This window comes from Miscanthus floridulus, chromosome 8, assembly GCF_019320115.1.
Source record: "Miscanthus floridulus cultivar M001 chromosome 8, ASM1932011v1, whole genome shotgun sequence".
NCBI lineage: Eukaryota > Viridiplantae > Streptophyta > Magnoliopsida > Poales > Poaceae > Miscanthus > Miscanthus floridulus.
The window spans coordinates 115,502,484-115,573,266 of record NC_089587.1 but is presented as its reverse complement, the minus strand read 5'-3'; the positions used below and the strand labels follow the sequence as shown (position 1 = coordinate 115,573,266).

Here is a 70,783-nt window from a genome sequence, read left to right as displayed (position 1 = left end):
GATTTGGCAACCGTTTGATTGCCGTAGTTGAGGCGCGCCACATCCGCATCTCGCCAACGCCATGCAAGCCATTTTCCACACCAAACGTCGCCAAAAATCTGGCGAGGGATTTCCTCGCCGAGCATTTGGCGCGGCCCCAACCTCGCTGCGGAGTATGTATGCGCCATCAAACAGGCCTCTATGGACGGAGGGAGTAGACAGTAGACTAAAAAAAGATTCAGTCTATTCGGCTGGGCTATATCATATACGTATTATTGTTGGCTAATTTAGTATGAGAGGAAAATACTATTTTATCTAAAAAAATACTATCGTTTACGACCCAGCTAATTATTTCTCGGTTCAGCTACCGCTGAGCTCTGGCCGCAGCAGTAGCTGCAGCTGTTCCGGCACAGCACAGACGCACAGTAACTGAAAAGACAAGTCACGAAGGGCTCTTCAACAGTGTCGACTCTGCTCTTGGCTCCAATGACGCCATCTAAAATACAAGATTCATTTGTTCTTTGGGTAACGCTACAGGCAAAAAGTTCAATACCTATTCAATATCTTCTCCAACAACAAGACCTAAAAGAGAATCCTTTCTGTAAATAAATTTCCAGGAGAGAGGATACTCATATTTGGATTGTGTCTCTCAGGCACCTCAAAATAGGTCTTCCGTATAGGTAGTCTGTTGGAGGCTGATTTTGGATCTCTTGCTACTCATTTTGGGTTTGGGACAGTCTTAAAGGCGGATTTTTTTTTAAATTTTAACACTTTTTTATAACTAATTTTAAATCTAACACTGCAAGTTTTTTTTAAACTAACACTTTTGGCCACGCCTAATGCCCTAGCGTGGCCAAATGCCTGTGCGTGCCATGCATGGTGGCGCGGCAGAGGTATGACGCGGCGACGACCGGTTTCGGTGACAGGTGATGTGGCAGCTCTTGCCGCGCCATCATCCTTGGCGCGGTATTGCCATACCCTGATCCGTGGCGCGGCAGAGCCGAATAAATACCACGTCCAGTCCCGCCTGCCTGAACAGCAAGCCCGCCTGGCCGCCGCGCCCGCCGCCCGGTCGGCGGTACCTGAACGGTTTAATCCGAACGCGTCGCGTCGATAGTGGGAGTTATTCTAAGTATTGCTTGACGTAAAATCAATATTATATTTATTTCTATCTTTTGTTGAATTTTTTTCACGACCGAATAGAGAATTTGATAAGTCAATGATTTGTTTTCTGTCTTTCATAATACGGTTAATCACCAATTTAACTAATCGATTATGAAAAATTGCCACCGGCGTTGAGATACGCCGGGACTGCCGGTTCCCGAAGTAGGTGGTACTTAATCATGCCGGCAGTGCTGCCGCGACACAAAGAAATGAATATGAAATAGATAAATAAAGTCCTTGCGCAAGTTGACAAGCTGCCACATAACATTTTTATTATTTTGATATAAGTTTGACATAACATAACCAAATAACCATGTAAGTTTCGGACGCCAATATTCGTTTGACCTAACAAACTAAGACTCAGGAGTGTCAGGATTCCTCGGACGCCTCTGTCTCTTCGGATTTGTTGGCAACACATTGGGAGTGTAGCCAACGTCGGTACGGTCACGTCAACGGTGCGTATGGCTCGTACTCTGCAAGTATATGATACGCATAATTACTTATAATTCTTTATGATCGTTAGTTCATGGAGCCTGCGTATTTAAATAAACTATCTTTGATAGTACCTGCGAGGCTCCTTGAGTACCAAGCGGGGCACCACCTAGCTGAGACATGCCGATCTCGTGCTGCGGCCAATCGTCCTACTGGTCGTGCTGTCTGCGGAAGCCCAGGGGGTCGTCATCGTCGTCGTCCTCGTCGTCCTCGGTTGCAGGGTCCTTCCCAGCGCTATGATGTGGTGGTGTACGCACCGTGAAAGTGGCACCCGACCGCGCCGAAGTCATCGGCTGAGAAGAGCCAGCTGGTGTCCTCAAAGAGGCTGAAGACGTGCCACCCGACCGCGCCGGGAGTGGCGGTTCCTCATAAGGAGTGTCCCTGCAGCTCAGCTTCTGAGCTAGCTTCCTGCAGCTCTTCTTCACATTCTGCATAAATAGACGTTAAAGTTAGTGCATTACTCAAATGCATATACACTAAAGAAATATTTTTGGAACGGACAAGTTTATGTTACCTCCACAAAAGCCACGAGAACGTCTGGCCCCTGACCTCTAGACTCGTGAAGCCGGAACGCTGCTTCGTTGGACAGCCTTGACAATTGTGTCATCTAGGTACAGAAATGTGGTTGGACAGTTTTAGTACACATACTTAATATCAAAAGGATAACAAATTGTACCATTCAAGTATATTACCACATATCTTTGAAGCGGGGCTCTCTCCAGCTATGTGTCCTCCCTAGTGGTAACGTCGTACACATCTTCGATGACATCTTCCTCCGAGTCCTCGTCAATCGCCACATCAGTGTACGGGGGCTTGATATGTGTCCTCGTAGACTTGTGAAGCCACCGCATGTACTCGTCGAAGGTGTGCTGGTTGTGTGGAGGACCCGCATGGACCAGATGTCGTACCCTATTCTGCCACAAATGGATGCACGAGCTGTGTGTCACGCGTCAATCATTGGTCTTGTACATCTTCCTGCGGTCATACCTGTAATAAAACGATGTTAGTTGTACCACACACCTCTAGATTATAGTATTGTTATTAATCGATAACGCACCCATGCAATTCTTGGTTGGTGGAGTAAAACGGTGGTGGGCAGCCTGTCATTCTCCTAAACTGTCTGTAGACCCGGATGGGCAAGTAAATCTCGATCACATGGAAGAAAATAAGAGGGACGTCGCAGCGATACTCGTCTGACTCGTCCCTAGCGACAGGACTAAGATAGTCTTGGAACTCCGGAGAATCCCAAGAACACCAATGCACCTAAAATTTCATAATTGAGTTAGGTTGTGATATAGTGTACATCGAACAAGACACAGGTATGATAGTAAAGAGAGCGTAACCTGGTGCTGTGTTAGGACATCGAGACCGTTCGTGTACTCCCTGTACTTGCGCCTTGCATTCCCTCTAACTAACTCTGCTTCTGTCTAGATATACAGAGCTGTAGGGAGTGTATCATGCCCGTTCTATCGCTGCATTGAACACGATAATGAATTAGCCATTAATAATGAATTCATATGTAACTGTCTCTAAGAATATAGTGAACCGAAGTACTTACAGGTAAACCATTATTAAGGGGGCTCCCAATAGGCCATCGTTCCCAACACCACACCTAAAGTAGGTACGAGCAACCCTCAAGGTTCGCATATCCTGAGGTGCAACGGCAGGCAACGCATAGCTGTCGATACATCTATGCCAGGACTGCGTTGCCCTAGCTATACGTCGCTATGTTCTCCCACGGCTGTCGTAGTATTCAAGGAACATCCAGCTGATCGTGTTGTCCGAGGCGTCTGAGAAGAGGAAAGCACCAAGAAAGTGCTAGAGCCACACACGAGCGAACCTGTCGATCAGAGCCTACTCAGCATGTGGGTCCAAGTAATCAAAGCGCTCCGTGATCCAGGACGACGAAACCCCAGAACTTTTTCTGAAATTGACCAAAGAAAATGAGACCCCATGGCTGCAGAAAAGCAATGCAAGTATTAAATAGGCTTAAATTACTCACTTATTTTTCTTAGAAGCATCGTCGTCCAGTGGAAAAAAACCAGTAAACTGAGCCAACAGCTCCCTTTAGTGATCGTTGTTAACTATCCCTATCACTGGAAGTCCCCCAACCGAAGACCTAAAATAGCCTTCACGTCCTGCAACGTCAAGGTCATCTCGCCACAAGGTAGGTGGAACATGTGGGTCTCAGGCCTGCACCTGTTATAAGAATAGAATGACTGTTAGTTGTCTCAAATTTATTAGAAGAAAGTTTATATACAAAGAATGCACTCGCACCTGTCTATAGCTGCAGTAAGCAGTGCTGGGTCAAGAGGCGGAAGACTGTGGTTAACAACACAGACAAGCTCGAGGAAGCCGGCACGCCGTATGTACGGCGCATAATGCTCGTCCCACTGGTGCGCCCTGGTGTGTGTGTGGGGCCTCAAAGGAGGCAAGGACACCTCTGCATCATTGTCACTCAAGATATGTGCTCGGTGCTGGTCGTCGTACTCCACCTCAAGAATGGGGTACAATGGATGCTGCGTGGGAGGAGCCATTCTATTACAAATTGATAAACAAAGCGTTAGAGTATTCAAATTAACATGAGTAAGTTCACAAACAAATCACTAACCTAACTATCCTAAATCTCTAAACCTAAAATCTAACTATACTAGATAATAAATACATAATCAATCCCTAAAATACCTAAACCCTTTTGGGTTTAGAGTAAACTAGTATCTATACCCAAAATCCCTAACTAAATAACCAACTATAAGCTAAATAATAAATACATAAACAATCCCTAAACCCAAAATCCTAACTATACTAGAACACACAACCTCAAACCTACGTAAATCACGAACAAATTCACTAACGTAACTATCATAAATCACTAACTATCATAAATCAATACCAATCATAAAACCCTAACTATCCTAAATTACTAACTATCCTAAATCACTAATTATCCTAAATCAATAATAATAAAAAAAAATATAAAATAAACCCTAACTATCCTAAATTACTGACTATCCTAAATCACTAATTATCCTAAATCAATAATAATAAAAAAAATATGAAATCAACCCTAACTATCCTAAATTACTGACTATCCTAAATCACTAATTATTCTAAATCAATAATAATAAAAAAATGAAATCCACCCTAACTATCCTAGATTACTAACTATCCTAAATTACTAATTATCCTAAATCAATAATAAGTAAAAAAAATATGAAATCGAGAGGAGGTACCTTAGGAGCGGGCGGCCTTGACGCGCCGGCGTTCGTGGCGCAGCCAGCGCGGGCGCTGCGCAGCGGGAGTGGCCGGGCACGCCGTGGTCGGGCGGGCGAGGCCGGGCGGGCGCGGGCGCGGCGTGGCCGGGCAGGCGCTGGCGCCGGGCGCTACGAGACGGCTGGCGGTGCTGGCGGAGTGCGGGCGCTGGCGGCAGGCGGGCGAGCAGGTGCGTGCGGGCGGCCGGCCACGCGGTATTTATTCGGCTCTGCCGCGCCAAGATCGATGGCGCGGCAAGAGCTGCCACGTCACCTATCACCGAAACCGGTTGTCGCCACGTCAGACCTCTGCCACGCCACCATGCATGGCGCGGCACAGGCATTTGGCCGTACCAGGGCAATAGGCGCGGCCAAAAGTGTTAGTTTTAAAAAAAAACTTACAGTGTTATATTTAAAATTAGTTATAAAAAGTGTTAAAATTAAAAAAAAAAATCTAAAGGCGCAGGTTCTCGCTCGGTCGCTCTGCCCACAAGAACGAAGCAAAACCTTAGTACGAATCAACAGAACATCGTTTTTCTATCGAGGATCAAGGTATCTATCGCCACCGTCCGCCCTCCTCCTCCCTCTAATGCCTGTCAAAGCCGTCCCCTTTCGCATGATTAATCTGGGTCCAAATCTGCCTCCGCAGAAGAGCAAGAATCCCCCATCTCGCAGTCCCCGTCCCCAATCCCCTCACCGTTGCTTGCTGACGATGCGTCGATTCTGTTTTGTCTGACAGGTGCTCCGATCGATGGCATCCCTCCCCATCAAGCCTCTGGACGGCGCCGGCGGCTACCTGCGGTGGAAGGAATCGTTGCTCCTCCGCGTGCACACCCTCGGCGTCGCCCACGTGCTCTTCGAGGCCTGTCCCGCCGGCGCCGGCGCCGGCCACGAGGCCGCCACCGCCAAGAAGTGGGCGCGCGACGACGCGGTGTGCCGCGGCCACATCCTCTGCACGCTTTCCGACCGACTGCTGCCGGACTACGCCCGCTTCGCCACGGCCGCCGAGCTGTGGCGCGCGCTGGCGACGTGGAGGTGCCGTCCTACTGGAGGGGCAGGTTCGATGAGTTCCGCTTCGACAGAAGCACCGGAGATGTCTTCCTGGAGCAGCTCGCGCACGCGGAGGCTCTGGGCGCCGCCGCAGAGCTCAGCGATGGCGCCGTTGCCTTCGGGCTGCGTAGAAAGATCCCGGCGACGATTAGCTTGGCCGTCACCCGTGGCAAGGAGTTGGAGTCTATCTGGGAGGTCGCTCGGAGCGTCGTGTCGGACGGCGTGGATCCTTGGAACCAGTACCGCGGCAGCGACGACGACGACGACGACGGTCCAAAACCTGAGCAGAACACGAGTAGCAGGAAGCGTGCCATGTCTGAACACGTTGCCAGGCGCAGGGCTTGACCATGGGCTTGACCACGCTAGCTGTGGTCCTGTGGATGTCAAGAGCAGTGAAAAATGGTTACCCACTCCCAGTCTTTAGATGATGTTAGTGTTTGTATTCTGTAATCTAGATGCTAGACTGAATTGTGCCTGCTAAATGCCCGCTGACGCTATGCTATAATGCACGTCCGCTTGAGATGCTATCAAGCATTTTCAGGCATGTTTAGTCAAGAGTCAAGACCAGCTAGGAAGCTATGAACTTGCGAGAAAACACTGCAAGGATGATCCTATGAATGGACGGAATATATGCTATTTTGTTCCTAATTCATGTAGAATAGGGTACGAAGCGGCGATGACTAAGATTAAACCAGAGGAGATGCTGTCTTGGTAACTTTGTGTTGAACTCACAAATGATGCTAAGTTTGCATAACATTGCATCATGCAGCACTCTTTCTGGGGAGATCTAACTATTTGCCACTCTTACGGTGGCTGCCTCTCCGTTTGCCAACTTTATCGTGTCAATTACAAAATTGCCCGAGAAAACAGTAACCAGACTAATATTTTGTCATTTTTCGCTGACGTGTCATGCCAGATCAGCGCGCCAGCGTGGAAGTTAACGCCTCCGTCTCTGCTGACCAATGGCGCCCGTAACTGTTCGTCAGCTCCCTCTCGTCCTGCTAATGGATGGACGCGGCTACCTCGGGGCTCCCGGCGGGGCACGAGCGGGGTTCTTGGGGATGGCCGCGAACGCCGGCGGCGAGTCGGTGGCGTTGGGAGGGTTCGAGAGCGACGACGGGATGGAGCACGCCTGCTTCAGCGACGGCCCGCACAGGTTCGGGTTGCCCTCGTACGCCGCTGCCGGCTGCACGGCGAACGGGCCGTCCTGTGGGATCGCGCCGGTGAAGTTGTTCCGCGACAGGTCCACCGTCGCGTTCGCTGGGACGAGCGCGGCCAGCTCGGTCGGCACCGCGCCAGCGAGCTTGTTCGACGAAACATTGAGCAGGCGGAGCCGTGCCCCCCCCCCCCCCCCCGAAGTCCGACGGGAGGGAGCCGTTGAAGCCGTTGCCGCTGAGGTCAACGAGCTCCAACGTCCCGAGGCCCCCGATGGGGAGCTCATCGGCGAAGCGGTTGCTGGCGAGCCCCAGCACGACGAGGCAGGGCAGCCTGCACAACGCGGCGGGGAGGCGGCCCGTGAGCGCGTTGCTCGAGAGGTTGAGCTCCTGGAGACCGCGCGCGTAGGCCGCCGCCCCCGTGTCCGGGAGCTCGCCGGAGATGGCGTTGCCCGCGAGCGAGAGCACGCGGAGCTCGGTGGCATTGAGCAGCGTGGCCGGTAGGCCGCCGCTGAGGCTGTTCCCGGAGAGGTCGAGGTGGCGCAGGTGCTCGACACGGCCGAGGTCTGGCGGCAGCGTCCCCGCGAGCTGCGTGTTGGGGAGCACGAGGTTGATGACCCGCGACACCGTGGTCGCCGCCAGTGACGCGCCGAGCCCGCCCGCCGCGGCGGCGGCGGCGTTCGGCGCGGGCGCGGGAGCGGAGTTGCCGTTGCCATTGTCGTCGGCGGAGGCGGAGGTCACGTTGACCGCCGCCGGTCCGGCGTTGGGCTGCGGGAAGCCGTTGCAGACGACACCGTTCCAGGCGCATGGTGCGGCGTCGCTGTAGGTCCAGCCGGCCAGCGTGCCCAGCGGGTCCGCGGTGACCGCGTTCTTGAAGGCCATGAGCAGCACCCCGTCGGCATTGAGCCCGCTCGCACAGCGAGGCGAGAAGCAGCAGCAGCAGCCACCCCACCGCACCCGCCGCAGCTCCGCCGCCGCCCCTCCTCCGGCCATCCATTGCCGCTGCGGCGAGCGAGCTTCCTAGACGGCCAGCGGCGGCGCCAACATGTCCATCCTCGATCCTCCTCCTAGGCCGCTAGCTTCCTTGGCTGCACAGCACAGCAAGTGTTGACCGACCCGCTCCGGCCGGCTTCCTTGGTAGCTCAGCGCCCTCCCCTCGCGGTCAGGGCTCAGGAGGAGCAGCAGCAGGTCGAGAGGCGGTGCGAGCAGTGCGAGGTTGGCAATGGCATGTGAGGCTGGCATGAGAGGCGGTTCAGCGCTCGCGCCCGCGCCGGAGGCGAAGCGGAGCAGGACGAGGAGGAGAAGCGGAGCAGGACGAGGGGGAGCTGACGAACAGTTGCGGGCGCCGTTGGTCAGCGGAGACGGAGGTGTTAACTTCCACGCTGGCGCGCTGATCTGGCATGACACGTCAGCGAAAATGGCAAAATATTAGTCTGGTTACTGTTTTCTCGGGCAATTTTGTAATTGACACGATAAAGTTGGCAAACGGAGAGGCAACCACCGTAAGAGTGGCAAATAGTTAGATCTCCCCTCTTTCTGTGGCCGTTTGTTCTGCTCACAATGATTGTTATATCATCTTCCGGCTACATTGATCCATCCTCCATTCCTGCTATTGTAAAAATGTGTTGGAATTTCTGCTGGTGAGTTGGATTGCTGCAGGACACGATCAGCTGTTTGCGGTCTGTGTCTGTGTTGTCACAACCGATTTGAAGTTTGTGCTTGTTATTTTGGGCCTCAGAATTCCTACTGTCAGAAGTTAATGTTCGCTTGAGCTTATTCAGCACTACTTATCAGTCGAGACCAACACTTTCACAGTTCTGCTGCAACAAATAATGGATTCTCAGTCATCAGGTAAACTTTCCATCCACTGGCATTACACGGCTCATCACATGACTGCTTACAAAATTTAGAAAGAAAAAAAAAAAAAGAGAAGAAAATTGTACAACATGCACACACTGTCATCCAAAATCGCAAATTGTGGCACATGAAGCTTGATATTGCATAAAAACTGCCACCTCAATGATTTCATGCTGGCAATAAAGCGTTGCGAAGGCAGGCATCGCAGATCATGACAGCCTTCGTTCTACAGTCCACTTAGAAGTGGATCGCTCAAACTAATTTATACCTTGTAAGGACCAAAAAGATTTGGTCGTTAATCAGGTTCTGTCACTCTGTCAGGTCATACGAAGGTTAGGCACTGCACTGTACTAGTAATGGCCACCAATCGCTGACATTGTACGGTTAGTCAAATATACGAGTCCTGCTGGATTGTATTCTTATTCTCTACTCAATAGAAAGGAGTGCGATCTCGTTTTCCAGTCAATCTCCGGCTCTTTGGGGACGGTGATGGTTCTTTACCATAGACACCCGACCTCATCTCTGCACAACAAATTCAAAAGTGAAACTAAGCAAAGAAAAGAAAAAATGTCAACGTAGGCAGAGCAGAATTCATTGAAATGCAGATCAGTGAAACTTTTTATTCACCTCGCTCTCTTTTAAGTTCCTGGTCTAACTCTTCCTTCCACTTCCTTTGTATTTCCGAAAAGCTGAAGCTGTCAAAAATAGTTTTTAACTGTTAGAATATATGCTGTCTAATACCTCAGGAGCAAAATACCCCGTTAAATAAGTGAGGGAGCTTTTCTGCTATAAAAATTGAATTGCTGAGTTCTATCTATATTTTCTGCACGAGCATATTTGCAAAGGAATTTAATCTTTCACACTATAAGCAATGTGCTTTGCTCAAACCTTGGATTGTCTTCAGTATCATCATGGACCTGGCCATCAAGTTTGTTGAGTTCAGGTGAAGCTATTTCTCTCAAGACAGGACTTCTCTCCACACTGCTTCTTGAGAAGCGCCTTGTGCAACTCTTGGGACTGGCATTTTTCAGATTAACACAAATTGGCTCTAAAGCTGCACCACCCACCATCTTTATTGCTCGAGGGGGTAACTGGGGATTAGTTATATTGCTTGCTCGGCAAACATCACTACCTCCTTGAGAAACTCCAGCATTCACTGTGTTGTAGAACTCATATAAAGGTGTCTGTAATTTCTTTAGATCTGTGGCCTGTTAAGAATGAAACGCTTATTAAATGAATTACTGTTTACTAGTAATAATAAAAGGGCTGGAAATGCAATGCCACAAATATAATAAACACCTTTTCCTCCAGAAATTCCTTTATTTTTGATTCTGTAAATTCATCGTCCTCTTCACAGCTTCCCTCGCAAGGGAAAGTAAAGTCATTTTCAGACATCTGACTTTCTGCGAGTTTGGCTAATCCACCAAACTCCCTTGACTCGATAAATTGTTGCTCTGGGCTTATGTCAAGTTTGCTTTCCCATTCATCGGGTTCAGACATAGGATTGAAGCTCTGGAATTGGCAGAAACATCACTCAGCTGTAAGGACACCACTTAGGCGATTTAAAATTTAGCAGTGACACTAGCCAAAAGTAAAGCCTCAAGTGAAAATTTAGAATAGCAAGACTAAGCACATGTTCTCTTACAGATCCAACCATTGGGACATCATCTTTGTCAGCAAACTCACAAATGTCATCATCATTGCATTGCAGATCCCATAATGGCTTGGTGTCTGATGACTTGTAAGAATTCAGATTGCGTAGCTTGCCGGGGCGACTCAAGTCCCTATTGAAAAGTTGAAGTTGCTCAGTATAAAACTGAAAGCAGACAGTCTACCAAGTTCAAGAATACATATTACACAAGGAATCACTTACGAGTCAACAGTAGGCACTACATAAGAAGGAAGCTCGTTTTTGGAGGTTTCCTGTGAGTACTTAGTTGTTTAGATTGCTATTTTAGGTCAAAGAAGTGAGAAAAGAGAATGAAATTAGTTCTGATAATCAAACCTTGGGTGCAGCATGATTAAGCTGACAAAAATCTTCCAATACTCCTGTAACAAATGGGTGCTGCAAAAATATTTTTAAGGTGTTGCTCTTCTCAAAGTATAATACTGTGAAATGCCACTGTCATTAGTGCAGGAAATCTATTGTGCAATACCTGCAACAAGTCTGGTGCAACAGATCTCATTTCTGGTTCCCTGAAATAAGATAGTGAATGTGCTTGAGAGTGGAATCATTTATGAGTGGAGTCTTTTATGATTTACAATTTCAAAAAATGGGAAAACTATACTGATTTGTCTGGGCCATAAATTTACCAATGATCTCTAAAGATGTCATGTATCAAGTATCAACAGATGTTGATTGGACAACACATCATTACCTCACAGATAACAAAATCGGTGCTAGACCTAGAATCCAATGGTCTTATTCTATATGCTCTCCATTCTTTAAAAAAAATTGTGTTTGTACATGTGCATACTTGTTAAGAAAAAGCTAGAGATCATCACATGCTTCATTGAAATTGTGCCCAGCTTTAATCTTAGTCACCAATGAATAGAGAATTAAGTCTTGTGGTGAAATGAAGGTTTAGTAAATGATCTAGAGACACTTTACAAAGATGCATCCATGCCTCTCCTCGAAACCCTATGACAACAAGTGAAAAAGAACACCTTTTTCGCATTCAAGAGATCAAAGTATGTAACAAAAAAGAAGTGAAACACACAAATACTTAAAAAGAGTTTGCAGCACAAGAATACCCCATGCTGAGCAAACCAGGCAATGTAAAGATGGAAACTGTCACAAGGGCAAATCAGTGTGATAATAAAACTGTAGTATATTCCATTCTCAGATATTGATGCATTTAACTTCTGCAAATCTAATATACAACATTAACTAGTTTTTACTATCATGCAAAACAACTATGCAAATAAATCTACTATGTCCTTTTCAGATGTCATCCTAGACAGTGGGTATATTGTTTAGTTTACATTATGCAAATGGAAATCTAGTATTGTACCTTTGGTTTAAAAGTGTGTTTGTGATAATTTCAACAAAGGTGTGTAATTTTTTGTAAGTTACTTTTTGAATATTTCGGTAATCAAATTTCAAAAGGCGGACACAAAAACCAAAGTTATGAGTTATGGTAGTAGCTTTATCTCCATATATAATTGCAAACATAACTGATCAGCTAAAGTATATCACCAATAAGTTATAAAACAAGCACTGCAACAAAAGGCTTCTTATGTTTATTTACAAAGATTGTATAAGCTGGCAGTAGACATTCCTGAGTATAACAAGTTTCAATATTCGACTACATGTCAAAGCAGTTGGTATTGCATTTTCGTTTATGATAAGGAATACAGCACTAGTTATCATTTATCGAGACAGAGGTATAAAGCATCAGAATTGTACTTTTGTAAGCATTTTAACAGAAAATCCTTGGCTTCTGTAGAGAGATGTTCTGGTATCGGTGGGTGTGATTTTGTTGTCCCAACATAATAAAGAAGAGAAACCTGGAAATATTTAGTGAAGGTTAAGAATAATCGATGTCTACAGCTTCCATGAGATAAACAGATTCTGCAAATTACCTCTTGATATTCGTGGCTCCATGGGGGTTTGCCTGTTGCCATTTCAATTACCGTGCACCCAACACTCCAGATATCAGCAGAACTGCACCAATGGATAATAAGTATTAATTTAAAGGATAACAAAGTTTGAAGCAACAGAAACTGTCCTATCTACTGCAAACCATAAGCCACATATACTCATGCAACTAATTTTGAGCAACAAATTAACATGAAAACTTAGAGAACATATGCACAGGACTTTTCCATTAAGTAAATGAACTACAAATGTGGTTCAATTACACAGAGAAAATCAAAATTAGCTAAATAGATGGGCGGCAGTGCAGAGAGCTCCCGCTCTGTGCGGGGTCTGGGGAAGGGTGTCAGTGGCAAGCCTTACCCTCACCTGTGCAATGCGAGGAGACCGCGACTCGAACCCGGGACCTTCCGGTCACAGGCGGTAAGACTCTACCGCTTGCACCAGGCCCGCTTACACAGAGAAAATCAAAATTAGCTAAATAGATGAATGCAATATATTTTATTATGGAAACACAATGCAGTTACCGAGCCCTTAGTTCACAGAGATCATATGTTATTCTTAATTCTTAAAACAATACCCACAGATGAGGTGCAAAATTGCTTTTTCTAATACACGTTGATGAAGACAGAAGAGATTCATGGGCTTACCAATTGTGACCGCTTCCAACAATGACTTCTGGTGCCATCCAATATGGGGTACCTTTCATCGTCTTGGCAGCAGTTGCAGTTGCCTAGCAGAAGACAAGCATGGAAATACAGTTGTATTGAAGGATAAAGCACATGATATATGATAGACGGATGACCGAGGGTAAAAGGTCATGAATGAATGATTAACATAAAAGCAAGAGACAGGAAAATGTTTCTGTTTTCACCCTTTTAGATGCCTCACATGGTTTTATGTCTTTGTGACAGGTTGTACTACAATTTCGTTTTGTCATTTTATTGGAGCATAAAACATTGATAAACTATATGCAAGTTTGAAACTTAGGACATTTTTAAATAGTGTTAAATTTAGACCCGCCACATCGTAGAGTGGCTTCAAATGACAAAATTAAACAATGTAAGGCACATTTGGAAATTAACTGATGTGTCTACTTACCAACTTTTCTACTTGCTTAGATGCTCCAAAATCTGCTAACTTAATGCAACCTTTGTTATCAACAAGTATATTTGCGCCCTGGAATATGACAAAATAACAAGTTACATCATCAAAAGCAATTATGGACACACAATTTGTATAACAGGAGAAATTTTCTTGCCTTTATATCCCTGTGTATGATTCCATTGCGATGCAAATATTCCAGTCCATGCAAAAGCTGTTTAGTATATTTCCTGATGACCTGATAAAGAAATAAACTGAATCAAAACATACTCTTCACTGGTCCACTCATCAAAGTAACAGTACATGCAGAATATGTAATACTTACAGCCTCCGGGAATGATCCAAGCCTCCCAAGTAGTGACTGGATCGAGCCTCCAGGAACAAATTCCAGCAGAATATTTAGTGTGTTTTCCTCCCGCGCCGTCCCAATATACCTCTGATCAAACAACACCGCATAGATCAAAAACCGCAGCTAAAAGAAAGGCCAACAATGTTAAATGGCAATGTGCTTACAACAATATTAGGGTGGGAGAGGTTCTTAAGCATCTTCACTTCGTCCTCGAGCTCCCTTACATGTGCCTAGTCAAAAAGACCCCCGTATAAGCATTTTAGAGTGGAATATGTAAATAGTTAAATCGAATTTGAACAAATGGGCAAAAGATAAAAGTCAAAGCATTGAGAGCAAAAGTACTCACCTGGGCCTTCTCTCTTGTCGCGTTGCTGCTTCCAATCAGAACCTGCCACGGACAAAACAACACGAGGTCCATCAAATCGCCCAAAAAGTTTCCTCGGTTCAAAAGTCCTAGCTTCGAGATGGAAGCCTACCGACCTGCTTGACAGCGAGGAGCTCGCCGGAGTCGAGGTCCATGCCGAGGTACACCTGCCCGAACGCGCCACTCCCGATGAGGTCGCCCTTCCGCCACCGGATCGGCGGGTTCTCCTCTCCTCCGCCGCTTCCTTCTCCCCCTACCCTGCCACATCCGTCGGAGGCCGAGGCCGCGGCCACGAGCGGGGGCGGCGACGGCAGGAGGCGGCGCGTGGGCGAGGCGCCCTTGGCCGCCATGCCGAGCAACCCCATCCCTCGCGACCTGCGTAGGCGGTTGCTGATCCGCTCCCTGAGGCCCCCAGCACCGCCCGCCGCGGCAGACGAGGAGGAGAGAGAGGGGGAGGGCTCGTCGACGGCAGCGGCGCCCGCGCGGAAGGAGATGGAGCGGCGCACGGAGTCGAACAGCTCGTGGAACCCGCCGCCGCCTGCATCGTCGCGCCGCATGGTGTGCCCCGCCGTCGGCGGCGACGAGCGGGGTGGGTTTGGGGGATCGGATCGAGTGGAGGATTGGGGATTCGGCGGAGATTCCTCTTTGCTCCGTCGCTTCTCTGCGCTGTGCCGCTGTGGCTCGGGGATTTTGAAAATCTTGGGGCGGGGGACTTGGGGTTGGACGGAAATGACCGTCCCGACTCCCGACTCCCGACTCGACCGTTGGGACGGGACTAGGGACGCACGGGGATTTGGGTTTGCGGACATAGTGGGCTTAAAGGCTTTGCTTAGGTGGCCCAAATCTCAAAATGGACCCAAATAGTCCATGAATGGCATACCACATTCATAAGCACACACCACACAGACCACGAGATTTTTTTCCCCAGATAATGGAAGAATATCCAGTTTCATTGAATCGGACTAAATTTATTGGGTAATTATACAACACAATCACTTATAGAATTTAACCAGTCCTCAAGATAATCCTAAGACAAAAGTAATGAAAATTATCACTGCCGGAGAGTACCACCGATGAAAAAGCCAAAGCAATAAACTTTCGTCCACATTCCTCATCAACCTCCCCGTTAGCCTCACGTAGGTCTAGATATCGAGCTAGCTCGGCTTGGCTCGTTAATATTATGAGTTTAGAGGGGTAGTTTGGCTTGGCTCGGCTCGGCTCGGCTCGTTACCAGGTTCAAGCTGGCTTGTTTAGCTCGTTGAGCTACTAAAAAATAGAACACACATGTTTATAATGTTTATGCTACATTAATTCCAGAAGGTGGCGTCCACTATTATGCAACCATACATGATTAATACATATCAGGTTCATCAAAAGTATCAACCATGCAACATAGCTGGTTCATCCATGATCATGCAGTTACAGCATACTAACTAGTTACTTGCCACCACAAACTTAGAAAAGTCCACAGATTCAATGTCAGTATCATCATCTTCTCCCTGAAAACAAGTCATAAAATCAACATTTAAATACCACAATAATTATAAAATTAAAATTCATATGAAACAGCTGAAAATAAAGATTACATACCAATAAAATAGGTATACATTTCTAGGTCAGCATCATCATCTTCTGAATTCATGGTCGTGGGCTGATAGGCCTTAGCTCATGAGCAGCTCGCGAGCTGGCTCGTTAAAATAGCGAGCCAGACTTCCAACTCAACTCATGAAAAAAGTTAAAACGAGCCGAGTCGAGCCGAGCTGAGCCGGTCACGAGTTGAGCCAAGACGCGAGTATTTTATCCAGCCCTAGCCTCATGTTTGCTTGGAGGTGTCTTCCTCGTACTTGTTGCATTAACAGTTAACGGTTTGGGTTGAAAGGTTGGAACTGGAATTGATTTAGGCTGACAAAGACAGAGGGAGGCTCTTGACACACACACACACACTCGCGCTCCCCGCTTTGATTATTTCAGCCCAATTGGCCCAGGAAGGCCTCACAGGTATGCTGTTTTTTTCTATTTCTTTTTCTTTCCTTTCCACTATTTCTTTTTCCTTTTTATTTTTCTCTTTTTTTTTGTGTTCCGTTATTTTTGTCATCTTTTATTCTTTTTTATTTTTATTTATTTTTATTTTTCTTTTCTTTTATTTCTTTTTCCTTTCCTTTCTTTTTTCATTTACTTTTTCGGTGGTCTTTTATTATTCTTTTTTTTTCTTTTTCTATTTTTGTATTTTTTTTCTTTCTTTTTTTCTATTTATAATTTTATGTTTTACTTTTTTAATTATAGACACATGTGATGTTCATGTAGCATATATGTAATGTTCTATCATGTATTTTTTTTATATCCGCAAGTATAAATGTGATGTTCTACGATTGTACTTTGTGATGTTCAGTAAGCATACATCGATGTTTTATGATATATTTTATGATGTTCGGTAGCATTCTTCTTCTTCTTTTTATTTGACCCTAATTAATTACTTCACTAATTTTATTATTTCATTTTACATTTTTATGGTATTTATGATGTTCATGTATTATACATATGATGTTCTATACTATATTTTAGTGATGTTCATGTAGTGTTAATGAGATGTTCTACGATGTATTTTGTGATGTTCGGTAGCATTTTCTTTCTTTTTAACTATAATTAATTACTTCACTAATTTTATTTTTTATTTTTTTTACATTTCATGATATATATGATGCTCATGTAGTATACATATGATGTTCTATGCTATTTTCTGTGATGTTCGTGTAGTGTTAACGTGATGTTCAATAATTATCTTCAAATACATGTTCATCATGAGATAAATATTCGTTAAAAAAATTATCAAAATGTATCCACGTGGGGTCTTGTTTTGAAGAGTTTATTGCAAGGAACACGATGGTACAATCAGATTTTAATTGGGATACTTGGTTTAGGAGTTATGGCTTTTTTTACTTCAAAAATCTTAGGATATGTGTTGATGTCAGCAATTTTGGCTTTTACTGCATGGCTGCTGCCTGATCTACTTATTGGCCAAAGAAGACAATTGAATTGGGCTCAATTTGGTGAAGGAAGTGAGGGAGGAAATTATTTTTTTTTTGGAGGAGAAGGGGGTCGGCGGGATGCCTCCTACCACCGGTCGACGGGTAGGTGCCCCCGTGACAGGAGGATAAAAAGAGGCGGTATAATATTGTCAACCATGGGTGGCGGAGGACTACTGGTGGGCAACAATGTGGGGGAGTGTTTAGGCAATGTTCTAGCATAAGTATGTTAGAGATGCAGAATCCAGGGGAAACCATCAGAGATGGAGGAAAAGTTGTAAAGGAGATAAGGAGGAGGATAATATATATGAAATTGTCCTAATGTTTTAAAAAACTTGAGCTCAAAAAGCATGTGTTATACACCCCAAATTTCAAAACCGAACAAATCAACCCCTAACAACGGTCAAAGTGGTTTCCCTATGTGGTTTTGCTAAAAAAACAGACAATATACACCTCTCAACTCTCAAAATCATACAAATTAGTAAAATACATAGGGCCAACATGTAAGCATCTCTCTCCTTCATGCATCCCAAGGCCCCCTCCCTTTCTTTTCATTTAAACTAGGTAGCGTGCCCGTGCGTTGCTACGGGACAACTAAACTTTTATACTAAAACCATGTATGGAGAGAAAGAAATGAGGCTTGCAAATGGACGTAAATGGGTGACGTAGCAAAAAAACATGTGAGTGTCTAAAAAACAAGGTAAAATGAGGGTTAGAATATTTTGACACGTGAGGCCAAGCCACATCAGTAAAATCATCTTGGAAACCACTTGAACAACCAAGGGTCATATTTTTTTGGATTTCAATGTTAAGTGGTATGGGATCTCTATTTTTCAGCAAAACCACCTTGAAAAAACAGTTTTAAGAGTTGATGGTGTATGATTTTCTAGTTCTCTAGTTTATGGGAGTTTTTCCTACTTCATAACAAGTTCCGGCAAAGTAAAATAGGCTTCACTCAATATTTATATCTATGGATTGTAGCTTCCAACTCACGGTCTGTGTTATAGCAATCCAATTTTGTTCTAGAATCTATAGCTCAATATCATACGACTCGTACATTAACTTTTAGGCTCAATTCTAAAAAATTCATGTCGCATGGTCAATTAATTCCATCAATGTAGATCGTGTTGACAATTATAACTTTGTATAGATCATATCAACATCTGGAGTCGTTTGAAAATTCTAGATTTTGAATGATTTTGAGTTGCAGCTTTTGGGTGTTCGATAAAAAGTTGGCTTTCTCGTTGTTGGATTTTTTTTTGCTTTTGTAATAATTTTTCGTTTCTCGTGACACCAAAAACCAGAAAAGCTCCTCTCTCAACGTACTTTTTAGCTTTTAGTTCATTTCCTCATAAGATAGTTTTCTAAAAAAAAATCAAAAAACTAGCTCAACACAATTGGGTTGTTTGTTTTGGCTTCTAGCTTCTGGCTGGCAGCTGAAACAAACAGGCATTTAGCCTTCTTTATAATGGATGAATAACAATGGAACTTACAACGTGTAATAATTTGCTCATATTCATAGAATTCAAGACGATGCATGAATATATTGATCAAGACGTAGCAAGGGGGGTCTACCATAGAGGAAGTTATTGTAGGTCTTCACAATGTAACCGTAGCAAAAGTTGCTTGTGGGAGTCATGGAGAATGTCCCTGTACGATGACATGGATGTGTATAATAAGCGTAAACTAAGCGCAGCTCCACTAGTTAGAATACTCATGATGAACCTATCTGTTCAAGTTTAAGTACTTGACTTTACGCAAGTGCTCACATTTTTGTAGACTTTATTTAGAATTTAGTGGTACTATTTTTTCATGATAGCTGTTGTGTCCATCGATAGCAAGACACATTTGATGATTTCATTCATCAGGCTCAAGACCTATCGGCTCATTTTTTTGGAGGTGATTATAAGGGTAGTGGGGTTGTGATCATAAGGTTAAGTGATACATAGATTAATAAAAATGAATACACATGAGCATTTGTTGTTGGTAACGTAATTTAGAAAAATGGAAAAGCACGGACTAAGGTCTGTTTGGATTATAGCCTCGCAGGCAATACCTGATCAGGCAAGCGATCCTGGCCTCATGCGTCCGAAATCGATCGGCTGGGGGCGTTGCCTGGCTAGACAGCCGGTCGCCACCGCCAACCAAATAGGCCCTAAATGCCGAGCAGCTCACAAATGTGTGTGTTCAAAACCCAAAAGGGAAAAAGCACATGAAAGAAAGGGAGAAAAAAGACGTTGACCGACCCAGGAGGTGGAAATGAAGCTTATTCATGGGCCGATTCAGCCCATTACGTGTTGTAGGAAATGAAAATTGGGCTTACATATAGGTAATGAAAAATGTCAGAGCTGTTAGCGTGAACCATCACTTCTTCAGGCCACAGTCCATATCATATGAGGCTGCGTTTAGCTCCCCAAAAGTGCTATAGTAGTCATCATATCGAATCTTGCGATACGTGTATGGAACATTAAATGTAGACGAAAAAAAATTAATTGCACATTTTTGTTGGAAATCGTGAGACGAACGTTTTGAGCCTAATTAGTCCATGATTGAACACTAATTGCCAAATAAAAACGAAAGTGCTACAGTAGCCAAATTCCTAAATTTCACGAACTAAACACAGCCTGAGAAAAAAAATTAAATGAGGACGGTTCTCATGTAGCAATCATGGATTCACGTCACGTGTTCATATATATGCATTTAAATATTTAATGCATAGAACTGCTGCTTAAATTTAAGAGGAATAATTGAAAATAAAAATTACATTTCTATCATGTGTGTTTAGATGCATGGACATTGTCGTGAATTCACATTGGTGTACATGGTTGCTCCACAAGGAGTTGAGGACTGTCCTCTGAATGTTTTCCCCATCATACGAAGCTTCCTGTCTACGCACTGTTTTCGCTTCATTAATGGCTACATGCATAAACAGCCGCTCCAAGCCTTAATATTTTGTTTTTGTGTGTAAGGGGTGTCGCTCCTAAAATTTATGTCATATCGAATGTTTAGATATTAACAAGGAGGATTAAATATAGATTAATTATAAAACCAATTACATAGATGAAGGCTAATTTGCGAGACGAATTTTTTAAGCCTAATTAATCCGTCATTAGCACATGTTTACTGTAGCACCATGTTGTCGAATCATGGGCTAATTAGGCTTAAAAGATTCGTCTCGTAAATTAGTCGCAAGTTGTGTAATTAGTTTCGTAATTAGTCTATATTTAATACTCCATGTGTATCCAAACATTCGATGTGACAGAAATTTTAGAAGGTACTACAGAAACCAATCAGACTCTAAAAATTGTCCCAAAAGGAAGACTACCAGGTTGGCCAAACATATTGCTCACGGCAGCTGGTCTCCCTTTACAGGTAGCCCAACCAAAACACAAGGGTGCCAGTTGCAGCATGCAAATCTGGTCGTTGATGCTCACTAGTATTTTTAGCCCTACTTTTTTTGGGTGGCACGCGCAATGCTTAGCTTCCCAGACACCTGAGACTCAAATCAAACTTGATAAAGACGTACTTGGGTTAACATTAACCTTGTAAAGTACAGTGCTAGTGCACCACCTATATTTCTTCAGGGTCACATGACCAGTGACTGGAGAATTTTCGAATCAGATTTGCTCGATGCCTAGCTGAAAGAAACGAGATGAGCTACAACAGCAACAGTTCTTGGATCCCAAACAAAGCAATGCCGCCACATTGGGTCCAGGCGTCGTCCCAGGGTTTCTCAATAAGCAAAGCGTATGGTTGGAGTGTGTCCAGCAGAAGATGAACCCTCGTCCCGAGTTCTGGATATTACTCACCAACCTTGAACCCTTGACCTCACACCAACCTAAAACGGCTTTGACATTATTGGGTAGGCAATATATGATCTTAAATAAATGCTTATGCTTTGACACATGGGCGGAGCTAGAGTTAATCTAAAGGGTGTGCACTTGCCTTGTGCGTGCAAAGATTTATAATTTGTGGGTGCAAATATGGTAAAAATTTAGCTTATGTCACTATCCTTTTTATTTTTGCGTGGATGTAGCCGCACACCACTGCAATTCATGTAGCTTCGCTCCTGAAATCTACCCTTAAGGGCATATGCCCCCATGTATTGTTTTTCATCTCATCAACTCGCTTTGCACACACAGCCACCGGTGGTAACATGCATGCACTGTTTTTCATCTAGTCAGCTCGTGCCTCATGTGCGGAGATACTCAAACGCTGCAAGGAGGCAATACCACCAGTAAGAGGAAAAGTACGGCTTCGAGAGGGATGAGCGTCAGTGGAAGAAGATATTCTTGGGGGTTGGATTCGCCGACTGCACACTGATCCCATTACAAGATCCCCTATCTCTAATTGTGCTTTATCCATGTCCATATCCATCAGTGGTGGAGACGGTTAAGGTGATCGGCGCCAGCGCGGCCAAGGAGGACTATTGCTTCTTGTGCACCAAGGCGAGTCAGCAATAGGGCATATGCCCCCATGTGCATGCACCGTACGATGCACATGGGATAGTGTGCATATGTCTTGAGGTGAAAAAACAACTTTGCCGGCGGCGAGTCATGCCTCATGTGGCCTGCTCGGCTGTGGCTAGAATAATAAACAAACTCGAATTTGACATTACGACCACATGACCTTCAATATGTGTAGTTTCGACTGTTATTCCTGTCATAATGCAATTGTCAAAATATCTTTCAAGATAAATGTCGAAATAAATGTAAACAAAATATTACGTAATTTTTGGTGGTCAAAATGCAGAAGTTTGATCACAAACTTGTGGGCACTCGGCACCATCAGGTGCTTCCTTTTCTTTGAATTGAAGAGGGCACATTCTGCTTGGTTGCAAACATAAGCCCTCCCTTCTAAGCCTGCTACTAGTCATTATAATTAACGATGTGATGGAAGTTCATCATCGAACCCATCATGAAGAAACTAGAAACATGCATAATATGTGTAACATCATTTGCAATTAGCAAACACATTGCTCCTTCATTTGCAAAAAGTTACTATATATGTAATGCAATCGACAACAAAAAAACATGCAACAATTTGCAAGCAACAACCTATATACAGTTTAGCTAACAGGACAGGAACAAAAGTAACAGTACAGTTCAGAGTACACACGCACACAACCGTACTGGATTCAACTGCAGAACTGTCTTCTAGCTTCTTCACCAATTCACTGCGTCATTCATGAGACTTTTCCCTGTGTATCATTATAAAAGATCGTAATTCTCTGTGTGTCTCTGAAAAAATTCAGCGGTCTTCAGCGCCACTACTCCAACTTTTTCGTGTCCTTCATGCCACTTCCGTCAGTTTAGGCTCTAACGTCGTCAAACTGCAGGTGTGAAAAGACGAAAATACCCTTAAGTCTAAATTTGTTATTAATTTTTTGAGCATCTTAACGACTTCAAATGAAAAAACTCAAAACTAAAAAGTTGTAGATCTCGTCGAGATCTATAATTTTCATATAAAATTTATTTTTATTTAATTCCACAAAAAAAATATGATTTGATATGATTAATATATCTTAGAAAAATCATCATATTTTTTTGCGGAATTAAATAAAAATAAAATTTATATAAAAATTATAGATCTCCATGAGATCTACAACTTTCTAGTTTTGAGTTTTTTCATTTGAAGTCATTAAGATGTTAAAAAAATTTAATAACATATTTAGACTTAAGGGTATTTTCGTCTTTTTACACCTGCAGTTTGACGGCGTTAGAGCCCAAACTGACAGAAGTGGCATAGAGAACACAAAAAAATTAAAATAGTGGCGCTGAAGACCGCTGAAATTTTTCAGGGGCATTACGATCTTTTATAATGGACACAGATAAAAGTCTCGTCATTCATCCAAAATGACAGACCAAGAAGAAAGCACGGCAAGGTTTCAACCCGATGAGAAAAACATGTCCCAACAAAATCCAGCAGATGGACCTAAATTAATCAATGCACACGGATCGCCATTGATGAGAGCTTGGTGGTGTCGCGACAGGCGGAGCGCTCCAGCTTGCAACGCGCCGGCGGTGAGGCAAACTGCTGCGGCCATGGTGGCCCTCGTCGTTCCTGCAGACCGACGTGTGGTCATCATCGCTGCTGTCGCGGCCCATCTTGCGCAGCACCGTCTGAACCACCTCCTTGTCGACGCCCGGGCTCGCCTGCTCGGCGATGAACATGAGTGAGCGGTCCGCGCCTGCCGCTCTGGCGAGCCCCCGGAACCGCGGGCTCCCCTTGCTCATGGCGTACAACGCCTCCACGCAACATTCCTGCAGCTCCGCGTCGCACGCTCCTTCGGACAGGATGGCGGACGCCGTCGCCACGGCGCCCGCGTCCATCAGCGCGGCGCTGCCCTCCACGCAGGCGGCCACGTTGCAGAGCACCATGAGCGCCAGCCTGCGGATGGGCACCGGCTCGGCGGCGTCGCACGCGACGGAGAGCAGTGTCCTGGACGCGCCCGGGGAACGCGCGAGCTTGGACTGGTTCACCGCGGCGAAGGAGAGGTGGTACAGCGCCATCCCGGCGTCGCGGCGCGCGCGCGGGGCGGCGTGGTCGCGGTCCGCGAGCGCCGCGAGGAGCGGCGGCAGGGCCCCGAGCACGCCGATGGCGGCGCGGTTGCCCTCGTGGAGGGCGAGGCCGAAAAGCGCCCCCGCCGCGTGCTCGCGTGCCTCGGGCGGCGAGGCGGCCGACGCGATCACCTCGACGAGCGCCGGCACCGCGCCCGCACGCACGACGGGCACCCTGTTCTCCGGCTCCAGCGAGAGGTTCGCCAGCGCCGCGGCGGCGTCCGCGCGCGCCGACGCGGTGTGGCGCGAGGACAGCAGCACGCGCCTGAGCGCCGCCAGCAGCCGCGGACCGCACAGCGCGCGCCGCCTCGCCGCGCCCTCCCGCGTCGCCCGCCGCAGTGCGGCCATCGCCGTCTCCACTTCCGTCTCGTCCCCGGCCTCCACCGCCTTCGCCACGACCTCCTCCTCTGCGTCAGCAACACGCACGGGCTCGTCTTGTTCCACTTTCGCCGCCTCCTTCCCGCGCACCACCACCTGCACCTCGACCGGCGCCATCTCCCTTGACGACCTACCCGACGACGAGGACGACGTGGACGCAGCGGACGCCCCCTCCGACGAGCACGACAGGTTCGACGCGGACCTCGCCGGGACCGGAACCCCCTCCGACGAGCACGACAGGTTCGATGACGACCTAGTTGGAGGCTGCGTCCCCGCCGCCACCGCGCGGAGCACGGCCACCCTCGCCTCCTCGCCCGAAGGCGCCACGGGCGCCGCGCGACCAGAGCGCGCGCACCACGTCCGGACGGCCGCCCGGAGCGCGTCGTTGGGTATGGCAGCGGCAACGCCACCGCCCGCCACCACTCCATCAGGGCCGAGAGAGAGGCCGAGCTCCGCGCAGGCGAGGACGCACGCGCGCTCGTACGTCCGGCCCGACGGCAGGATGACCGGGTCCGCCATCGGCGTGCAGAGGATGGGGCAGCACAGGAAGTCCGCCGGCACCTCCTCTTCCTCTCCCTTCTCCTTCGTCGCCGGGGCCGGAGGAACAGTGACGCCCGGCGGCCTGTTCTTGGGCTTCGATGCTGCCGGCGGTGGCAGGGACAGCGACCGGAAGGGCAGGAGCTTCCAGCGCCGCGCGCGCTCGGCACCCATCTGGCCGGCCGCGTCGCCGGCGCCGGAGCTTTTCAGCAGCAAAGCAGCAGCTGCTTTTGGTGGTGCAACGCCAATAATGGCGGCTGCTTTTGGCTTGGGGACTGGGGTTCGGCAACTTTGGCTGGCTGGCTGGCTAGCTGGGGCGGGGAGTGGGAGTGGGAGTGGAGGGCTTTTTTTTCTTGGCGGTTAAATATTGCGGAGGAGAAGGTGACTTAGCGGTGAAGGGATCAGCGCGGTTAGTTAGGCTACCGGGCGAAGGCGGGCGCGGAAGGCTGCGGCGGGCCGGCGGCCGTGGCTGCGGTGGGGGCACTGAACAATGGAGTGTTGCGGTTGGAGGCACGCAGTCGCGTCGCCGTCGCGCGGGACGGCGGAGGGAAAAAGCTGGCGCCGTTCGTTTACCGGGGGCGTCTTTTTGTCGGAGGGGTCCGGCTAAACCAGAGTTTTGTTTTTCTTTTATTTCTTTTCCTCTCTCTCTCGGGCTCGGCTATAAACAAGAATGGCCTCGAGCCCTCAATTCAGTCAATTTCAGTCTTTTTCCGCAAGATCTCACGCTAGTTTGCTAAAACAACACATTCTAATTTATCCCCACTAACTTATCACTGAATTTTAAAATAATCTCGAACTCGAATACCGGAGGACATATCACCTTATTAATCCTCTAAAATAGTTTAGGGTACTTTTGATGGTAGTTTTGGCTCATATGGTACACGAGCCCTCCACGCTTCCGATTTTTTTTTTTTTTGGCTATGCCACCTTTTATTGAATATTTGAGATTCCAAATGGTCTCAAATAAAAATAAATCAACTATAATGTTTTAGATCTTCTTGAGCACTATAAATTTGGTATAAAGTGTGTCTCTATCCAGGTTATTTAAACTTCATAATTAGAGAACTTAAAATGAATATTTGGGATTTCTAAATGATCTCAAATAAAAGGGTTGTCAACTACAAGTTTAAAGATGGTGTTAAGATCTACAACTCTTTTGATGTTAATGTACAAGGTCATTTGAAAATTAAAAAACAAATTTCAAAATATGTGAACTTCAAAAGAATATTTAAACCTCTAAACGACCTTAGATAAAAAATATCAATTATAAAGTTTATATCGTATTGACATATACGACTTTGGTGTCAACATCTAAGGTCGTTTGGAAAATTTAAAAATGGATTTCAAAATCTAAGGATTTAAGTCTCTAAACGATCTCAGACAAAAGGTTACCAACTACAAAGAATATATCAAATTAAGGGCTAAAACTTTGGTATATATCGTGTCAACATTGTTGGGTAAAGTAATCACCCAAGTATCAAAGTTGTATTCATTTCATGATCGTACTACACATGTTAGAGGGGGTATTTATAGATGTCTCAGTCTTCGTATTTTACATAAAATGACCATTTTACCCCTAATCCTCATAATTACAACCCTTCTCAACTAAAGGGTGAAGTGTTCTTTTTCTCTTTCTGAGCCTTCATTCTTCAACCTTTGGTCATCAATCTTCTTGATGTCTTCGTCTTTTGGACTCAGCTGATTTTTGCTCTATCTTCTTCTGCTTTCAAAATGTTTATGCGAAGTCGAATTCTTGTCTTCGCTTAATCTTGTTTCCTTCTTTTCTCCAGCGAAGACGAAGTTTCCCCAGCGAAGACGAACTCTTCTTGGCGAAGTCAAATTTTCATCTTCGCTCTGTTTCTTTTTCCTACAAGTCAACTTTGTTACGGAAATCACAATTTTAACTCTGAAATTTCAGGGGCTGAGTTTTCTTGGCGAAACTAAATCCCCAACAAACATCTAAGGTCATTTGAAAATTATAATATTGAATTTCAAAATCTGATAACTCAAACAAATATTTGAGCTTGTATAAAATCTTAAATAAAAAATATTGTCAACTACAACCTCCATCCCACAAGGAGTGTCATTTCAGTTTTGTCCTAAGTCAAACGATCTTAAATTTTAACTAAGTTTATATAAATAAATAGTAATGTTTATGATACCAAATAAATATCATTAAATTCACCATGAAATACATTTTTCATAGTAAATTTATTTGGTGTCATAAATTTTAATAATATTTTCTATAAACTTGGTCTAGCATAAGATACTTTGACTTAGAAGTAAACCAAAACTTCACCTCTTTGTGGGCGCCTAAAGTTATACAATTTTGATATAAAATTTGTACTCATCTGACTTCATATGAAAAGTTATGTGTTTTTTATATACGAGAAAGAGAGAGACCACCTGATATGTAGACCCCATTTACTACGTTAGCAAAACTCAAGAAACCACTTGAAATGGTCAGAGGGGTATTTTATCTAATTTTGAAAGTTAAAGTGTATTTTATCTGATATTGAAGTTCGAGGAGAGGGTTTGAGTTTGTGAGGGTAAATCAGACTTGACAAAAAGAAATATATCAAACCGCTATAGTTTTAATGGACCAAATTTTGCTACAAGTGTTCTCTTTGGTCTCTAGTACATGAGTTTAGAAAAGTTATTTGACAATGACAAAATTAAAGTGCAAATGCCCAATTGAGCATTTTATGTAGCATTGTGAGCCAAAACGGTCTTATAAAAATAATATATCTGGAAAAAACCTAAATGTCTTATAATTTGGAACGAATGGACTATTACCTAGTCTATGTTCATTCTTTTTATATATAATTGATCGGCAACTCTCCTGTACAGTTCATTTAAATAAAAGAGCCCGGTTCGTTTAAAGAAAAAGAGCTAGTAGACACACAGGCCATGGTAATGGTAGAAATGGTTTTACTGGGGGTGAATTTAATTGAAACCATAATCTTGCGTTACAATGTGGCACTGCTACCATCCGTCTCCTTTTCCGCGTGTGCATCTACGGGGGACCTGAGCATCGATGGTTTTGGACCCGGAGGAACAGGGGGAGGACGACAGTGCGGAGACGTCCTCGATCGCTTTTGGTTCTCCATACAATCTTTGTGGACCTTGCTTCTGGCATGATGCGCACCTATGGGTTCAGACTTCAGAGATGTTCAAGTGTTCATACCTGGCAAATCTGGACGTGAGTTACGTACTAGTAATACGGAGGGAATACGTACAGAAAAAAAATTGTCAGTGTGTGATGACGCATCTGAGCTCCCGTGCGTCAGTGCGTGTCTATCTGTCATAATCTGGCCTTATGATTATGAGCCGGTCATCATGTTCTGGAGCTGTAAACGGCTGGCTGACACTGTCATGGCATGTCCATGAGCAAGCCAGAGCATGCAACTGGGGTAATGGCGTAGCCAGCTGATTGATGACTGATGAGCCGAGATGCACGGTCAAGTGAACGCCATTCGCACGGAATTTTCACTCTGCTCTGGACCAATGGCCAATGGGGGTAGTTTGCCGGTATCTGAATGCACGGTCAAGTGAGAGATAGAGCATCTGAAATTTTTACCCAAACAAGCCGGAGGTGGTTTCCCGAAGGAACCACCGTCCACGTCACCCCGATTGTTTCTGGCCATCAGATCTCCCATCGTGTGGTCCTGAATGCCTATAACAGCTTTTGCGCGAAGCGGATTCTAGGCCTCCTTCTTGTTTTTTCGGCCTTCTCTTGCCGTTTTACAGCTTCATCTTCGGAGCCGGACCATCAAATATATACATCGGCTTCTGATTCCCTTCCTGGCTTCTTCCCCTTTCTTCCTCTCTCTTCGTCGCTCTCTCGCTCGCTCCCGACGCGGCTACGGTGACGGCGCCAGCGGCCCTCGGCGGCGGCCGGCCGTCGGAGCGGCGTCCGCCACCCTCCTCCTCCTCCACGCCCCGCCTCACGCAGCACGACTGGGGGCGACGACGGCCCAGTTTGTGCTCCTGCGCTCCACCAAACCCTAGGTGCCTGCGCGTCCGCGCCTGCCCTCTTCTTCCCCGGCAGCGACGGGATGGGGCACCGACCGGGCCCCAGCGCGGCCGCCTCCACGTGATACGCGTGCCCAGGGCATCGGCGCCCCAGGTGTGCTGGGCAGGCCCTGGCGATGTCCGCCTCCCGGCACGGCGCAGCGCGGGGCTCTCCCCTTCACGCCTGCGACGACAGCCTCCGACCTCCTCTCTTTCCTCTTCTAATTTCATTCTTATTTCTCTGTTTTGATTTGATTTGATTTTCCTCCAAAATGCACATTGATTTTGTTGGAATCTTAGGGTTTTTATCTTCATGACTGTTGTTGCACTCGGTTGATCTGTGGCACCAATTGATGGTTCCCTCACAGGTAAGTGCTACGCTTTATTTTATTCTATTAATTCAGTTTATGGTGGTTTACTAAAATTTGGTTTACATGATTCGAATTCAGGTTTCAACCAGCTTTATTCATGTGTATTTTGTAGACAGTACGTATGCAAACAGACTATCATCTATGTATGTTTATCGCACTGCCATTCAATAAATTTTTCTTTTCCTCCAAATAAATTATTTTGGTCAGATAACGTTGTGAGCAATGGGTGTACCTGCTTAATGCTCATACAAATTTGTCACTGCTCATGTACGTATATTCTCTTCGATGTCTCGCTGTACATACCAATACGTCCCCATTTTTTTTATTGCTTGGTGATGATGGCACAATAGAATTTTATCTCTCTAGAGGAAATCCCGTTTACATATGTTCTTATCCGTCAACTGCATATTGCTCTTCCCTGATTCGTGTACGTTTCGAGTAGTAAAGGGGAAGACTCCCGTATGTGTATCCTGCTCACTCCATTCTTCAATTCTTTACCTATCCAGCTTGGTATCCAATTTAGTTGTTGGCTTCTGAAATTAGTATTCTTCACCCTCCAAGTCATTAGTGCCATAAACTATAGTTCGGAGAAGTCTGACCGCTTTGTATTATCATAGGGACAGTTGTTTCTAATCAGATGCGATTCATATATGCAAATAGTTGTCTAAAACCTTTGTAATTGTAGGGCTCCGAATCTAAATTCTGTCCAGAAATTGTGTCTTCTATATTAATTGCAACTACTATCGTCCCTTTTTGTGAAATTAGTCCCCTTACATTTTTTCCTCGCGGTTTCCTTATTACTTTGTTTGGTGCATCTTTGATTTTTCAGACCACCACCTTAGTTTGGGAGCTGCTGCTACTGCTGCTAATTTGTTCTTTAATATATACATGAAAAAATGTTCCGCTGTGTGGATAGAGAAGCCTATTAAGGCATTATGGAATGGTAAGGTTTCCTCATGTTCTAATGAATGTAGTATTGCATATTTGCACCTGCTCTCAGCTTGAGCTGTTCTATTTACTAATCACGCTACAATGCTGCGTAATGTTCATGCCTCCATTTTTTGTCTGTACAATTTCAAGATCGCTTAATAGATTTCATGTTAATGTTGACAAGGAAACTTTGTCCACGAAAATCTTAATACAAAACCTTACTGAAAATTTCCCGCAGCAAAATTGTGCTGCTAATTTATTTAGCCCCTTGCAATATTAAATTACTTAGATCTAAATTGCTTTTGTTGTTAATGATCCTTTTCCATTATAGAATGCTCTTAATCATCCACCTTTACAAGTCCAAATGCCAAAGCATATATGCCAAGACGTGCATACAATGTGTTAAAAAGTTATTTTTACTTTCCAAATATATAGTACTAAATATAAATGATAACCTGATCTGAAATTAGTGCATCTTTGATTTTTCAGACCACCACCTTAGTTTGGGAGCTGCTGCTACTGCTGCTAATTTGTTCTTTAATATATACATGAAAAAATGTTCCGCTGTATGGATAGAGAAGCCTATTAAGGCATTATGGAATGGTAAGGTTTCCTCATGTTCTAATGAATGTAGTATTGCATATTTGCACCTGCTCTCAGCTTGAGCTGTTCTATTTACTAATCACGCTACAATGCTGCGTAATGTTCATGCCTCCATTTTTTTTCTGTACAATTTCAAGATCGCTTAATAGATTTCATGTTAATGTTGACAAGGAAACTTTGTCCACGAAAATCTTAATACAAAACCTTACTGAAAATTTCCCGCAGCAAAATTGTGCTGCTAATTTATTTAGCCCCTTGCAATATTAAATTACTTAGATCTAAATTGCTTTTGTTGTTAATGATCCTTTTCCATTATAGAATGCTCTTAATCATCCACCTTTACAAGTCCAAATGCCAAAGCATATATGCCAAGACGTGCATACAATGTGTTAAAAAGTTATTTTTACTTTCCAAATATATAGTACTAAATATAAATGATAACCTGATCTGAAATTAGTGCATCTTTGATTTTTCAGACAACCACCTTAGTTTGGGAGCTGCTGCTACTGCTGCTAATTTGTTCTTTAATATATACATGAAAAAATGTTCCGCTGTATGGATAGAGAAGCCTATTAAGGCATTATGGAATGGTAAGGTTTCCTCATGTTCTAATGAATGTAGTATTGCATATTTGCACCTGCTCTCAGCTTGAGCTGTTCTATTTACTAATCACGCTACAATGCTGCGTAATGTTCATGCCTCCATTTTTTGTCTGTACAATTTCAAGATCGCTTAATAGATTTCATGTTAATGTTGACAAGGAAACTTTGTCCACGAAAATCTTAATACAAAACCTTACTGAAAATTTCCCGCAGCAAAATTGTGCTGCTAATTTATTTAGCCCCTTGCAATATTAAATTACTTAGATCTAAATTGCTTTTGTTGTTAATGATCCTTTTCCATTATAGAATGCTCTTAATCATCCACCTTTACAAGTCCAAATGCCAAAGCATATATGCCAAGACGTGCATACAATGTGTTAAAAAGTTATTTTTACTTTCCAAATATATAGTACTAAATATAAATGATAACCTGATCTGAAATTAAAAAAAAATTGCACTCTATACATCCCAAGTCCTTGAGAACTATATGTGCGCAGCCTTAAATATGAACACAGTGTCAGATTCCTCAATGTTGCCTCCAGTTCATAGTCAAGATTGAGTTTCTTTTCAATGCGGTGATCACCATCTCTGAGCTACCTAAGCCTCTGGTATGCCACCATCATTATCGCCATCACTACAAATGAACTTGAAATTCCATTGCAATTCATTCAACCCATGCCCCCTGTTGGTACTGTGTTATTCCCAAATTTGTCATATGCAGAGCTAAAATAACAGGCATACACTACTACGCTAGACATATTACACAAGTAAGGTGGTGTTTAAATCTAGGGGCTAAAGTTTAGGGGTGTCATATGGGAGTGTTCAGATAATAATAAAACAAATTACAGAAGTCCTCAGTACTCTGCGAGACGAATTTATTAAGCCTAATTAATCCGTCATTACCACATGGTTACTGCAGCTTACTGTAGCACCAAATTGTCAAATCATGGACTAATTAGGCTTAAAAAATTCGTCTCGCAAATTAGTCGTAATCTGTGCAATTAGTTATTTTTTTAGTCTATATTTAATACTCTATGTATGTGTCCAAACATCCGATGGGATATGGACTAAACTTTAGGGGGAGGAATTAAACAAGGCCTAAGAAGATGAATATCCTTTACTATATCTGTCTCATTCTTACCTGAATGCTCACGTACCTCAGCCATAAACAGAATTGGCCTCCACTATCACCTTCTACTTTGCATGATGACTTTACGTTTCAAACTTAAAAAAACTGTGCTATAATTGCCCACTTTGCTTCATACTCAGACATTGTCATCTGATCTTTTTTTACTTTACGTACATGTTCCTCATGCAGCTTATCTCTAGAGAAACCAGACCATCCTACTTTCTAATATATTGATTCTCACTTTTCTTGCTATAATTGTTTCTTGGGGCTCCATACTGATCACTACTTCCTGCACTGTATGAGTTTAATCACTACTTCCTGCATTACATACTCTTGAATTAAACTGAGTGTGGCTATCTAATATTCTCATAGCCTCCTATAGGCATTACATATTCTTGAATTAAACTCATAGTGGTTACATCCAGAATGTCATCCTTTTTAATCACGGATTTACACTTGCATGCCAATCCTTGCACGGATTACATGGCCATGGTGAACCTCACACCTGCAAAAAGCCCATTTATACAATTTCTCCCAAACATAACTAGGCATAACAAAACAGTGGTTAATTTTTTCCATGAATATTGCTACTCCTTACTCATACAGATATAACATGCAGATAGCGCCTAGCAAATCCTATGCCTATGTTGGCTTAACTTGCAGGAGTCCCATCAAGGCCAATAATGCTGAAAGGTCATACATTTCCATAGTAGTCATGTACTGCCAAATAATTAGCTCACAGTTTTGCTTCTGTTACCAAATACGAGTGTTTCTTTTTGGCTGGACATATTTAGTTCCACGGATTAATATAACACGCCATAAACCTGCTATTTATCATGCTTTCAATTTTATACTAAATCTTAGGTACTGACATGCTCCCTCATCCCATGGACGCAATACGATAAGCATGGAACAACTCCTTTTATCTTCCTCTATTTTGTTTTGGAAGGATAAACATAATTGATTGAAATTCTTCAATTTTTAACTTTATTTAATATACCATATGTGCATGGTGAGGAATAGCTTTTACAACTCTTCCTTTTGTTCTACAGAGTAATTACTTTGTTGTTCCATTAGTCACCAGCGATTCCCAAAAGGTGAAGGGCCTGATGCTGAGTTGCTGCCAGATCCGGCCGTCGAGCTGAGGCGCCGCCGCTGACGGCGAGGAAGAACCGACAGGCAGCCGGCAGGGCCAACCCCACACAGCGCAGCGAGACAGGAGAGGTGACATGGTCTGACTTGTTCACATTGCTTCAAAAACTTTACTTCGTTCTAATCTTTGATTGGACTCATGTTGGCTAATGACATTTTCCCTTGATCATACTCTATACTCATAGTGCTGTATAAACCTAAGTAGGGCAACGTTTCCTGGGGTTGACTGGCGATCTTTTGTACATGTTCCAAAATTATATAGGTCGTGCTTACCAAGTATGTTGAAAAAAAGGTAAATTTACTTATGAGTTTTATTTGGTTGAAATATAGATCAATAAAAAATTTGACTCATAGTTTTCCGTATCCTAATAAAGATGTTGCTTTATGTTACATTGTTTCTTAAATTTAGCTTCACTAATTCAGTTCTATGTAAAAACAACACTTATCAAATTCTCTGTTCCTTTCTAGGAACCAGCACATATCCAATCGAGGCCATGTTGTCTCTTGATCGACCGTGACAACCAACAAAGATCCACAATGCTAATGTCAAACTGCCTCAGTTCTTTTGCAGCCACGTGACATCCATATGTGAGGCCTTAGAGTGGTTTGCATACTCAAATTGAGTGTTTCTTTCTTTGGCAAGATTGTTTCTCGCTAATCAGATGCTGTCACAAAAGGACAATGTATCAATAACAGAGCTTCAGACTATTACATCATCCACCAGTCGATGGTTGCTACACAAAGTAAATGTGTTACATGACAATGTATCAATAACAGAGCTTCAAACTATTATTACATCATCCACCATGGTCGATGGTTGCTAGACAAAGTAAATGTGTTAAATGACAGATTATGCACTACAACGTAAAATTTTTGCTCTGCCCATCGACGCGCGCGAGGGCGCGCGCCCTATACTAGTACCCAAACAAGCCGGAGGTGGTTTCCCGAAGGAACCACCGTCCACGTCACCCAAAATTGTTTCGTCCGTCCGATTCCCGCAACGAGTGGCTCAGATTGCTTCCGTCGGATATTGCTAGGAGCGGATTCTCCTCATTCTCCGTAGCTTCTCCGGCTTCCACAGCTTCTCGCCCGAATCTAGACAGCCAAATATATACCCAACTTCTAATTCTCCTTCCAGACGCTTCTTCCCCTCCCCCAGCGTTTCTTCCCGACCCCGACGCCCCTTCTCCCGCAGGCGTTGCCTCTGCCGCGTCCGCCTCTTCTCCCGCTGCCACGACGACGGTGGCTGCGACCGCCCTCCTCCTTCTCCCCCCCTTGCGTCATCCCGGCCGCCCCCCACTGCTGGCTCACCGCGACAGGTGCTGGCGGGGAGCGACGGCGCCCCCGGGCTACGGCGCGGCGCCGTGCGCGTGCCCCGCCGGTGGCCGCCACCGGCCACTGTGCCGAGCGAGCGGGCCCCGCCGGTGGCCGCCGACGTTGCTGCCCCCCGGCGCTGCCTCCTCCCACCGTTTCGCGCCTGCTGCTGTGCTCCGTGAAACCCTAGCGCTGCGGCCGAGCAGGGCGGCGGCGGCGGCAGACCCGCGGCGAACGGCGCCCTGCGACGCGGCGCAGCATGGGCAGGAACCGTCGGTTCCCGCGGCCGTGGCTGCCCGTTCCCCACTGACACCGCCGCGGGCTGGAGCCGGTCTGGTTCTCTCTTTCTCGCTCTCTCTCGCTCTCCGGGGCGGCAGCTCTAGCACCCGACACCCTGCAACGTCGGGTCCCTGCGCGCATGTTGTGGATCTGGGGAGTTCGCTCATCGCCCCTGTGTGCTCCTCTTTGTTGGCTTCTGTTGGAGTGAGTAGCGATGGGGATTTTGTCCCTGTTGCTGCGCTCTATGGTTCTTCTGTCACCATCTCTTTCAGAATCGGGACACCCACTGTTGCATGTCCTGTATGTTGGATTGTTGATGACAGATCGAACAATCATCTTTTTGCAGATATTTTTAGAGCTGGAATTGTTGAAGCAATATGATTATGACTTTGTAGGTAGTTCCTATAAGGTTGTTATAGCATCTTTGTTGAGCACGAACACTAATTAAATTTGAGGTGTTGTGGAGAGACCTAAAAGGCATTCGCCTTTGGTACATTAATTTGCATGCTCTTGTCTTAGTACCACAGTCAGTTGGCCTCCTTTCCTTTCCTTTCCATCTTACAATAAGTTCAGCGCATCTTCATCTTCGCTTTTTCTCTTTTGTGAGTGTAGAATTATCGGTGCCTAATTTATTTTAGTACTATAATTTGTGTTTACCAAAATAAACTACCTACATTGTCCATTGCCGAGCCAATTTTACAGTTTTTTTTTCTATCTATGCCTAAATTAGTGCATGCTGATCAGTAGGTGCAGCGAGCTGTTGTGGCAAAATATTTATCTTCCTCTATGATGAACAGGTTCAGTGGTTTGGTAATATAAACTTTCCTCCATATTTTTCTTAAAACTTAACGAATGAGAATAACAGGTAAAGTTGATCGGTTAATTACATTTTGGCAGGTCTGCATAGGCTGTCCAATGTGCTTCCGATATCAATACTGAACAAACCAGGTAACCTATATGTAGTCTTTAGCTTGATTTTGTAAAGCTAGACAAAATTTACTTGATCGAAGGAGCAATGAGGGGAACATAACTCAGCTTAAGGTCGCTATCTAAGTTAAATGCTGCTAGCTCTAACATACTTAGAACAAACTTCTTTGGAAGTTGTCTTCTTGTAGATTCAGTTGTTGTCCTTATTTTGTCACAAATTGGTTTTTGCAGAAACATGAATGCTAATTTTAGTGCCTCATTGTACTGCTTTTTTTTAATCATTGGTGAATTTGCCTTAATAATGCGATTACTTGAAACCTATCTGTTTAGTGCTACACAAGACTGATTACATATTGGTTCTTTTCAAGGGTCACAACATACTTTGCAGTTTTAAATTTTAGCAATCTGATCACCTTTAATTTTGTCCTTTACTTAAAATAGGTTTGCTAACCATACTAGATTATGGTTGACCGGTGATCTTTCTGTACATGTTCTGCTCTTTTATTTGTGGTTATTACCAAATAGTGTATTTGGAATAGATCACTCTAATTACGAGTTGTATTTGGTTTATGTATCGATCTTTAAAGAAATTGATACATCGTTTACTATATCGTCATAAAGATGCCACAACTAGGCAGCTGTTATGCTTTACCGACAAGTTATTTGATCATTTTAGTTTCAAAAATCCAGTTTTATGTACGAAGGCCCTTTCTCTGACGTTCTACTCCTTTCTAGGAAAGGTTCAACTAACTGTGTAGACCATTCTGTCTGTACAGGCTATGTCTGTTGTGGTTGAGCGTGACAGGCTGCTGCAAGTGTGATGGTGCAGGAGACACTGCCTGACTCTATAAAGTGCAGCAGCTTCTCGGACAAGCCGCAATGTCACCCTGAAATGTTTCAGCTGCCCGCTCCCCGCTGCCATTCTATTCCAAGTATCACATACTCCGTACACATCATGCGATTAACCCACACTCATCAACCCCCCAGGTACCACACGAGTGCACGCACAAGCCAACGAGAATGTATTATTATAGGGTGGGTATCATACGGTTGTTCATTTCAGTGAAGGAAGACATCAGGAATAGAGGAATCCAATTCCAATCTCAAGGTGACTGCGCTCTGCTCTCGATCCCTGATAGGGAAAATCGCACTGAGTAGCGAGCAGAGCCTATCGGATTCGGAGCTCTGATTGTTTTGACTTTGGTGCTTACTTATGCAAGTCACACATATGCACGAGCATACACGCACAAACATCTAAATTCACTGCCAGATTAGCATTTGTGATTGTAACTTTTGCTTTTGCCAAAATGGCACTACCAAACCCATAGCAGAACTCTATCTGTCCGCATAGCAAAATTCTTTTTTCCCCCTTTTGACCACACTTCAGTATTCATAGTCTCAAAATGTATTAGGCTCCTATATTTTTTACTTCATAGTTGCGAGATATATCATCGTCCAATATTTTTGACTGATGATTTGTTCTTCTTCGCTAATGATTTGTTCCAGGTTACTTTTTTTGAAAGTGGCCTACCTACAAACTAAATTCGATTCATTATTTCTACCAATGCAGTCGTGTCACTGGTGAGTCCTTGTACAGTATACCCAACTTTAAATACCGAAATGTCTGAAACATCTATAATGCGGTTTTCAGGTTCCCTTGTTCAGCGTAACGTTTCCAGCCAGAGCCCTTAATATATCGAGCAAAATTATTTGTCAATTATGTACCCTTTACATGTACTTGGCAACCATAGCTCTAGAGAGCCTTCCTATTTCTCTTGTGGTGAACAGGATGCTGCCTGGTGCTCATGCTACATACTTCAGAATCAGACAATTTGGAAATAAACCTTTTTGCTACAAATCTTCAGTTTCTACTCTCTGTTTAGTGTATGAAGCCACACAAAACAATTCATACCTGCAGCTACTTCTTGCAAACTTTAGTGTGTGTTGATAGGCCATTACAATTTTTTGTTGCACAGAAGTGATTTTATTGTTCAAAATAATAGTCCTCCCAACATTATATCACAAAAGTTATTTTGAGGAACCTGGCACTCTTCCTATTTTCCATGAGAAAGATTCAAACTATATATTCTGTTATTGTCCATTGTTCACTAAGTTATTGCACCAACAGATCTATTGGGCATGCAGCCCTATATATCGATACAAAAAATGCAAATAGTATGAGGTTGTTTGTAATTTTCAGGTTTTGATGTACTGAGAAACACCCTATTTACATTCAGGTAGTTATGTTGGTTATGTTGATTTCATAGAAAAAACAAGAATATATCAGTACACCTTTCTTTGCTGTACTACACTATTGTGCTAATTTCATACCATATATGCATAGTTATCTAAACAATATTAAAATATCATATTATGATGGATAAAACAATAGGTCACCTGGATGGCTTATTTGTTTTGGTACACTTAGTTCAATTTTGTTATTTCAGAAATTACAGATTACCACTTGCTCATGAATTCTCGCTATTATATACTCCTATGTTTACTCAACGTGCTATCTTGTTGGATTTTCAAGATGCCGTTCCATCTCCCCACACTGCATCCTCATGTTACACATGCCACAATATATGTTTGGGTTTCATGGCAGAATTAATGTCAACCTTGTAACTGTGAATGAAAAGGCACATGGTGGTTTCAGCAATCGCAATTATTATGCTAATAACATCTACAGGTGGAGCATATGATGAGGTCAAAGTTAAAGTGCTAATAGTCCATCTGCGTAGCTCTTGTTCTCTGTTATTATGCTTTTGGCAAGAACTCAAATACTTGAATTTGAATCAAAATTCTTTAAGAATCATTTCAATCTGACTACAGTTAACATATTCTGCGGATGTGTGGATGAGCTTGAGAGCCAACTCTCCAAACATGGAAGCCTTAAAAAACTCTACTTTTATCATCAGCATCTTACCACAGTAAGTTAATACTGCTTTGTGATTCTCATAGTCCTTTAAATCTTTTCTAAGTACCTAGACTTTTATGCTGATAATAAGTCCTTTTTTTCCCTGGGACCCACAGATCTTCAGAAATATAATGTTTGGCCCGGAAGGTTGTCCACGGCATTGTTGTACTTCACTTGGAGTTGCTTCCAGTTTTCCAGAATGTGCCTCTGCAATTATTCCTGAACAGGTATATTTGAATTGACTATATGATTTCAGTTTCAGCATTATTTTGATGCTTACAGCATCCTCAAGAAGTTCTTCGCAACACGGCGCTTTGAAGATTAGTAAAATATTATAAGGCGACACATATACTATTAATTTATGGTTAGCAAGATGAACATTTGCTATGCTTGATTTGTCGAGCAAGAAGCAAGCCAGCTGCCTATGACTTGGGATGTGCAGCCTCTGAACTGCCACTGACATAATAATCCTATATGCTCCAATAGTCACTCTTATTATGACATAACAGTTATGTCCTCAGTCTGTTACCCAGATTCTTCCTCTATAGGGTTGCATTTTTCTTCCGTGTTTGGCATATTAATTAGTGAATCTATCTTTGTTTCTAATGTAGGTTAACAAAATTGGCAGAGATTCTATCTCTTATGTGGAGTCCCTTATTGCGTCTATCGTGGGTGGATAAGAAGGTTTGATAAGTATTCTAGATTCAGAAGGTGGATTTGGCTCATTACAGATGCAGGTAGATAATTTCTGAGTTGATCTCTGTTTCATATGCTGAATATGTCAGTTACAGTAGAATTGCACCATTGATCCTTAATATTTTTTTGTACACTTATTTGCACGCATTCCCACTCATTACAATATTGATTCTTCATCTGTGGTTCACCCCTCCTGCGCTAAATGCATTTCATTCCTACTGATATGCATTGATCTGCAGGTCGTATGTTTAGTGAACGGCCCTCAAGGTGTTCAATAAAATGTCTACATGGATGCATTAGGTGTCACCATAAAAAAAACAAGCACTGCACTGCACTTTGCTGTGGTATTTATGACAGTATAAGTGAGTCAATGCCAATAGTGTGGTATAGCTATGGCCGTTTGATGAAATGAGTAAATACTTAGTTTTCAATCTTATTATGTCCACCTTGCATCACTGTTTAGTTTCCTATACATAGATCTACTACCACTCTTCTCAATTGTCGTATTATTTCTGCTTGAGGAAGCATGTAAAATTATTTTTATTTTTACAAAGTGCAATTCCAAAGAATAGTTTTATTGAAGGGAGTGTGGTGTAGGCTATCAGAGAATGATTGTTTCTTAAATTCCCTGCTTTTTAGATAGCCAAGAGACAATGCTTAAGAGCATCAACTCCCACCTTGTTCCGTCTTGTTTACATTTGGTCCGTGCTTATTATAGCTCGTGATTTTAAATGCAAATTAGGACATGCTGCTCATGAAACCTACAACTGCTTCTTATGATGCCAGCTTCGAAATGCAATATCAGCCTGATGTATCGTATGAAATTAAATATGGCTTCACCCTATGCTATTGTGCAATACTTTATGTATGAACTGCCCGATAGCTACCCGCGCGTAAGGGCGCGCGCCTTCCACTAGTCTGACTACAATCGCACGCACGTCCATCGTCGAACTTCTTCTTGCCCTACTCCTAGCAGCAAATTAAACTACTATCCCCATTGCTCCATGTTTCAGATGCCACATGCATGCGTCCTCCTTTCACCTGAGAAAAGCCAACGCTACCCTACCTACACATCTTTGCTGTTGCCTGTTGGTCTTTTCTTTATTGTAGGAGTAGCAGTAGTACTGATACTTGCAAGATTTTGTGAGATAATCCTCCTGCAGTGGTAAACAACAGTCCGTCAACAGTGCGATGGAAAAGGTACTCTCTACTCCGTCCAGCATATTCTTAAATCTTAATCCGATCAACTCAAAGTGGCCTGGGTCCTACAAGATCCGGTGTGATCTTATTCGTTTCAGATCGCAGCTCAGAGTTCAGAGTCTGATGCCATCATGGTCTCTGGCATGCATGATTACACCACAAAATTTATCCATCAAAGATGATTCGATCCAGCCTGCTTGACACAGAATTATATATATACCACTCGCTCCATTTCAAATTATAAGTTGCTTTGATTTTTTAGTACATCCATTTTGCTATGCATTTAGTATAATAATATGTCTAGATACATATCAAGATAAATAAACCAAAAAAAGTAAAAACGACTTATAATTTGGAACAGAGAAAGTAGATGTTTAAATCATCCCATTCCACTCGGAATGTGCTCTTTGATTTTGAACATGGTAGCATCATCTAGTATAGTATAGTGATCATATCGGGCGTGATCCCATCCTATCCTAGAAGGAAAAGGAGCTGGAAAAGTGATCAGACAAAAGCAGCAAGCTTTACCAGATGCTCCAGCCTAGACAGCAGGATCCATCCATGCCCAACAATGTGCTTGGATGGAAAGTTTCAGAGCATGGTGCGCGCAAGGTCAATAAGAAACTACTCCCTCCGTCCGCAAAAGAATACAATTCTGAAACAGTGGCATGGTTTAGTACTTCAAGTTTGACCAATTATAGTTAAAAAAATATAAATATTTATAGTATCAAATAAACATCATTAGATTAATTACAAAATATATTTTTATAATAAATTAATTTAGAGTTATAAATGTGAATATTATTTACTAGAAACATGGTTAAACATGAAAAACTTTAACTGGCACGCATATCATAGTTACTTGCTCACGGACAGAGGTAGTATTAGGAAACAGATCCACCTTCAGATCATCTCTGCAACAGACCAGATCACCTCCAACTCCAAGGAAGAAGGAGCCTGCGCCAGCAAAAAAAAAAAAAAAACGGCACACAGTCCATCTGTCCGAGGAGCACAAATTACACAAGGCCGGGCTGCCATTGCAAATCAGCCAGGCCACTCAGGCAACCACAAGGTGGCCTCCACTTCTCAAAGCAGCTGAAACATGTAAAAGCATAACAAAAAAAAAAAGACACGCGAATTAAAGGTGCACACTGAAAGTAGCTAGAATGTCCAGAGTGTGCCCTAAGTTTTGATAGGGGAATGAGCTGAAGCCTTAGCAAGTTACAGCATTATCCCATACAGCCTTACCGGTACCCAAGCTGTTAGAAATTTTAGGCATCACTCGCTATATTTTATTAAAAAATAGTAATATATTTGTGACAATCATGTGCAAGTGTCATCTTTTTTTTTTTGCGAAACAAACTTTATTACCAATCAAATAGTATCATTATAGACTAGAGACAAAAACAAAATCAGGAAAAGAAGAAAAAAAGACTTCACTACAACCCGGCCTAATAGCAAAATGAGCAAGTTCATGTGCTACATTATTTTGGCTCCTACTAATCTTAGCAATCTCCAAACCGCACAAGACATCCATAGCCATCCGTGCTTCTCGAATAAGAGACCAGCCAATCGAACGGTCTTGCCCATTACTTTTCAGCTTTGCGGCCACCACGGCATAATCAGTCTCCAACATCATTGGAACATCTGGCCACCGTGCAGCGAGGACGTTTCCTTCATGGCATGCAATAGCTTCAGCTTCCTCGGCGTCCCTGCAATGACGAAGTAAATGCCATGATGCCAACTTGGTCTGGCCTAAATGATCCCTGATTACCACGCCTACAGCAGCAATACCCGAACTGGGGATGAAAGCCCCATCCACATTGATCTTCATCATACCCGTTGAAGGCGTGTTCCACTTCTGCTGAGGCTTCCGATTATCTACTTAGCCTTCAGCTCTCCACTGTAACACCATCGGTGTTACACCGTCAATCATTTACTAAAACATGTTATGAGCTTTATGTTTATGTATTAATGCATATGATAAAGTGTGTAGATTAATTTCTGTAACTCGAAACGATCAACTAAAATGCGAAACAAAAGTTGATTCGATAGTCATGTTATATCACTTAGGGTTTAAAATCAATTTTTATTAAGCAAAAATGCTATAGAACATATATGTGTCACCTTAATAAAGTTGGAAGTACAAACTTTGTAGATGACAGTAAAATACTTATGGTCAAAAAATAATATTACTAGCTAATATTTCCACTAGCTTAGAAATCGTAAATAAAAATTAAATTCAGCTAAAAAACTTAGGAATTTTCAAGTCTGTCGACAGCTAGACATTGCTATGTTTAGCAATTTATTATGAGAGATTTGATTAAAGGGTGGTGCATTGTTATAGCTCGATTTGGTAGTGTCATGTGCCATCTTGAGCATGGTGAGGACGGTTTAGGTTTAGGAGCAACCGTTTGGTCATGTTGAGCGCTTTAAAATTTGTGCGTGTTACCGGTTTCGGGCTGGTTGGTTGCGTGGCTGCGATCACTGCGCTTGGGCGCTCGGCGTCGCCGCGTTGGTCGCACGTGCGCGTGCACGCGCTGCCGCGCGCGGCCGGCCGTGACCGCCTCTGGCCTGGCCATGGCTCAGCTGTCGATGGCCCGCCGCGCGAAGCCGCCGCTGCTGCCACCTACCCCATCCCGCGCTGCGCTACCGTCGGTCCGCCACTGCTCCTCGCGTCGCGATGCTGCCACTGCCGTCGCATTGTTGTCGCATCCGCGCGGTCCGCTGCATCTCTGTGCTGTTGCCGGCCCTGTGCATGTTGTCTCTATCGCGCGCACGTGAGCGAGCCACCGTCGCCATGCCATTTATGGCACTGCGGTGCGCGGGCCACGCCGATCAGACACGGGCACACATTGTCCGTAGCGCTGGCGCGTGGGCCTTCCGAGCTCGCTGCTCGCGTCTCGCCAAGGCAAGGACGAGCCGAGCCCACAACCGTGCTCCATTTCTCTCTTTTCCCTCTATTTCCGCCACTATCGTGTCGTGTGGTGTCATGGTGAGACCGAGAGCAAGCACATCTCATCAATTCCTCATGCTCGCGTCTCCGCCTTCACGTCCCCTCTCTAGTCGACCCCACCCCGCTTTGATTGCGGCTTGACCAAGCTCTAATTTTGGAGCTTTGCTCGCCACCGCCCGCGTCGTGGCCAGCCTCCACCACTTCACCCCGTGCTAATTCCTCTGCTCCACTAGCTCGCCTTGGCTCCCTCTCCACCGTGCGCACGCCAGTGGGAGCGCTACCGCCTCCCCGTTGCCGCTGACGCGGCCATGTCCACCGTGGTTCGTCGTCGTGCTCGTCGTGCGCACATGGACAACATTGCTCAGGTTGTCGCCGATCGAACCACCACTTCGGCCTGGTTCGCGGTGTGTCCCTGGTGCTTATCCCCTATCTCTACCGTCCCATTAGCGCTGTGGCTCACCGAAACGCGGTTGACGGCGTTGCAGGTCGTCTGCCATCAGGGAGAGCCCGCTCTACTTCACCCCCGTTTGTGCCACCACCGCCCATCGCTTCACGTCGAACCCTAGGTGAGAGTCGACCTCATAGATAGGTCAGCGTGGGTCCCGTGTGGCCGACGCAAGCGCTAGTGCCACCGCTCGCCGCGTCGGAGCGTGCGGGGAGGGCCGGAGGCCTTGCTGTTGTAAAGATGAGAAAGATCCGAGGGTTCTGTTGTAAAGTCGTTGTCTATAGAAATAGTACGTGTAGTGTTCGTGCTATTTTCTGATAATGCGAGGGCGTTTTTGTAAGAGTTGGCCTGAAAATCAGTTTAGATTTTTCATGAAGAATAGAAATAGCTTTTCATTTGTATTTCTGAGCTGATCTTTTATAAATCATATAAAATCATGTAGGTATCCAAAAATTATGAAACCAATTTTGTTAAGTTCCTAAAATTGTGCTCTATTTGTTAGTGTATTTAGTTCATATATATACATGTTGATACCAGGAGCTATTAAATCATTTGAGAGTGCTTAATATTATTAGGTTAAATATTATAGGAATTTTTGTAGCAAAATGGTGATAGTTGAAAGCTCTAGTTTGGTTTTGGATAATTGATGAAGTCCTAAGTGCTAACCTAGTTTATCAAAGTGATTATGAGATAGGTAGCACTACTACAAGTGATGAAGCAATAACGAAGATCATGACAATGGTGATGGCATGGTTATGATCAAAGGCTTGAACTTTGAAAAGAAGAAAGAGAAAAACAAAAGGCTCAAGGCAAAGGTATAAAATGTAGGAGCCATTTTGTTTTAGTGATCAAGACACTTAATGAGTGTGATCACATTTAGGATAGATAGTCGTACTATTAAGAGCAGTAAAACTCGTATCGAAATGTGGTTATCAAAGTGCCACTAGATGCTCTAATTCATTGCATATGTATTTAGGATCTAGTGGAGTGCTAACACCCTTAGAAATATTTGTGAAAATATGCTAACACATGTGCACAAGGTGATACACTTGGTGGTTGGCATATTTGAGCAAGGGTGAAGGAGATAAAGATGATAGAGGGTCAGTCTTGCTGTTTTACAACTGACCGAACGCTGGTCTCAGGGAGACCGGCGCGTCCGATCAGGCGTGGCAGTGATACCCTGGCGTCGGTCATGTGATCGGATGCTGGGCCTCTAATTGACCGGACGTTGGAAGGATGTGTCCGGTCAAAGCTGACGTAGCTGCACAGAAGTCAGGGTGACTGACCGGACGCTGGCTGAGTCCGATCAAGTGCCACCGGACGAGTCCGGTCGAAGAAAATTGGTTTTGGAACCTTACTATAAACGACCGGACACTGGGGGTTCAGCGTCCGGTCACTTGTGCCGGAGCATCCGGTCAACTGTCAACCGTTGAGATCAGACGACTCCTGTTGAACGTAGGATGACACGTGGCAGCCATCGGGTGACCGGACGCTGAGCCCTGCGTCCGATCAGTAGGACCGGAGCCCTGCGTCCGATCAGTGCCTAGTGAAGGGGTACACCGGCTCTTTTCATGGGGGCTTCTATTTAAGCCCTATGGCCAACTCAAGCTCACTCTCTTGCAAATTTTCATTGACATAACAACCTTGTGAGCTTAGCCAAAGCACTCCCACTCATCTCCATCATTGATCCATCATCTTTGTGAGATTGGGAGAGAATCCAAGTGCATTGCTTGAGTGATTACATCTAGAGGCACTTGGTATTCGTGTTGCGCTGCGGATTTTGCTTGTTACTCTTGGTGGTTGCCACCACCTAGACGGCTTGGTACAGCGGTGGAGGATCAGCACGAGTTGGTGATTGTTCGTGGCCGCCTTCAGTGATTGTGAGGGGAGTTGTACCTTCCCCGGTGGAGTGCCGAAAGGTAACTCTAGTAATTGCTCGTGTCATTGAGTTACCTCACTTGTGGGGAGGTTCTTGCGGTGTCCAATCGTGTGGACGAGGTTTGTGAAACACCTCTTAGCCGTCGAACCACCAAGTGTTGGTCGACACAACGAGGACATAGCGTGTTGGCAAGCACGTGAACCTCGGAAGAAAATTGGTTGTCTCATGTCATTTGTATTCTTCCGGTGATTGGCATAATCTTCATCTTGTGATTGGTTCATCCCTCTACACGGCGGTATAATCATCCTACTCACTCATTTACATTCTTGCAAACTAGTTGTAGCAAGCTCTTTAGTATAATTAGTTTTGAGAGCTTGCTTTGTTTTTTAGTTCACCTAGTGGAGCTCTTTAGAGTAGCAAGTTTGAGAGCTCTTAGTGAGTAGTGACTTTATAAGTTGTGTGCCTAGTAATCATTGCAACTAGAATTGTTGGATAGGTGGCTTGCAACCCTTATAGAGCTAGAGCAAGTTTGCATTTTGCTATTTATCATACTAATCAAATTACTCTAGTTGATTTATAGATTTTTAAATATGCTATTCACCCCCCTTCTAGCCATATTAGGACCTTTCCATAGCTTCATGGTATTATTATATGCTCACTGTAATTTTTATAGCTTTAGAATAGACTTAACATAAGGGTAGTTAAATGCACTTTGTTTCAAATATACATTAAATCTTTAGTAGAAATAAAGATATATCCTTCATTTGTAAAGCTAGGTGTTTGTTAGTTGAACCTAACACTTTACATGATGAAGATGATAGTTAGCTTAGTATCTTAGTCATTAGAGCTAGCTTAGTAGTTTACCATGTGTATTCTTATTCTAGGAGCCGCTGTTGCTAAAATACTAAGTGTTGCATCATCATCGCATGCATGTAGAGAACGAGTTGGTGGAGATCATGACCATCGAAGACCATGAGTTCGAGGAGGTGATTGAGGAGTACGAGGAGGAGATCCTCGTGCAGGAGGAGGTCTCAGAGCCGCCACTGACTGACTGAGCTGACACCCCGCCTGCCCAAGGCAAGTCCCGGTGCATAACCCTTATTTTGAATAATCACTGGATATGTATATGTGATGTGCATTTACGTTACATGCTTATTGTTGAAACTACATGCATAGATAAACCTACCTATAAGTCCTACTAGCATAGGTCGAGTAGCTGCTATGCTTAGGCTATCAGTAGCGTGAGTAACCTACTGTTACTTGCAATATGTGATTATTATTATCACTCTCATAATAAAATGGTGAAAGAAAAAATGGAGACTAGGTAGGGATATGGTACGGGTATTGGTGGGTGTAATAGGTTGTGTCCCGCGGCCAATGGGGCATAGCTTGGTTACACTATTTTCCCTGTCCGTATCGGTTAAGGATCGACCGTTGCATTGGATTCTAGTCAGGTCACAGACTTATTATCCTGAGGACATATTTGCTTATGGGAGCGAGAAGGCTCGTTGCTCTCTTGTCGTGGGTTCTAGCTCTTTCCAGACTGACTGATTGGAGGCAAGAATGGTGGAGGTCTAAGCACCAAACCAAGTCCAGGACTCAGGTGTGGGGGCTTAGAGTCCAAGTTTGGACGGGGACCTGGACCCCTTAACAGGAGAGTGGTGGGTTGGTCCTTCTTGTGTCTGGGGTACAAGCGGAGCGTGTGTTTTGGGATACCTAGCTGGGTTATATTGATTCACGAATCACCATGTAATATGGTATGACTTGTCTATGATCTAGCACCGTAGTAAGAACTAGAAGATGAAAGGGAATGAATGGATCAAATTGCTCAACTCTTGGTTGAAACTAGAACAAGTACTTACCTAGAATGGTTAGCTAATGAATTAATCGACTGCTAATAAAATACATACATAAGGATTCACTACTAGTAATGCTTTTTACAAAAAGGGAACCCAGCAAACTATAAAGCTTATCATATCCTTTGGAGTCGAGAAATTATTCCCACTAGTCGGGTAAGTCTTGCGAGTACGTTGTTGTCGATGCGGGACCCATAGGATACCCTGCAAGGGAGAGAGAAGATCTAGTCCAACTAGGATTCTTCCCATGCAATCTTAGTAGTAGTACTATTCAGTAATCCTACTAGGAAATCTCATTGTAAACCGATTAGGACTCTGGCCTCCTAACTATATAAAGGAGGGCAGGGCTCCTAAGGGAGAACAATTATACAACACGATACTTCATAATCAATCCAACGCAGAGGCTAACGCCGGCTGGACGTAGGGTTGTTACTCGACTATAGTCGAGGGCCTGAACTAGGATAAATCGACTGTCTCTCGCGTTCACCGTCGAGTTTCGCATATGCTGAAGCCCGAACATACTGCCTCGGGTATCCCCGTGGCAGGCTATCAGTGGTGAAACATCGACAGCTGGCGCGCCAGGTAGGGGCTTTCGGCGACTTTGCATCCGAGAGCTCGATGGACCTCGATAACATGATCTTCCCAACGGGATCAACTTTCATCTTCGGCTCATGGATCTGCGAGGCGGACAACAATGGCAAGCTTCAAAGCCATCTCCTCAAAGATCCGGATCATCATGAAGAATCTCCTATTTCGACAACTACGACGGATCAGCTCATCAGAAGATTCGCGCAGCTCATAATATCTGATTCGAATAAGATTTCACAGCTACACGCATCCGACTTGAATTCAAGTTCCGTGTCCAAGGTGAAGTCTTATTCGAGTACTTTCAAGAAACCGAGTTCTTTTTTGGCAGGATCCCAGAGCACAACCCAAAACAACTCAGATTACCCTCAGAGTTCTTTCAAAAAGTCGAGTTCTTTTCCATTTGGGCTCGACAACACAGTAAAAACCTATCAGGAACAGATCGAAAGGTCTTTCAATCCAATGCTTGGGATACCACTGGCAGGAGCACAGGAGGGTCTTGTGCTTACGATAACATCGCAAGACTATATCGTCCAATGGCCAGGTCCCATTCCTGAAGATAGCGGAACCCAACTAGTCGGGGCAACAACGACATCTATTCTACCTTACCAAGAAGGAGACTCGATCTGTGACACCGAGGCATCTACTGAAGTCATCAGCAACTCTGACATTATGAAAACTAACACCAATGATAGAACGGCTCACGCGTGAGAAGTACTCATGGTTCGACGTCCTCGGTCACCATTAAATCCACCAGAAGCACCCGATGTCAGGTCATCAGATGAATCAGAATCCAACATATCACCCTTTGCCCAGGGCTACGATGGAGAAACCGAGAGTCAGAAACAAGCCAGAGAAAGGAAAAACAAGTTGAAGCAAGGGCGCCAACACCGTGCTAGGCAGCACAGGGAAGCCTGGACCAGATACGAGTCAGAGTTGGCTAAATACGATAGAAGAAAATCACAACGAGAAGTCGAAGGAAGACGCACGGCGAATACGCCCTATGATAAGATTCAAGAAGCATTAGAAGAACTCAGGGCAACTTCATATCCCGGTGAGAAGTATGAACAGCTCCAAGACTTGTTCCGGTCGGCGATCCCGAGAACGCATGAAGAGAAAGCCCAATCAAGACTACCCGCCAGATCAACAACCCACAGGCAAGAAGACCAAAATCAAAGGAAGTCCGCTTTCGAAAGACTTGGGCCAGGTGGAAGCCATAACGGAGAAAGTAGGAAGGAACATAATCAAGGCCACCAATTTGAACAACCAAGGAAGACCAGGAGTAGGGTGCCTACCCAGACAACCTCGCAGACTTATTCCCATCAAAACAATAGTTGGCCAGAAGGAGGTGCAGAATCCGAATTCAAAGAAGCCGAAACACATGACAGATTCCCATGTTTCGCGAACAGGCTTGCATCGGTACGATTACCTCACAAGTTCAAACCATCTAACCACTCCAAATACGATGGCAAAACTGAACCAAGGCAATGGCTCAGAATATATTCACAATCGATTGAACTAGCTGGAGGAGACGACGATATCAAGACCCTATTCTTTCCCATGGCACTAGAAACGATGCCCCTCCAATGGTTCGATAAATTGAACCCAGGGTCGATCAGAACTTGGGAAGACTTGCAAAGAGCTTTCTATGAAAATTTCGTAGGTATCATCACACACCCGATCACTCATGCAGAACTGAAAGGACTCAAGCAAAAGGGAGGTGAAAGTCTCAGAAATTACTATCGACGATTCGGCGAACTGCGGGCTCAAGTGCATGACATCACCGAACGAGAAGTAATTGAAGCTTTCTCTCACGGGATCATGGCTAGGTGGCAATTTCAAGACTTCTGCAAAGAAAATTCGAGAAACAATAAAGAGTTCAGACGAACAGTAGAAAAGATGATTACTGCAGAAGAAAAAACACGAGAGAGGTTCCCAGATAGAAGCAACCAGGACAACCCGGACAAGCAAAATCATTGAAATAGCAGACATCAAGAAAGAAAACGTAGACCAGACAATACCGTGGCAATGGCCGACAAATCAAAGAAGTTTTCCAAACCCAGACATATGATGACATTGAAAACATACGTTGCCCATTGCACCCTAATGGGAGACACACCATCGGAAATTGCTACACTTTCAATGATCGATACACAAGAAAAGATAGTAAGGAGAACACCAAAGAGGACAATCAGAAAAAAAGATGAAGACAACCACAAGGACAAAGGATTCCAAAAACCTAGGGGAACGGTAGCAGTGATCTTCTCAGGGGCTCCAGATTGCAGAAGCAAACATCAAGAAAAACTAGCACTACGGACTATCATGACTGCAGAACTGGCTACACCAAGATATCTCAATTGGTCACAATATCCAATCCAATTTTCAAGAGAAGACCAATGGACTAGCGTAGGGAACGCAGGCCACTACCCACTAGTTCTAGACCCAACTATTGCCGGTATGACTGTCACCAGAGTACTAATCGACGGGGGAGCTGGACTCAACATCATCTTTTCGGAAACACTAAGGAAGATGGGACTACAACTCGCCGGGATGATTACACCAACAAGCACACCTTTCTACGGAATAGTACCCGGCAAAGCAGCCATGCCACTCGGACAAGTTACTTTACCCGTTACTTTTGGAACTCCTTCGAGCTACCGAATAGAGTTTATCAAATTTGAAGTCGCAGACTTCGATTCGTCATATCATGCAATCCTCGGACGCCCAGCACTGGCAAAATTCATGGCAATACCGCATTATACGTACTTATTGCTTAAGATGCCAGGACCCAACAGTGTCCTTTCTCTTCGAAGTGATTTGAAGCATCCTTTTGACTACGACGTTCAGGCAATCCAAATTGCAGCCAAAGCACAAGCCAACAATGGAAGAAAAGAAATAGCAACAATTGCTGCAAAGATGAGCCAAGAAGAATTAGAAATACCGGCTAAAAAGCCCAACATCATCGCACCACCAAAAGAAGCCGACGTCAAGCAAATCGACTTGGACACCGGCGATACCTCCAAGACAGCAACCATCAGTGCTCACCTCTCGGTAAAATAGGAACTCGCGCTCACCAACTTTCTTCGGGACAACAAAGATATCTTCGCTTGGAAGCCGGTCGACATGCCAGGTGTCCCAAGAGAGTTGGCTGAGCACAGAATTGATGTTAATGAAAGCTCCAAGCCTGTAAAGCAACGACTACGACGATTCTCACCCGACAAAAAGGCAGCGATTAAAAAGGAAATCACAAAACTGATGGCAGCCGGATTCATCAGAGAAATCCTTCATCCAGACTGGCTGGCTAACCTGGTCCTTATGTAGAAGAAGAACACAGACGAGTGGCGCATGTGCGTCGACTACACAGATCTCAACAAACATTGCCCAAAAGATCCGTTCGGGCTACCACGCATTGACTAGATAGTCGACTCAACAGCAGGGTCTGCACTATTATCCTTTCTCGATTGCTATTCAGGGTATCACCAGATCGCATTAAAAGAACAAGACCAGAGCAAGACGTCTTTCGTTACTCCGTTCGGTGCTTACTGTTACAAGACCATGTCGTTTGGACTAAAGAACGCTAGCGCCACATACCAAAGAGCTATCCAAACTTGCCTTGGGGATCAAATCGGTGAAAATGTGGAGGCATACGTGGATGATGTAGTGGTGAAAACAAAGAACCCAGACACTCTGATTGAAGATTTAAAGCAAACCTTCGAGAACTTGAAGAGATGGAGATGGAAGTTGAACCCAAATAAATGTGTATTCGGAGTTCCCTCAGGACAACTACTCGGATTTTTGGTCAGTCAGCGCGGGATTGAAGCCAGCACCAAGCAAATTCGAGCTATAACAGAGATGGGCCCACCTAGAAGTATCAAAGATGTGCAGAAACTAACAGGATGCATGGCGGCCCTCAACCGTTTCATATCAAGACTCGGCGAAAAGGGGTTACATTTCTTTAAACTACTAAAGAAGACAGAAAAGTTTGAATGGACAAAAGAGGCCGATGAAGCTTTCAATAAACTTAAGGCATACCTCACATCCTCACCAATTCTCACACCCCCAAGGAAAGATGAAGATATGATGCTATACATTGCGGTGACTACTGCTGTGGTCAGCACGACAATAGTCATAGAAAGAGAAGAAGAAGGATGCGTGTATAAAGTACAACAACCCATATACTACATCAGCAAAGTATTATCTGATTCAAAAATCCGGTACCCGCATGTACAAAAACTACTGTACGCTTTACTTATCACCTCACGCAAGCTTCGCCACTATTTCGAAAGCCACAAGATTACCGTGGTGACAGACTTCCCGCTCGGAGACATCTTACACAACAGAGATGCGACGGGACGCATATCAAAGGGGGCAGTTGAACTCGGAGCCCTTAACATCGATTTCACCCGCGGAAAGCAATCAAATCTCAAGCCCTTGCCGATTTTGTGGCTGAGTGGACAGAGATTCAATAGCCTTTATCAGATACAATCCTTGACCACTGGAAGATGTACTTTGATGGGTCACTCAAACTAGGCGGAGCCGGTGCAGGCGTTCTCCTCATTTCTCCAGAAGGAAAACAACTCAAGTACGTCCTTCAGATATTATGGCAAGCTACAAATAACGAAGCAGAATATGAAGCCCTCATCCATGGGCTACGAGTGGCAATTACCCTCGGAATAAAGAGATTACTCGTATATGGCGATTCAACAGTAGTCATCAACCAAGTAAACAAAGATTGGGATTGCACAAAAGAAAACATGGGTGCTTACTGTGCTGAAATACGGAAACTTGAAAACATTTTCAAGGATTAGAAATTTTACATGTCCTGCGCGATTCCAACATCGCAGCAGATGTCCTTGCCAAGCTCGGATCAGACAAAGCGAAGGTTCCACCCGGCGTATTCATAGAAGAGCTATCAGTTCTCTCTATCAAACAACCCGGTGAAATAACCCATGAAATTCAGGCTAAAGGCGTTCAGATCTTGGTAATCAACACTTCATGGAGCCAAGTTTTCATCGACTATATCAAAGAAAATAAATTGCCAGCAGATAAAGCAGAAGCCACCCAAGTTGTTCGCAGAAGCAAAAACTACGTTCTAGTAGGAGATAGACTTTACAGAAGAGCAGCATCATCAGGAGTACTCCTAAAATGTGTCTCATTTGAAGAAGGCAAAGAGATCCTAGACGAAATACACTCAGGTTGCTGTGGAAATCATGCCGCTTCAAGGACACTGGTTGGCAAAGCATTTCGCACCGGATTCTACTGGCCAACCGCTTTGAAAGATGCAGAAGAACTTGTCAGAAAATGCAAAGGTTGCCAAATGTTTGCAAGACAAGCCCATGTGCCAGCTCACAATCTTATTTGCATCCCACCCGCTTGGCCTTTTTCCTGCTGGGGGCTGGATCAAGTAGGACCTCTGAAGAAAGCAAAAGGCGGCTTCGAGTACATCTTTGTAGCGATCGACAAGTTCACCAAGTGGATTGAATACAAACCACTCGCGAAATACAGCGCAGCCAAAGCAGTCGAGTTCATCCAAGACATCATGCACCGCTTCGGCATGCCCAATCGAATCATCACAGATCTAGGCTCTCCCTTCACAGCTACAGAATTCAAAAGCTGGGCACAAGACTGTGGTTTCAGCATAGACTACACATCTGTTGCACATCCAGAAGCCAACGGACAAGTAGAAAGGGCTAATGGACTCATACTAGCCGGATTAAAACCAAGGTTATACGAAGAACTAGTGGACTATGGGTCCAAATGGATTGAAGAATTATCTAAAGTAGTATGGGGGCTATGAACTCAAATAAGCAGAGCAACAGGCTACTCACCCTTCTTCCTGGTTTACAGGTCAGAGGCCGTACTACCTGCCGACTTGATCTGGACATCACCAAAGATAGAACAATACGATGAAGGAGAAGCAGAACACACAAGAAGATTAGAACTCGACAACTCAGAAGAAGTCAGAGTAAACGCTACCCTCCAGTCAGCCAGATACCTATAAGGTTTAAGACGATACTACAACAAGAGTACCCATCCTCGATCATTACAAGTCAGAGACTTAGTGCTAAGAAGGATACAAAAGACTGACGGACGACATAAGCTACTCAGTCCATGGGAAGGACCGTTCATTGTCACAAAAGTCACCGGACCAGGCACATACAAGTTAATAACCGAAGATAGAAGAGAAGTCAGCAATACATGGCACATCAGCCAGCTAAGAAGATTCTATGCGTAAAAACAACTCAAGAAAAAACAGATGTGCAAGCCACAAGGAACCAACATTCACAATCGATGAGGGACAATATTCTTCGACAACATATGTATTAGTTTATATTCATGATCAATAAAGATGATATTCATCCACAACATGTCTTGTCATGACTTTCAACGAGTTGTTTTCATGAAATAAAAAGCAAAATGGCTGAAAACATGCCTGAGTATCCCGGCCGAGAGCAAAATAGCTGAAAAGACGCTTGAGCCAGCCGATGAGGGTAGCTAAAAGCTAACACCTGAAACAAAAAGCCAAATGGCTGAAAACATGCCTGAGCATCCCGGCTGAGAGCAAAATAGCTGAAAAGACGCTTGAGCCCGCCGATGAGGGTAGCTAAAAGCTAACACCCGAAACAAAAAGCAAAATGGCTGAAAACATGCCTGAGCATCTCGGCCGAGAGCAAAATAGCTGAAAAGACGCTTGAGCCCGCCGATGAGGGTAGCTAAAAGCTAACACCCGAAACAAAAAGCAAAATGGCTGAAAACATGCCTGAGCATCCCGACCGAGAGCAAAATAGCTGAAAAGACGCTTGAGCCCGCCGATGAGGGTAGCTAAAAGCTAACACCCGAAACCAAAAGCAAAATGGCTGAAAACATGCCTGAGCATCCCGGCCGAGAGCAAAATAGCTGAAAACACGCTTGAGCCCGCCGACGAGGGTAGCTAAAAGCTAACACCTAAAACTAGTCGACCGAAATTGAGCTTTAAAAGACCCTCCAGCTCTTCGTTCCGAAAAGCAAGAGGCTCGGGGGCTACATCTAGATAGGAATACTTTTTTCTCAGAAAAACACAAGCGCCACTCAAAAAAGCACTCGGATGCCAAAGTTTGTCAAAGCAACATTCCATGCCGAGTCGTCCACTTAAAAAAGCACTCGGATGCCGAAGTTTGTCAAAGCAACATTCCATGCTGAGTCGTTTTACATAGCGCAGACGAAAGGTTGTCAACACAAAGATCTACATCTAACAAGGCATAACGCGGACAAAGCACTCGATGGGTCACGAAAGAGGAAGAGAAGAAAAGTACTCGACAAATCGAGGGATTTCGTCAAGATAACGCACAGAGTTGTTTACAGAGCAGAGACGAAAATGGGACAAAGTACTCAGCAAGTCAAGTGACTCCAACCACACCCGAGCAAAGAATACATCAACGAAAACAAAGAATCTTCATTTAAAGAGGAGTATAATATTACAAGAGGCTGGTCAATTGGATCAAGCATTGTCATCAGGAAGGGAAATATCAATATTAAGACTGTCTACAACCCTACTGGCTAAATCTTCGACCTCGGGCTCCATCCTCTCAACGGCATCAAGGTATTCTTGACTATCAGCTTCCTCTGCTATCTTGGACAGAGGCGCCACTGGAGAAAGAACCCGGACCTGGGCCAGCACATTCTTGGTACATACTTGAGCGCACTTCTTCGCGAACTCTTGGAAACGAGCCAGAATCCGAGGAATGAACTGAGCCCAAGATTGCCCGTCATCCGCTGGAGTCCGAAGAACATCAGCTACTGAACGAAAAGATTTCCACAAAACGTTCCAATTTTCAGTAGCCGTCGCCAGCTTCCCGGACAAGTCTTCAATAGTTCTTTGGGCCTGCACAAGATCTCTGTCAGCTCCACGCCTAATCAGCTTAGCAAGGGCGAGTTCTTCCTTATCATGAGTAATTACCTCCTCAGCCTTGTTATGACTAGAGCGGACAAGAGCCTTCATTTTATCGATACTCTCCGAGAGCTTCTGCTTTTCAGCTCGGAGAGCTAGACAAGACACCGAAAAACAAGTCAGCGAAAAAGGAGTCAAAATACAAGAAGAAACAAGCAGAACCCGCGGCACCTTTGCATTCTTTCTTCGTAGATTCCACCGCGGCATCCCTCTGCTTCTCCGTCTCTACCACCCGGGCACGAAAGGTCTTCTCTTCCTTTTGGTGCATTTGACGCTCCGTCTCCAACTCAGCCCGGAGGAGGTCAAGATCGGCTTTCAGAGCGTTCACCTCAGAAGACAACTTTCTCTCATTTTCAGATGAGAAAAAGAAGCCAGAATGATCACGAGAGAAAGACTGAGCAAAAAGAGACAAAGAGAAATCAAGGCGTAAGGACAGAAGAAAAACGAGCATGCAAAAGAGGAGTGGCAGTAAAACTTACCTGGAGTTTTTCACCAAAAGAAGTTGCGAGGGTCGACAAGCTCCCCCAGGCTGCGGTCAGCTCCGATAACCGATGGGTGGCATCGAACTGTTGCACCACGTCACCGGGAAAAGAAGGACCGCCGGAAGCAAGAGAAGGGAAAGGAGAGGCCGGCTGGGATGAAGAAGGAATGACCAAAGCAACCTCTAGGAAAGCTGGAGCCAAACCCTCAGAAGGACCCGGCGTGACGGCTACGGTCACCTCCGGGGCGGCCAAGTCTGCAGCTTCGCCAGGCAGCTCTAGAGCCCCCCAGCAACTTCATCAACAGTATGTTGTGAGTCCTGAGGCTCAGAACTCGATGGCACGGCGGAAGGCTGAGAAGAAGTCGATGAAGAAACGAAAGAAGGCGAAACACTGAAAATTGATAAAAGGAAGCACCGGTGAGAACCAGAAGAAGGAAGATAAAAGCAAAAAAGATGAAGCCAGAATCTACTCACCCAACCACTTTCTTCTTCACGAAACCAAAAGAAGGCCTCGTAGGGGGAACCACGACGGCGAAAACATCCTCGCCACCCGGCGACGGGAGCGGGATAGCAGATAACGCAGCCACGGAAGAAGCCGGGGCTGGAGCCGCGGAAGAACTCTGCACTAGAGGAGCGGTAGAGCTAGGTACCGAGGCTACCAAAGAACTCAACACCGGAGCTTCAGAAGAAGTCGGCGCAGGAGCCTCAGAAGAACTCATACCCGACGTTCGACTACTTCAAAAAAGTTCAAGACTAAAAGTCAAGACAAAGAAGAGAAATTCAATGCAACAGGAATATGAAAAACAACTCACCGCCGCATGATGAGGGGTACTTCATCATCCTCCTCTTCCTCAGCCAAGGAAACCAGAGCACCTGCTGAAAAAAGAATAAAAAGTACTCGGTTCAAGAGAGAAACAGGAAAACAAAGGAACAAAGAGTATTAAATGTGCTCACCTAAGAGCATGCTAGCAACAACTGGAGTACCTGAGGGAGTACTTGGTTTGCGAGGCTTTTTGGAGACAGGCAGGCCAGATGAAGACCCATCCGTTCGCCCCCTCTTCGAGACACTACGAGGACCGCGAGGGACTAGACGAGGAACATATTCTTCATATACATCAACAAATCTGGAAGAAACCCCAGGAAGGGCTGTAGAGGTTTGGGACTTACTAGTTGTAGAATTTCCAGCAAGTTTTTCCCCAAACTCCGCCGCGGCGGGGAGAACATCAAGAGGGATTAGGTCGATAAAGTTCCGCTCAAGCTCCTGCGAAAAAGGATAAAACACCAAGATAAGGAAAAGCTAAGCAAAAATGGATGCAGCGAGAGTACATAAAGTACCCAAACAAAGAGATAGACAACTCACAGCTGGGGGTGGGTTGTTGGCAGAGAACTCGAAAACAGCAGGAGGAATAACGTTCACTCCTTTCAGCATCTTCTGGAGATGCTCGAGTACCTCCTCACCGGTCAGCTCAAGAGCTGGGACCATGCGTGAAGGATCCTCGGCCCCAGAATACTCGAAGCCAAGGTGCTCCTGCTCTTTCAAAGGCTGAACTCGGCGGCGAAGAAAGCTCGAAACAATACCGAAGCCGGTTAAACCCTGCTGTTTCAGCATACTAATCCTATCAAGGAGTGGCTGGATCACTTGAATCTCAGCAGGTGACTCAAGTTTCTTGTCCCATCGGTCATTCACCATAGGACCAGATCTAGAGTGGACGACAAGGGAAGGGATCAAATTGGCAGCGTAAAACCACTCGGCACGCCAATCTTTTACAGAATCGACCAGGTCATAGTCAAAAAACTTAATCTTAAGACCCTGGCGAAACTGAATCCCGCAACCGCCAAGAACGCTGGTTTCTTCGCGGCGGGGTTGGGGTTTCAGACGGAAGAAAAGGCGAAAAAGAGATAGAGAAGGAGGGATTCCAAGGAAAGCTTCACAAAGATGAACGAAAACGGAAAGATGGAGAACGACATTAGGGGTTAGGTGGTTCAGACTAACCCCAAAATAACCAAGAAACTGATGAAGGAAGGCGGAAGCAGGAAGGCAAAGTCCAGCGCGGACAAAGGAAACGAAGAGGACAATCTCACCAGGACCTGAAGCTGGAACCCGATGCTCGCCCGGAACTCTCCATTTAGCGATGACTTTGCTTTGGATCAAGCCATCGTTGATGAGCTCGCGCAGCTGATCTTCGCTTGTTGTTGGAGCCGGCCAAACCTTCTAAGCAGCCCTCATGGCCACGAATTCCTGGTTTTCGATCAAAGAAAGGGATGACTCCTCGTCCACGAAGGTCGCCTGGGACTTGCTTGCGGTTTTCTTTTTTCCCATGAACTAGCGGAAGCAAAAAGGCACTGGGGAAGAAGAAGCTAGGATGGTGGAGCTCGGGTGACAACGACGATGACGGCGACAGATTTCTAAAAGCTAGGGTTTAAAGGCAAGAGCTGGGCAGCAAAGGTAAGGAAGATAAAAGGTCTTTAAATAGATTTCTCAGTAATAAGAACGGCCCACAAGGCCCGTTAAAACACAGTGTGAGAACGCAACGGTCCATTTATCGACGTAGCTAAAACGACAGAGGGCACAAATCCACACAACGGTACAAACCAACGGGCAGATTTCAGACTTATCCGTCTAGCACCACGGCAGGGTTATCAGATCATCACAAGAACAACTCGTCAAACCAAGAAGAAAGAAAGAACTACCTCGCAAGGAACAAAAGAACCCGGTTATTTAGGAAAGAACTCGGTAATCCCATGAATGACAGGGATCACAGCAGAAAAGTAAAGGACAACTCAGAAGACAAGATTCGTTCCATTACAAGCGACTTCAAAAATAGAAGATTACAAATCTTACAAGACCCAACGAACTCGGCACCACGAAAAGCAAAGTAGCAAAGATGAACACGGACACGGCTAGGCTCTGGAACGACTACGTGTCCCAAATTGCTACTCGAAAGGACAAACCGCCATCGGCTACACTGTTTTCTTTAAAGGACGGACGCAGTGCACCCAAGGCGGAAATTGGCAGCACGGCAAGACAACATGGAGCAGAGAAGGCCGGCAGGCATCTGTCTACCCAAGACCGATGTGATGCTGGATATGGTGTTGATCTGCACCAGACAGTCTCAAGACAGGCGACGAGGATCAACCCAGAACTGCCAGATGAAGGAACGAAGCCCACATCACAAGACTTCCTCCAACTACCGCCACGTACATCCTGGCACAATGTTGTCGCGGGATTAGCCTACCTCTAATCCCTATCACAAGACTTCCTCCAGCTACGACAAGACACACAGGAACTACAAAATATGCCCGGGGGCTGCTCTACTTCACAAACTACCATGTTCATGACCACGAAAGTTTCAACAGAATGTCCAATGGATGAAAACAAGCACTCCGGGACAGTATTTATAGATCAAATGAGCGGCGCACATGGACTAGGAGTACCAACGAAATAAGACTAACCAAGGACACAGTGAAAAGACAGGACTCAATAATGGATGACTCAAGCAAGAGGGAACAGTACTCGAAGACGGGCATATTCGGAAGAATATACCAGTACAGTACAACCCATGAACAAAAGGCATTTACACTCAACTACCACCATACAACTACATCTGACAACAGCAGACCATCAAAGAATACGCCAAGACCTCGCGCCCGAGTTCTTCCTGAACAAAACAACAAGGATATACGCTCGGAAGCTGCATGCTGCGAAACTACTCGGATGATGGTTTAATCCAAGACTAAAGGGCTGCTTCGGAAAGATGCCGCAAAACTACTCAAATGATGACATAATCCAACTCTCAGGGACTACTTCAGAACACAAATTTTCAAACAACATAAAGATTCAAGACCCTCCAACTTTTTGTTCCAAATAGCAAGAGGCTCGGGGGCTACACTCAGTGAGTGCACTTTTTCTCCGAAAAAGCGCACGTTACCAAAAGACTTCCTCAACGCGGACCACTTCAAGACATTCCGACAAAAAGAACCCGGAACGAGCCATATTCGAGTTCTTTTCGATAAAACTTCAACGAACAAACAGAGCAACTTCAAGACAAGATCCTCCAGCTCCTTGTTCCAAATAGCAAGAGGCTCGGGGGCTACAACCAGATGGATGTACTTTTTCTTCAAAAAAGCACTCACCACTCTAAGAAGCGCTACAAGGTTTCACTCCAGAAAGCACTCGGATGACATTTGTTCCTACTCAACAAGACTTGAAGGAGCAAAACAAGACTTTTGGAGCTCAACCATGAAGTGCTCGGGGGCTTGTCGATGCGGGACCCACAGGATACCCTGCAAGGGAGAGAGAAGATCTAGTGCAACTAGGATTCTTCCCATGTAATCTTAGTAGTAGTACTATTCAGTAATCCTACTAGGAAATCTCATTGTAAACCGATTAGGACTCTGGCCTCCTAACTATATAAAGGAGGACAGGGCTCCTAAGGGAGAACAATTGTACAACACGATACTTCATAATCAATCCAACGCAGAGGCTAACGTCGGCTGGACGTAGGGTTGTTACTCGACTATAGTTGAGGGCCTGAACCAGGATAAATCGACTGTCTCTCGCGTTCACCGTCGAGTTCCGCATACGCTGAAGCCCGAACATACTGCCTCGGGTATCCCCGTGGCAGGCTATCGGTGGTGAAACATCGACAGTTGTGTACTCAGGGTTTATTTACCCCTGTTGCAGGTGCAGCTTGAGAAATGGCTTTTGTGAGAAGGATTCTTCTGGTGGGCACAGACGAATCCTTGTATCTTACCGTAGATGTTTATTGTAATTCTATTGTTTAAATTCCGCACTCTGAACTTGGTATTATAATAATGTATTTCTAAGAAGTCTTGTTGTATGAAATAGACTAAGTATTGTAAACTCGTTCTCATTATTGGATCCTGAAGGAAAAACGTGAATTATTTGAGTTTTTCTTGGGGTGTGCTCGACGGACCCATCCGATATAGCTTACTTTCAGGGTGCTTAGTGTCTGATGGGAGACGAGCGTCTCTGGAAGCATGCTATTTTGGACGGTTTTGCCACACCCTAGCGCCCGCGGTGGGGCGGTAGACGGCGACGGGGGCGAGGGCGTCCGAGGCAGGGGGTCATTTTTTTCCTTTTTTGTTTGGCAGCCAAAATAATTTCTTTTCCAAACTGGAGTGTGCAGCAGGAAATTGGATTTTCTGCACGCGCACGCTCTAGTGAAGTTCAAGAAAATAAAATTGAGATTGAGAGTGGATTTAGTGCTGGAGACGCTGATGTCCCCCTAAACTGCTTTCCCCCTTCTCCCCGCTCCGCCCCCAGCAGCAACCACTCTTCTGCTCGGGTCCCCTTTTCTCCTCTTGCTAGGGTTTCTGTTTCTCCTCTTGCTAGGGTTTCTACCCCTCCAAATCGGTCCTCGCTCCACGGCCATGGCGAAGACGAAGCAGGGAAAGAAGGACGTGGATTCGTACACCGTCCGCGGCACTAACAAGGTCGTCCATGGTAATTTCCCGCACCCCCGATCCGGTTGTATCTGTTTTTCCTGCGAGAGGTATCTGATGCTGCTGCAATGTCTGTGCCGGGAAGTGGGCGACTGCGTGCTGATGCGGGCGTCGGACTCGGACAACCAGCCGTATGTGGCGCGGGTGGAGAAGATGGAGGCCGACGGGCGCGGCAGCGTGCGGGTGCGGGTGCGCTGGTACTACCGCCCCGAGGAGTCCAAGGGCGGCCGCCGGCAATTCCACGGCGCTAAGGAGCTATTCCTCTCCGACCATTTCGACCTGCAGAGCGCACACACCATTGAGGGGAAGTGTGTTGTCCACTCTTTCAAGAACTACACCAAGCTTGACAATGTCGGGCCTGAGGACTTCTTCTGCCGATTCGAGTATAAGGCGGCCACTGGTTCGTTCACCCCTGACCGCGTGGCAGTGTACGGAGCTCCTTAATCCTTTCATTGTTGATTGACTGTTCCTTTTCTGTGCATGCGTTTTGAGCCTGCTTGTGATAATTTGGGTGTGTGTATTTTTCTCTCAAGGTATTGCAAATGTGAGATGCCATACAACCCCGATGACCTCATGGTGCAGTGCGATGCTTGCAAGGACTGGTACATTTGTCTCAATGATTTGCAATTTACATTTCACTGATATTTGCGTTTGTTCCGTCTATTCTGTGCTTGTACAAAGCAATGTTTTAAATCTCCGTATATTGAGTTTAGTGGCATCATCACCGAGCTGCCATAGCTGCTAATCGCCACTATTATCCCCACTACAACACAGTGTGCTCAAGTTCACAAGTTCTCACTGACGCTCACACCTTTTATCTGTTTCCTAGCCCAACTCTGTCTTGCCTGCACTCTGCCTCTCTCACTTTCCACTACTCACTCTCTGCTGCAAAACGGCCTCTGCTGCACCTATGCCAGGGAGGACTTTGTGCCCTCCGTCGTACATGCTCGCGGCTGTGTTCGGGGAGAGCGTCATGGGTGAGACGGCCATGACGCAGCAGGGCTCCTAGATCGCATAGGAGCTCGAGCACACATCACAGGGGCTTGGGGACACAGAGGTGGTCGGCCAGCAAGCGCTGAGCGGAGGACGAGAGGTACGCCACCAGTGGTCGGAGCACCTCACCGAGCGGAGCTGTTGCTGCTGCTGTTGTGCGCCGAGGCGGAGAGCTGGATCGGAGTATCGGATGACGCTGAACAAGGAGGTTCTCTTGTAGCTGCGGTAGACAGTAGAGAAGGTCTCGGCCCGCTGCTGGAAGCGTTCTGATGAATGTCCTGTAAGGAACGACGAGTTTCAACAATGTAAGTGGTGCTAAATCACACATTGATTAGCGGATTTCGTGCGCTAAATCCGGCTATTAGCACCTTTGATCACATAGCACTAAAAGTCAACTATACTAGCCGCTGCTCTGTGCAACCGCGGTCTCCGGCTGTAGCGGCCGCTATAGCCGGAGATTTAGGAAGTGTTTGGTTCCTGGGATGGAATGGGATATCCCACCTTTTATTCTGTTTGGTTCAGAGGGACAGGACGATCCCACTAGGGAATATCCCCTTCAGATTCGTGCTCAACTTGCCCCCAAAATAATGGCGGACGGGCGCTGAACGCGCGCGTGAGGAGCACAAGGAAGAGAGCGCGGACTAGGCGCCGGCGAAGTCTGGCGGAGGAGAGGAGGAAGGAGAGCGTGGCTGAGCTTGCCTGTGCCTGCCTGCGGAGGAGGGGAGGAAGAAGAGTGCGGCTGGCCCCGGTGAGATCTGGCTCTGCCCTTGGTGTGGCCGGGCTCGGCCTCGTCCTTGGCATGTGCGGCCGTGCAGGCAAGCTTTGCCCCCGGCCTTGGCGCGTGTGGCCATGCGGGCGAGCTCCGCCTCTGGTTCCGGCACACGCGATCGCACTTGGTGAAGGAGATCGGGCAGTGTTGCTTCTTCGCGTGTGGGAAAGGAAGATGGGATACGACCTGGACCCATGTCCCGGTTAATGGTACACCCTCGCTTCCTCTTCCTAATTCCTCTCCTCGTCCTGTTATGGTTTGACGTTTGCCGCATTCGCCATCGTCCACATTGCACTATCCCACTGGTGACTGGCCACCTACCTAAGCTCTAGTTTCCCAAATTCGACGGCGAGAACCCATGTATCTGACAATCGTGTTGTGAGAAATACTATGTATGGGGTTGACAACTCTGTTTGGGTTTGGGTAAAATGCACTTTGATAGCCCAGCTGCTTGTTGGTTGCAATCGGTAGATGCTCAAATCCAAACAGCCAATCGGTAGATGTTAGGAAAAATGTCTCTCCCTCTATATGGTCCCAAATAGGATAGTTTAGGAATTGAACTTTTGCTTTTGTCTTGAAGGATAACCATTTAATCTAAAATTCATAATCTTATACATGACACTTTATACAATTGGGTGCTAGAGGATTCAGGATTGTGTGCCAGTATATTTAGATTTTTATAGCTGTATTAAGAGAATTGTCATAACCTATTAACCTGTAGATTTTTTCATGTTTCATTCATGATGTTTATACCCCATCTGTTTTGAATCTTCAGTGACAGTAGTGCTTTAAGAGTTTAGGTGCCATTAACTTGAATAAAAAAAACTGTTATCCTATGGGAATCATATATGTTCGTCACAATAGAACTATAGAAGTGCAAAATCTGCATCCATCTCTGTTTCAAAGGCGTCGCCTAGGCGTACCCAGCTTGCCTTGGGGAACAGTGGTGCCTTGTTGCCTAGGCGCCACCTTGGTGTCCATGCGGACCCAACACTCACCTGGATGCCTAGTCGCCTTTGAAACCATGGCATGCATGTTATTGAAGCTATATGTGTTGACCTTGCTTGTCATATCACCTAACCTTTTTAAAATAAATTTGAAAATCTGTCTGGATTTCCTTCCAGAGGATATTTGAGGTGTCAGGACTCAGGAACTTGCAAATAAACCTAAAGATATTAGTTTTCTGAATCTAAAACATTTACTTTTCTCTGTACTTATTATGCTGCCATTACTGTTCTATTAACATATGTTACTGTGTTCCTACCTCGTTCATGTCCTATGATATGCAGGTTCCATCCATCTTGCATGTCTATGACCATTGAACAGGCCAAAAAGCTAGATCACTTTGTTTGCTCAGACTGTTTGAAAGAGAATGGTTCAAAGAGACTTTCAAATGCATATGCCACTTCACCAAATTCTGAGCCCAAGGTAAGTTAATTGTTTATTTTTTATATGCTTTTATGTATTTTCTTTTTTCCAAATAGTTAATCTTAATCTTTTGTGTCTCTAGGTTATTTGGTTCAATTTTTTTTGGAGTTCTTTGAGATGTCGGCATTGTTTCCCAACAATTTCATGTTCATCCTGTTGTAATGACTTAGCAAACATCCAAGAAGGCATTTCTCATTTCTCTATTTGCTCTGATGAAATCACCCAAAACATAATCTTTAGTTTGTACCATGCATGCAGCTTTTAGAAAGATGTTGTAAATATCTAGGTCGCTTATGCCTCGTGAAAGTCGATGTATTCAGACATTATTCAACCTTACTCCACAATTTCTACCGGAACGCAGATGCATGCTTATTCCTAGGCCTTCATGGATTGGTTTTTTATGCAATTTTTTGGAAGATGCTTTAGATATGTAGGTTGTTGCTTGTACATCATGAATATTTCTTACTCCCTAATTTCTACCAAAATTTTGATGTATGCTTATTTCTAAGCTTTCATGGGTTGGAGCTTTATGAATTTTTTGGAAAAAGATGCTTTAGATTATTAGATATCCAGGCTGTTGTTGCTTGCTCCTCATGAATATTTATATTTATATATTCAGACACTAATGAACACTTTGCCCCATGATTTCCACCAAAACCTTCACTATGCTTATTTCTGAGCCTTCATGGAGTGGAGCTTCATGCTGTTTTTAGAAGATTATATATCTAGGCTGCTGTTGCTTGTGCGTCATGAATATAAACACTTTTCAACTTAACTCCATAATCTGGACCTAAACTTTATGTATTGTTGGCGTAGGTGTGGCTGATTATTGGACTGATACTAGAGCAAGTCCGTTTATTTTTCTTTTAAGCTATAGTGTGCATAAAGGGGGAAAAAAGGCAGTGAATCTGTAATTTGCTCTGTCTGCCACCAACCAGCCTATGTAACTAGATTAACACAGCAATATAAATGTATTTTATTTGCTACGATTTTAGTAGGCACTGGCGCACAGGGCATATTGTTAATTGAACCACAAAAGAAAACATCTGGCTTTCTATCACCGTTTTGCTGATATATGTTTGTTCCCTTGTGGCTGCTTGCCAATTGCAGGCTGAATCAAAAAGGCAGAGGAGGTGACAACTCTTTAGTGCCAACATCCATGGGTAAGGGGTGATGTGCTGCTTCTGTGGTGAATCAGCCCTTTCGCTGTGGTGAGAGCAGATGTGTACAGTGCACTAGAACCTAGTGTTTGCTGTTAGGGGAACGGTTTTGTTCGATGTAGCCAGTGTGACATGGCATGTAGTTGTTGGTAAGGGGCAAAAGAAGAAAGAACAGTCGTTGTGTTGACTTGGTCAGCTTAGCCGTTGTTAATGCGCTGTGTTGACTCAACATACCCCCTTGTGTCTGATAATGCAAGTCATGCGGTTGTTGATACATGTACATTGTTGCTGTGGCCGCATCATCGATTGTCATTGGTCAGTGGTACTGTACTGTAATTTGCTTTTGCCAGCTCAGTGCTGGGCTCGATTCAAAGCTGCCATTTGTTTGATTGAGCAAACAACTGCAGGCGCCTGCACCGCGCTTCTTGGGCCTCTGCACTACCGGCCTAAAATCTTCGTTCTTTCACCGTTTCTCAAAATAATAATAATAAAAGACAGCAACATTCTCAACTAGCACGGCTGTCGCAGCGTTTCCTACCACTTGCCGCCGCTAGCCTTCTCCAGCGGCGAACACCTCCGCCCTAGGGCCCTCGCTCGTCTCCGCGATGCCAGGCTGTGCCGCTGGAGTCGCGCCTATGTAACATCCTAGCTGTTTAAATGCAATGAAAACTTGATCATGAGCATCATTAAGCATAACCAACAAGCATTAAGTCATAAATGTACTCATGTTTCAATTATGACATTTATATGTTTCATATGTTGCATGAAATGTTAATATCAATATCAACTAAGGTGTTTTGTGATTTTATATTTGTGAAGTTGCTTAAATAATTAAAATTTTGCTTTAATAAACTTTGAAGTAATAAGTTTATACTTTACACTAGTGTCAAGGTTGAGCACTGTTAGCATATGAAATATGTTTTAATTTGAGCTCCAAAAGTGAATTAAGCATTGGAATCTACACAGCCAATTTTTTACTTTGGATTTCAGTTTTAATTCAATCTTTGGGGATTTATTAAAATGTTTTTCATATATAAACTTCTGTGCAACCTTGGTACTATTTTAAAGTGTGAACTTTGTACTTTGAATTCATAACATTGTTTGTGTAGATTGATTAGTAAATACCCATTAATTAATTTCTCAAAGATGCTTAATCAAATCTGTTTCTGAAACTCTGAATCTGATTACAGTTTTCAGTTTGAAGTGCCTGTTTTCAAAGCTCCAAATCTTTCAAACCAACAATATTTTGATGTTGAACCTTTAAGAAATCTTGTAGATCCTTTGTCGGTAAACAATTTTGCTTAAGGGATCACATCACGCTTAGTAGATAAATCTGGATATAGAGAGAGTGGAAGTGGCTCTGTCAGACTGCTACAGTAGATCGGCAGCAGCTTGCCGCCGACGGCCGCCGTCCCCATTTTCGCCGCCTCCTCTCGCATTCACGCGCAGATGCTTCGCGTGGCACGTCAAGCAGCTTCTGGATCGTCTAGGCGCTTCGCCCTCGCCGATAAAAGCGCAGCGCCGCCGGCCGTCCTTCTTTCCCTTCATCTGCTCGCCGCCGGCACCGCTCGCCTCGCCGGTCAAATTGGCCGCAGCCGTAGCGCCTCAGACCAATTACCTGCGCCCACAGCTCTGTACCACCCTTACGCATCACCTGAGACTGCTCGATCCAGCTCGTTCTGCCGGAATCACCCTCGGCGCCGTTCGCCGCCACGGCCGAGCCGCCATGGCCGCCATGGTCACCTCACCGTGGCCAGCTCTTTCCGCTGCATATACCTCCATCATAACTCGTGGTCTGGTTTCCTTGTTAAGCTTGAATACTCATAGGACATCTTTGTTTTTCCATTCACCGACCGGATCCGCCGGAACGCGTCGCCGCCGCCAGCTCGCTCCGCCGCACACGCCATCACCGCCGTCAGCCATCTCCGCCCCGACTACGCTTCACATGGGTCGTCTAGAAAGTCTCGGTGAGCATATCAGAGCTTACCCGTAGCTTATCTAGTCCGATTAGAGGCCCCAACGGCCGGCCCACCGTCGCGCCGCCGTGCTGTGCGCCGCCGCACCGCCATGGTCACGGCTGCGTACGAACCAGGCCCTAGCGCGTTCATATAATAGCATGGGTAGGTTCGCGAGGTCAATAGGAAGCCTTTGGTGCCGTCCCCGTCGTCGGAGGCGTCACCGTTGGAATACTCCGCCGCGCCGGAGCGTCGCCGGTCCGCCGTGGCCGCTGCCGTGCGTGCTGCTGTGCCCGAGAGGTTCGTCTTGTGCTCGGGGAGTGTGCGAGAGGGAGAGGGGAGTCCGCCGGACCAATCCTCGTCGCCAGCGACCTCGCCGTCGGCGATTACCCGCTGGTCAGCCGGCCGGGCACCGTGGTCAACGCGGCCGCGCCGCGCTCTTGATCGGGCCCCAGCTGTCAGTGACTGGGGTAGAAACGGGGTGGGTGAGAAAAGAATTTTGGCACAGAAAATGATTTATTCTTGTCAGAAAATGCTTTTATGTGCTGCTTCTTGTAAAATTCATAACTAATTATTGGTATGATAAACATATGATTTTTTGTGTGCAGCTTTTTTATGAGATGCTCTACCATGGAAAAATATTAGTTGGTCATTTTTAGTAGTTTTGGTATGCTTAGAAATTACTTCTTTTAATTATTAAATTAACCTTGCATATTTTTATAGACTAAAATATTAATCCTTTAATCATGAAACGTTTTGTGTATGATTTACATGCTAATACCTGCCTTCACAAAAAGTTTAGTACTTGTTTGATAATTCTAACTTGGTTAATTAATTTAAATGTGTTTAAATGCCTTTTCCTTTAATTAATAAATACTAAAATGAATTAAGAAAATACTTAACTGACTTTGGTGTGTTTTACACTTTGATTGTGGACCTTGGAACACTCAAACCCCTGTTGTTCCTTGGTAATTAATTTACTTGATTGCTATGCTGTAAATCAATTTGTTTATTAATTAAAATGGTTTAATTAAATATCAAACCAATAGATGCATGTATGAAAGTCTTGATTACTTCATTTAAGCAATATCTTGAGTAAGTGATTAAGCCATGCGAATGCTTTTCATGTTAATCACTTGTTTGTGCATGCTAGTGTAATTCTTTTATCATAAACAACTAATTGATTTGTTAGTAATGAAATGCTTTTATAATAAAAAACCTAGTTCTTTGGTGAAGAAAAGTTGTACTCAACTTTCTTAACTTTGTTTAACTTCTGTTAATGCACTTATATGTCTTTCATCCTGCATCATGGCATGTAGTCCATAATGCTAAGCAAATCATCATCTATTACTGTAGTGCATGAGAGTGAGAAGGTTCGTGTTGATCTAGTTTTGGAGAAGGTCCATCCATCAGTGGTGTTGGTGCCAAAGTCTAACTTCTAGATCTATCTATGGAATCTAACCTTTTTGCAACGCAGGCAAGCCCCGGAGCATAAACCCTTCTCTAGCTCTTACAAAACTTTACTACACTTTAAGTCTCGTGAGATGTGCATTGAGTAATTAGGAGTTGGTTGAATATCGTTGTTGCATGATTACCTTGATTCAGGTACGATGGAAGTTGAATGATGGTTTCATCGTTCACGAGAAATATGTTTTACCTTGCTCTTCTCGGCTCGGCCTCTGGGTTGTGAAAATACCATGACGTTTTGGTAAGTGTTCTTGGCAGACAGGTTCGTCTGGTTGTGCTCGTCCCGCCTGTGTCGATTAAGGCTCGTCCGTTGTAGGCTTGTATGTGTTCGAGACTTTGTAGTACTAGCCACATACTCCGGTAAGCCTAATACCTTAGCAATTTCATTATGTGAAAAGATAACTGTGCACTGGGAGTGGGAG

The 70,783-nt window shown here is 44.8% G+C and overlaps 4 protein-coding genes, 2 long non-coding RNA genes and 1 pseudogene across 16 annotated transcripts; 4 read left to right on the top strand and 3 right to left on the bottom strand.

The window, feature by feature from the left end:
• The first annotated feature begins 5,427 nt into the window (after positions 1-5,427).
• On the top strand, positions 5,428-6,513 carry LOC136473331 (uncharacterized; annotated as a pseudogene).
• Positions 6,514-6,954: 441 nt separating this feature from the next.
• On the bottom strand, positions 6,955-8,083 carry LOC136469755 (receptor protein kinase-like protein At4g34220). Its single transcript, XM_066467826.1, has 2 exons — positions 7,340-8,083; positions 6,955-7,239 (listed from the first exon to the last, which is right to left on the bottom strand). Exons 1-2 carry the CDS (start codon positions 8,081-8,083, stop codon positions 6,955-6,957), a joined length of 1,029 nt encoding a protein of 342 aa, XP_066323923.1.
• An 893-nt stretch (positions 8,084-8,976) lies between these two features.
• Positions 8,977-15,024, bottom strand: LOC136473330 (mitogen-activated protein kinase kinase kinase NPK1-like). Its single transcript, XM_066470990.1, has 17 exons — positions 14,479-15,024; positions 14,345-14,386; positions 14,163-14,228; positions 13,975-14,085; positions 13,807-13,887; positions 13,647-13,724; positions 13,196-13,278; positions 12,533-12,614; positions 12,357-12,457; positions 11,104-11,143; positions 10,953-11,012; positions 10,821-10,870; positions 10,593-10,731; positions 10,247-10,459; positions 9,836-10,155; positions 9,575-9,642; positions 8,977-9,469 (listed from the first exon to the last, which is right to left on the bottom strand). The coding sequence occupies exons 1-17, from the start codon at positions 14,917-14,919 to the stop codon at positions 9,378-9,380; spliced, it is 2,067 nt and encodes a 688-aa protein (XP_066327087.1). The 5' UTR covers positions 14,920-15,024; the 3' UTR covers positions 8,977-9,377.
• An 8,115-nt stretch (positions 15,025-23,139) lies between these two features.
• Positions 23,140-25,176, bottom strand: LOC136473329 (U-box domain-containing protein 39-like). Its single transcript, XM_066470989.1, has one exon. The coding sequence runs from the start codon at positions 25,032-25,034 to the stop codon at positions 23,325-23,327; it is 1,710 nt and encodes a 569-aa protein (XP_066327086.1). The 5' UTR covers positions 25,035-25,176; the 3' UTR covers positions 23,140-23,324.
• Positions 25,177-31,242: 6,066 nt separating this feature from the next.
• Positions 31,243-34,583, top strand: LOC136477198 (uncharacterized). 3 transcript variants are annotated; one of them, XR_010763927.1, is made up of 4 exons: positions 31,243-31,368; positions 33,562-33,733; positions 33,867-33,953; positions 34,130-34,579. It is a non-coding gene; the product is annotated as an uncharacterized lncRNA (long non-coding RNA). The 3 variants fall into 3 exon arrangements; XR_010763928.1 differs by adding an exon at positions 33,129-33,202 and having other exon boundaries at positions 31,251-31,368; positions 33,562-33,953; positions 34,130-34,583; XR_010763926.1 differs by having other exon boundaries at positions 33,562-33,953; positions 34,130-34,582.
• A 375-nt stretch (positions 34,584-34,958) lies between these two features.
• LOC136473327 (uncharacterized) lies at positions 34,959-40,313 on the top strand. 9 transcript variants are annotated; one of them, XR_010762582.1, is made up of 9 exons: positions 34,959-35,306; positions 36,152-36,202; positions 36,958-37,289; positions 37,688-37,762; positions 37,833-38,820; positions 39,014-39,111; positions 39,215-39,325; positions 39,710-39,835; positions 40,034-40,313. It is a non-coding gene; the product is annotated as an uncharacterized lncRNA (long non-coding RNA). The 9 variants fall into 9 exon arrangements; XR_010762584.1 differs by having other exon boundaries at positions 36,958-37,168; positions 37,970-39,111; XR_010762581.1 differs by having other exon boundaries at positions 36,958-37,168; positions 37,833-39,111.
• Positions 40,314-62,315: 22,002 nt separating this feature from the next.
• On the top strand, positions 62,316-67,269 carry LOC136473326 (chromatin remodeling protein EBS-like). The gene is made up of 5 exons (XM_066470988.1): positions 62,316-62,590; positions 62,675-63,017; positions 63,123-63,191; positions 65,641-65,779; positions 66,890-67,269. The coding sequence occupies exons 1-5, from the start codon at positions 62,518-62,520 to the stop codon at positions 66,914-66,916; spliced, it is 651 nt and encodes a 216-aa protein (XP_066327085.1). The 5' UTR covers positions 62,316-62,517; the 3' UTR covers positions 66,917-67,269.
• Positions 67,270-70,783: the final 3,514 nt, after the last annotated feature.

Coding starts and splice junctions, on each gene's coding strand:
- LOC136469755 (XM_066467826.1), bottom strand. CDS start 8,083: ATGGCCGGAGGAGGGGCGGCGGCGGAGCTGCGGCGGGTGCGGTGGGGT. Junction 7,240..7,339: donor GCCTCGGGACGTTGGAGCTC/GTTGACCTCAGC, acceptor TCGTCGAACAAG/CTCGCTGGCGCGGTGCCGAC.
- LOC136473330 (XM_066470990.1), bottom strand. CDS start 14,919: ATGCGGCGCGACGATGCAGGCGGCGGCGGGTTCCACGAGCTGTTCGAC. Junction 10,460..10,592: donor ATGTCCCAATGGTTGGATCT/GTAAGAGAACAT, acceptor TGCCAATTCCAG/AGCTTCAATCCTATGTCTGA. Junction 9,643..9,835: donor GATACTGAAGACAATCCAAG/GTTTGAGCAAAG, acceptor TATTTTTGACAG/CTTCAGCTTTTCGGAAATAC.
- LOC136473329 (XM_066470989.1), bottom strand. CDS start 25,034: ATGGGTGCCGAGCGCGCGCGGCGCTGGAAGCTCCTGCCCTTCCGGTCG.
- LOC136473326 (XM_066470988.1), top strand. CDS start 62,518: ATGGCGAAGACGAAGCAGGGAAAGAAGGACGTGGATTCGTACACCGTC. Junction 63,192..65,640: donor TGCGATGCTTGCAAGGACTG/GTACATTTGTCT, acceptor TATGATATGCAG/GTTCCATCCATCTTGCATGT. Junction 65,780..66,889: donor CACCAAATTCTGAGCCCAAG/GTAAGTTAATTG, acceptor TGCCAATTGCAG/GCTGAATCAAAAAGGCAGAG.